A 72089-nucleotide genomic window follows, 5' to 3' on the forward strand; every position below is an offset into this window, starting at 1 on the left:
CTTCTGCCTCGGTTTACCAAAGTGCAGACAGAGAGAGAGAAGAGCACTTTGTGGATGGTGTGAACTGGTAAAATCCAGCCTGAGCTGGTCTACAGCAGAAACTCAGATAGCTTTCTTTCTTTTGAAAACTACCGACAAACTACCAACGTGGACTTCCTTAACTTTTGATGGCCCTCCTCTCCCGTGTTCTGATTTTTAAATTGTTTCTTCAGTCTTTGGTTGGCTCCTGTTTCCACCCATGGATTCGGCCTCAGGACTCAGATGCTGATGCTCCCAGTTTGAGCTCATCCCCTCCCTCTCTCCCACACCCTTGCAGGTGCCAGCACAGGCCTCTGAGTAACAGAATGTTAATCAGGCCCCAGGTCCAGAACTTGATTCTCATTCCACGGAACACATCTAACTCTATGCTCTGCAACTGTCTGCAACCTATCCAAAACTAGTTCTCTTTTCCCTACCTCTAGTAAGCCTGCTTCACCTCCAGTATCCCTAGTTGAAATCTGAGGTGTTGTTATCCTCACTGCCCAAGCTTCACTTCGTGATAATCCTCATCTCTTCTTACCCTACACCTCATCTTCCCCAAAGCTTCTACCCTGCAGATGTCTCTCTGGAAGGACCTCTGTTTCTTCATTCTTGTTAAGGGTTTAGTTCAGGGCTCTTATCTTATGTTTTGTTCTGTTTCACATTGAAACAACATATCTGTCTGTTACATCTCTATTCTCCACTTCAGGGTCTCTGCTGTTTCCAAATTATATTCCAGAACCAAAGCTGCTCATGGCACATTGGTGCTTAGACACCTCTGGGAACCTCCAACAACTTAAAGGATAAAATTTAATTTCCATAGTTTGGCTTAGTAAATTTTCATAATCTGCTTCTGTATTTGTCTGCTAGTACTGCTGTAACAAAAGCACAGACTGGGTGGCTTAAATAATAGACACTTATTTTCTCACAATGCTATACACTGGAAGTCTGAGATCAAGGTGTTGGCAGAGTTTATTTCCTCTAAAGTTCTTTTCCCTGGCTTGTGGACGGTAGCTTTTCTCTACTATCTTCACATGGTCTTTTCTCTATGTCAGTGTCTTAATCTCGTCTTCATTTAAGGACACCAGTCAAATTGGATTAAGGCCTATCCTAACGACTTCATTTTAATTTATTTACCTTTTAAAAACCCTGTCTCCAAATACTGTCTCATTCTGAGGTAGTGGGAGTTAGGACTTCAACATATGAAGTCTTGATGATGACATGAGTTACCCCATGATAACTTCCAGTCTACTTTTCTAGCATGATTTCCCATCCTGTACATCTACATGCAACATCCTTCGTTGGGTTCCCACGTGCTCATAATACGCTGCTTGTATTTAGGTAATCATATCTACTATCACCTGGCCCTGCAGTTTATCTATGTGCACACCTGTCTTTTGGTTAAGGCAGGGCTGGTGGGTCTGGAGCACAGGCATGGCTCCTGCTATCCATCAGTTCATTCTGAAGACATTTCCTGTGCACTGAATTTCAAGCTGGGCATATAGAGCAGAATGTGAAACAGAGCCTGCCCTTAGGAGGAGACAAATAAATTGCAAATAACTGTCCTAGGTGAGGGTTATGATGCCTGTAATGCAGGGACACTCCCAAGATGCTGAGGCCCTGTGCGGCACTACCAGACTGCACAGTCAGTGGATTCTGAACAGACAAATGGCCAGAGGAGAGCCAGGCATGAAAAGAGAGCACAAATTCTGAGCCGGAAGTTCTGTTGGGAAATAGATCTAGTGCAGTGTTTTAAAAATGTGATCAAAAGATCACTAGGATCACTTGCAGCATTTGTTAAAAATATAGATTCTAGGTCCCCACTCCCACCTCTTGATTCAGAATCTCCAGGATTTCAGGCTGAAATTCTGAATCTTCTCAGAGGACTCTGGGACATCCTGAGTTTGAGAAGCATCAATATGTCTCAAATGGATGGGTTTTCATGAAACATTTACCCCATAGCCCTAGTGTTTCATGATCACCAATGATGCTATCATCTGGATAGAGAGAAGAAACTTCAGTGGGTCCTTGAGTCAGACTTGCTCTTTGGTTTGTGGCTACAGTGGGCTAATTTGGAACTCTGGGTTCAGATCCTGCTCTGCCTCATCCTAGCTGTGTGGCTTTGGCCAAATTGCTTTTCTTTCTGTGCCTATAAAAATGAAAATAGAGTGTTCAGGTCATAGGGCTGTTGTGAGGACTAAGTGAATTACTGAAGGCAAGGCATGTGGAACACTGCGTGGCACGTGGTCACCGCTCAAGTGTTCGTTGTTATTAGCTCTTCTTTCTTAATTATGAGAAATATTTTCATCTGTTAAGATTGCATATTTGGAAGTCTTTGTCCCAACCAAATCATGAACTTCTTGAGGACTGAGGCTCCATGCCAAGCACCGAGGATGTCATAACATGTTTCTTAAGCAATTACTATGCACCAGGCACAACACTAGAAGAGTGCGATCAATGAAACAGGCAAAAAGCCATCCCTTTAGGAACTTGCATTTTCTGAAGAGCTGTTGAGGGCATGAATGAATATAGTCAGGTGCCATCATTTTCAGTCACATGGCCAAAACTTTGACAAAGCCTGGGCTTTCTAACTTTTCACGGAGAGCTCTTTTTAAATTTTACATATCAGCCCAACTCCTCTGTGCTCCAAGGGCCCTGGGCAGAGTTTAAGCCGACATGAACAAGTGACACAGTCACTGCTCAAAATGCTGTTTTCAGTTTTGTGATATTTGTTCCCAGAGATTTTTTGATTTTCCATTGTCAAAGGTTTAGAAGACAGCAGATTACTGCTTGGTGGGTTCCTTTCTTGTTTGTTCTTACTATTTTTTGTTTGCAAGTCTTCGGTTCAGAGACCTAAGGAAGAGAATACTGAATGAAAAAACAATATCAAGGAATAATATAAAAAAATGAATTTAATTACTATCTTCTTTTAGAGTACAAACGGCACTTTTACTGTGCATAGTAAATAACATCACTATTTTGGTTAGAATATGCAAAACAAAAATAAAATATTGTTTGAACAGATCTTTTGGGGAGTTATAATCTCATTGGAGAGATACGCAAATTTAGTCTAAATAACAATAGATAACGCTATAATTTAGTGTCAAGTCAGCAGTGAAAGCTTTCAACACAAGATGGGGTTGGAAAGAGAGGCTTCTCAGGCTGGTGTGGGAGGGGACAGTAGGTAAGGTCTGATCAGGGAAGGCCCCAGATGTTTGTTAGAAGTGCAGACTTTACTTTATAATTAATATGCCCCTTTTTTCAGTGACAATTATTTAAGACAAAATCTGAAAGATTCTAAGACTCTATCTACCCTTCTCCTAAAAGAATTCGGGTAGATTGAAAATATGTCCACAAATATGTAATTGAGAATTAGTTGTGTGCTTTACCCAAAATTTTAACTACGAATCATTGCAAGACATGTGGTTTTAAAAATCACAGCAATATTTGTGTAATATAATTTGGTCCATTGTGTCCTAAATCTTACATTTCAGGAATTTCACTACTAATTTCAGTCTTAGTCTTTGTAAACCGCCCACCAGCCGTTCAATATATTTCTGCATGAAACTTTTCATTTTTTCTGGCTTACTAATGTTCTCTTTTGTGCTCCTACCTTGACATGTTTTCTTCCCTTCAGAGCTCCCAGCTTTTGCTGAAGCAGGCCTTGAGGCGGGAAATTTCTTTCCCTGTCTACAGAATTCCTCCCTTTAATATTCATCTTAAAACTCTATTGCTCATGCAGAGTTTTCCCTTATTAGATAAGGGAGATGTACAAACTCATATTTTTCTTCCTCTGGTTGCCACAATCATATTGCCATAGCACAGATTTTAAGAATCTATAGGGCCTGAAATACTGATAACAGTGAGGGTACTATTTGGCTTTATTTCATTTGTGTGGTAAGTTCTTCTGGGGACATGCTGTACAAACCCCACCTCAGTCTCAGTGCCACTGTGTACACTCAGAAAAACTATTTTAAAAGGCAACTTTAAAAATAGCCCAGTCTAATTTAATACTTAGTATTCTCCACACGGCTGACTTCTGTATTAGTAAAATTGTCTGTCTGTTTCCTGTTTTGCTTTTATTTTCCAGTGTAAGCCAGTGAGGTAAACACAAGCTGAAGAGCCAGGTGGTCCCCAGATTCCACCTTCAAAAGGAGTCTTTGGTATGTGTGGTGTTGCTTAGCAACCCACCCAAACAAATATGTTTCCCTCTCATTTTTTCCTTATTTATTCAAGAGCATTTTAAAATAAGATTTTACCAGTGACATCTGAAATTATTAGAAGAAAAGTTGGTGTTTTTGGCTTTATAAGAACTGCTACTCATACTACAACTCTTATTTCTCACTCTACTGTTACAATAACACAGGCTAAGGTTTGTACCATTCTTCTTTGTGTCTGGAGTTTGGATATACCCTTGCCTCTGGGAAGGTTACCATGGTACCACTATTGACTGGACTTGAGATTTTGATGACCTAACCTATCTCAGTTTCCTTCTCTGAACAATGAGGTTAAATATTGAGCTTACAAATTCTGTCATAATTTTTGTGAGGGAATATTAATAAATTCATCAAGCACTTGTAGGTTGTCCAATACATGCTAGTCATTATGTTAGATTCCAGGGAGGAAAAAATAGGGCATGATTCCTATCTTCAGGGGAATCAAGTCTTGTAAGTCAAGGATGCCTAGAACATCCCTACATCACTCTGAAGCCCTCCTCTACGCCTCACAAAGAGTTTTGAATCTTTCTTTTCTTTTCTTTTTCTTTTTTTTTTTTGTATTTTTCTGAAGCTGGAAACGGGGAGAGACAGTCAGACAGACTCCCACATGCGCCCGACCGGGATCCACCCGGCACGCCCACCAGGGGGCGATGCTCTGCCCACCAGGGGGCGATGCTCTGCCCCTCCAGGGCGTCGCTCCGCCGCGACCAGAGCCACTCTAGCACCTGGGGCAGAGGCCAATGAGCCATCCCCAGCGCCCGGGCCATCTTTGCTCCAATGAAGCCTCCGCTGCGGGAGGGGAAGAGAGAGACAGAGAGGAAGGAGGGTGGGGTGGAGAAGCAAATGGGCGCTTCTCCTATGTGCCCTGGCCAGTAATCGAACCCGGGTCCCCCGCACGCCAGGCCGATGCTCTACCGCTGAGCCAACCGGCCAGGGCCAGTTTTGAATCTTTCTAGACTTTGGGGAACTTCCTTAGGCCTGATCCTGACTCCCCAGATTAAATTTACTTGCCCTTTATCACAACATTTACCACATCATACTGAAAATATGTTAATATATCTCTTAATATTGTTTTTCTGAGGAGAATGTACGCTCCTAGAGAGCAGAGACCCTGGTTTACATGGTTTGTTGTTGAGCAGTTCATCAGCCAGATTTCCCTGGGGAACCACCCTCTCCCATTCTGAATCCATTCTGGTATGCCTCAGAGATGGCCGACACCACCACTAGCTTCCAAGTGGTGAGCTTGGAATTCAGGGTTGGCCTCTGTGAACAGGATTTGAGAACAGGCATGAAATTTGGTTTTGTTCAATGAAAATCAGGACAGTACTTTTTTTTCTGAGTTGTTGGAAAAGGAAAGTTTTTCTTCCCATTAGATTTGGAGTTGTAAGGATGTAAGTCTAGACAAGCTGGCAGCCAAAACTTTGATGCTCAGGAGAAAACTGGGGCCAACAATACATATACAGAAACGTAGGTACAATGTGGAGACTAGAATTCCATCACAGTCATAATGTTTGGGTGGCCAAGCTATTTGTCATATCCTAGTTTTGTTAGATGTAGGTATGATATTTATTATTTATATCTTTATTCAAGTTCAGAAAATTTTTGAATAATGTAAGGCCAGGAACAGAGCTCTTTGGAATACTGTATGAGGCTTTTTCTCTTTACCAACTCAAATTGATTCACTAATACCATTTGGATATAGTTGTTTAAAATCTTTGAATACAGCTGTACTTTCACTAACCCAGATTTTGCAAAAGAATATAAAAAATTTTTAATGCCCTTTGATATCAACATGAATGAGACTTACTGCATCTCCAGATCTACCAGACTTTACAGAATACTTAAATATCCATTGAGCCATTTTAATTTTTATTTATTTATTTTTTAAGTAAGAGGAGGGGAGATAGTGGGACAGACTCTGACCAGGATCCACCCAGCAACCCCCATCTGGGCCATGTTCGAATCAACTGAGCTATTCTCAGCACCTGAAGCTAAAGTACTGGGATCATCTGAGCTATCCTCAATGCCCGAGGTTGACACTTCAACCAGTTGAGCCACTGGCTGAGAGAGGGGAAGAAAAAGAGAAGGAGGAGCGGGGGCGGGGAGGGGGAGAGAAGCAGATGGTTGCTTCCTTTTTTTTTTTTTTTTTGTATTTTTCTGAAGTGAGAAGCAGGGAGGCAGTCAGTCAGACTCCTGCATGCGCCCAACCAGGATCCATCTGACATGGCCACTAGGGGGCGATGCTGTGCCCATTTGGGGCATTGCTCTGTTGCACCCGGAGCCATTCTAGCACCTGAGACAAAGGCCATGGAGCCATCCTCAATGCTCAGGTCAACTTTGCTCCAATGGACCCTTGGCTGTGGGAGAAGAAAAGAGAGACAGAGAGAGAGGAGAGGGGGAAGGGTGGAGAAGCCTATAGACACTTCTCTGTGTGCTCTGGCTAGGAATCGAACCCAGACTTCCACACGCTGGGCTGACGCTCTACTCTGAGCCAACCAGCCAGGACCAGATGGTTGCTTCTTATGTGTGCCCTGAACAGGATCAAACTCAGGATGTCCACATGCCAGGCCAATGCTCTATCCACTGAGTTAACTGACCAGGGCCCCATTGAGCCACTTTTAGATTGATTAATGTGCAAAAGAAGTTGCCCATGCCTGTAAGAAGCTTGTAATTAGCTTGCAAAGATAAGCTATACACAGATAAAACAATTACCCAATAAACTCCCTATGGCATTTGGGAAGGCTTTGTTGTTGTTGTTTAAATAAGAGTCTACCATCTAATTCCTAGGGATTCTGATTCATTGTGTCTTAGGTGAGTACTAGGAGATGGAGGAAGACCAGGTTCTGATGACATCACTAATTGAACTTAGAGCTATCCCTGGAGTTCGTTAGCCAAAGAATTTCCTTTTTGATTATTTTAGGTTAGGGTTTCTGTCCCTTGCAATTGAAATAGATTTGAGTAGATGTGGACCATATGAACACATGATTGGGCTACCTAGTGTGAGCTAAGTAGGCTAAATAAGGCATATTGGGTGGCTAGCTTCGTCTCCCACTCTGAAAGGGTTGGGAGATTAGAGACTTTGGGAGATGCTGCACCCTACTTTTTCTTTTTAATATTATTAAATTACAACTTTGAAATCTTTGATGCAAATAATATTCCAAAAGACCTTTTAAAAATGTATTTTTAGGTAAAGGGATTGAGAAGTACAGATTGGCAGTTACAAAATAATCATGGGGATACAAAGTACAGCATAGAACATATAGTCAATAATACTGTAATAACTATGTATGATGCCAGGTAGGCACTGGAAATATCAGGGGAAACACTTTGTAAAGTATATGATTATCTAACCACTATGGTACACACCTGAAATCAACACAATATATTGAATGTAAACTGTAATTGAAAACAATTTTCTTTTTAATTTTTATTCTCGAGTATTTTTAATAGAAGTTTATAATTTTGATACAGTCCAATTTATGATTTTTTCTTTTGTGGTTTGTGCTTTTGATACAATATTTTAGAAATCTTTGCTTCATCCAATGCCATAAACATTTTCTGCTATATTTTCTTCTAGAAGTTTTGTAATTTTCAGTTTTACATTTGGGCATACATACAATCTATTTGAATATAATTTTGTATTTGGTGTGATATATTGATTGAAGTTTTATCTTTCTTTTCTCTTTCTTCTTCCTCCTCCTCCTTTTCCTCCTCTTCCTCCTCCTTCCCTCCTCCTCCTCCTCCTTCTTCTTCTTCTCCTCCTCCTCCTTTTTCTCCTCCTTCTTCTTCTTCTTCTTCTTTTTTCTCCTCCTCTCCTCCTCCTCTTCTCCCCCTCCTCTGCCTTCTTCTTCCTCCTCCTCCTCTTCCTCCTCCTCCTTCTCTCCTCCTTCCTCCTCCTCCTCCTCCTCCTCCTCCTCCTCCTCCTCCTCCTCCTCCTCCTCCTCCTCCTCCTCCTCCTCCTCCTCTTCTTCTTCTTCTTCTTCTTCTTCTTCTTCTTCTTCTTCTTCTTCTTCTTCTTCTTCTCCTTTTTCTCCTCCTTCTCCTCCTCTTCCTCCTTCTTTTTCTTCTTCTTTTTTCTCTCCTCCTCTCCTCCTCCTCTTCTCCTCCTCCACCTCCTTCTCCTCCTCCTCTCCCTCCTCTCATTTCCCCTCCTCTTCTTCTTCTTCTTTTTTTGCATGTGGATATCCATCTGTTCTAGCACCATTAGTAGAAAAGGATATCTTTCCTATATTAAATCATATTCACACCATTGTTGGAACTCAGTTGACCATTGAAGTGCCAGTTTATTTCTGGGTGCTCTGTTCCTTTGATTTTTTTATTTTTTTATTTTTTTGCATTTTTCTGAAGCTGGAAACAGGGAGAGACAGTCAGACAGACTCCCGCATGCGCCCGACCGGGATCCACCCGGCATGCCCACCATGGGGAAACGCTCTGCCCACCAGGGGGCGATGCTCTGCCCATCCTGGGCGTCGCCATGTTGTGACCAGAGCCACTCTAGTGCCTGAGGCAGAGGCCACAGAGCCATCCCCAGCGCCTGGGCCATCTTTGCTCCAATGGAGCCTTGGCTGCGGGAGGGGAAGAGAGAGACAGAGAGGAAGGCACGGTGGAGGGGTGGAGAAGCAAATGGGCGCTTCTCCTGTGTGCCCTGGCCAGAATCGAACCCAGGTCCTCCGCACGCTAGGCCGACGCTCTACCGCTGAGCCAACCGGCCAGGGCTCTGTTCCTTTGATTTATGTGTTTAATCTTTCCATAATACCATCCTGTTTTGGTTGCAGTAGTTTTTCTCACACTCTTGCCCATTGGCTACATAAAATATTTTAAATTTGTAAAACGGTTTGATTTTGTTTAATGACTTTACTTATGTAGGACTGACCTATAAAAGACTACTCATGAGTTTATGAAGCATTAACAAGCTATGTTGGACTTCTGTTCAAATGATATTTAATATTTGAATATCAACTGTCAATTTTTCTTTTTTTTATTTATTCATTTTTTTTTAGAGAGAGAGAGACAGAGAGAGAGAGAGAGAGAGAGAGAGAGGAGAGACAGAGAGAGAGAAAGGGGGGAGGAGCTGGAAGCATCAACTCCCATATGTGCCTTGACCAGGCAAGCCCAGGGTTTTGAACCGGCGACCTCAGCATTTCCAGGTCGACGCTTTATCCACTGCGCCACCACAGGTCAACTGTCAATTTTTAAAATGAAGCAAGCATTACATTTGATTCATTAATTATTTCTTGGTAGCCTTTGGCTCTTCTTCTGAAAGATAAGGGTATTAGCAAATGTATACTATCTACCAATACTTTTTAAAATTAATAATAACTTGTTCATTGTTAAAGTCTATAAATTCATTTTTCTTAAATAATAAATATGATATTTTGATAAACATTTAAATATATTCAATACTCTTTACCAGTATTTTTAGAACATGTGCTCCCCTTCCCTGAGTTCTGTGTTTTGATTCAATCCTTTTGGGATAGATTTTTTTATTAAAAGTTGTAATTTTTTTTAAAAGAAGGACTCATGATTCCAGAGTCTGAACAAAATTGAGAATGGCTTCTTTTGCCATAAACATAAAACAAATGGCCTGGAACCTGGATATTTGGCTAAATCTTCTTTGGCTTATTCTTTTATTTTTTTAATTTTTTCAGAATTCTGGGAAAATTCCTCTACCTTCCTCTGTCATTAACTGTTGCTATGGAGAAATAGGTCAGATTAAACCCACCCTTTTTTTTCTTAGCCTTAGTAGATGACTTTATTTTTCTGTCCTAAAACTACCTGCCTAGTGAGTTCTTTTTATTATCCTGCTCCAGGAAACAACTTTGTGTAGACCATCTGCATAATTATTTTTCTGGAAAATATTATACAGGTTTAATCAGCAAATTCAAATTTTTATTTATTTTTAGAAAAAAATTTAAAATAACGTTGAAATACTCTGTTTCGTATGTTTTGTTCTTTTAATTTAGAAATACCAATTGTGGCTCTGGCCAGTTGGCTCAGTGGTAGAGTGTCAGCCTGGTATGTGGATGTTCTGGGTTCGATTCCTGGTCAGAATACACAGGAGAAGTGCCCTTCTGCTTCTCCACCCCTCCCCTTCTCACTTCTCTCTATCTTTTTCCCACACCCTACTCCCACAGCCATGGCTCGATTGCAGCAAGTTGGCTCCCCAGCACTGAGGATTGACCCATGGCCTCCACCTCAGGCACTAAGAAGAGCTCAGTTGCTGAACAATGGAGAAATGCTCTAGATGGGCAGAGCATCTCCCCCTATTGGGCTTGCTGGGTGGATACCAGTCCAGGTGCAAGTAGGAGTGTGTCTCTGTCTCCCCTTCTTTCATTAAAAAAAAAAAAAAAGGAAATACCGACTGTACACATGGTAGAGATACTGTGTTTGATTCCTGTATTATCTCCTATGTAGTAATTTTTCTTTTTGCCATTTTCTAAAGTTTGTTTTTATTTGGAGTTTTATAAATCCTGCCCTCTGTGCTACTGTATCTTTTGTGGTTTCATAGTCTCAAATGTGGCTTTTTATTTTTCTAAATATGTATTTTAAATTCTTAATCCCTCCTGTGAATTCTTCTAACCCCCCTTTTATTTCTTCATGGTCATATATTTTATTTGATCTTTTTCAATCATTTCTTAAGTTAAAATTATTTTTAAAGGATATCTGTTCTGGATATCTGTTCTTGGCCCTGATGGAGCAACAGGGACAGATTTACCCACTTCCTTTTAGGAAATACAAAAACCAGTCCAAGTTTATGAAGAATGGTTTTCAAACATTAGCAATGACAAATAGTAATTCTTGAAAGAAGAGAAGCAAAGAAAGGGAACCCTCTGGTTTCCCCAGTAATTCCTTAGAGATGGCTCCCCTGCTGTAGTGTATTCCCCCTCAGTTGAGAAGACATAGTAAGGTGGATTTGGGGAGGTTAAGGTGGATAGAGTTCACAAATACTGGAGAGGGGAAAACTAATTGCACAGAAAAAGAACTCCCGAGATCTCCAGAAAGTTATCTTGAGTCTTCAGAGCATGCATGTGAGGAATCTTTCTGGGGCAGAGGAAAGGACTACTAGACGGGAGTAGTGGAAAAATTCCTGATGCTCTCACAGAGCTGAGAATTGTTCAAGTTCTCAACACTAAAATTAGAGAAACCTTGCTACATACAGGGCCTTAAGTAGAATACTCAGAAGGAATGTCTCAGTAGTTAGGCCACGTTAGCCTAGTATAAAGGGTGATCTGGTCTGCATAACTACTAGTCAAATCACTTGTTGAGTATTCTATCTATCTCCTAAGTGAATCTAAATGATGTTAAAATTTTTTACTGCTATTATGTCACACCCCTATTTAAACTCTTTTTTTGGAGGAGCTGTTTTGGATTCACAATAAAAAAAAATTGAGAAGGTAGAGAGAGATGCCATATAACCCTTGCTCCACACATGCATGGCCTCCCCCACTGTCAACATCTCAATCAGAACAATATACACTGTGTCCATAAAGTCATGATGCACTTTTGACCAGTCACAGGAAAGCAACAAAAGACGATAGAAATGTGAAATCTGCACCAAATAAAAGGAAAACTCTCCCAGTTTCATACTTATTCAGTATAGTTCAATGTGGGCTTACAGATTTTTTTAGGGCTCCTTAGGTAGCTATCCCATATAGCCTCTACAGACTTGTCACTGACTGATGGCCTACCAGAACGGGGTTTCTCCACCAAACTGCCGGTTTCCTTCAACTGCTTATCTCACCGAGTAAAGTTATTCCTTTGTGGTGGCGCTTCGTTATAAACGCGCCAATATTCACATTGCACTTTGGTCACGGATTTGAATTTAGCGAGCCACAGAACACACTGAACTTTCCTCTGTACCATCCACATCTTGGCTAGCATGGCCGTTGGCTGCTCTGCTGTATACATGGTGTTACGTCATCATCTGCGCATGCGCACATGCTGCCACATTATCCTACAGAAACTGGGAGGGTTTTCCTTTTATTTGGTGCAGATTTCACATTTCTATCGTCTTTTGTTGCTTTCCTGTGACCGGTCAAAAGTGCACCATGACTTTATGGACACATTGTATTTGTTTCAATTGATGAACCTACATTCACACAACATTATCACTTAAAATATATATATAGTTTACATTACAGCTTACTCTTGGTGTATAGTGTAAGGATTTGGACAAATGTGTAATGGCATATATACATTATTACAGTATATGCAGAATAGTTTCTCTTCCCCAAAAGTCCTCTGTGCTCTGCCCATTTATCCCTCTCTTGCCCCCAACCCCTAGTAACCACTGATCTTTTTTACTGCCTTTATAGTTTTGCTTTTCCCAAAATGTTATATTGTTGGAATCATAGTAGATAGCCTTTTCAGACTGGCTTCTTCTACTTAGAAATGTGCATTTAAAATTTCCCCATTTTTTTCCTTGTTTTATAAGTGAAGAGAGGGAAAATAAAGAGACAGACTCCTGCATGTATTTCAACTGGGATCCACTCAGCAACCCCCATCTGGGGACGATACTCTGCCCATCTGGGGCCATGCTTACAACTGAGCTATTTTTAGCACCTGAAATAAAGGCTCCACAGAGCCATCCTCAGTGCCTGGAACCGATGCACTTGAACCAATCAAGCCATGGCTGCGGGAGGGGAAGAGAGAGAGAGAGAGAAAAGAAGAAGGAACGGGAGGAGTGGAGAAGTAGATGGTCGCTTCTCCTGTGTTCCTGTGTGCCCTCACTGGGAATCAAACCCAGGACATACACACAGCAGGCCAACCTGTACCACTGAGAAAACCTGCCATGGTTTTTTAATGGCCTGATAACTCATTTTTTTTTTTAGTGCTGAATAATATTCTGCTGTCTGAATATGCCCCAGTTTAATTATTTGTTCACTTACTCAAAACATTTCAACCCTTTGGGTGAATACTAAGGAGTGCTTTTACTGGATCATATGATAAGAGTATGTTAAGTTCTATAAGAAACCACCAAACTGTCTTCTAAAGTGACTGTACCATTTTTGCATTCCCAGCAGCAATGAATAACAGGTCCTGTTTCTTCACATCCTTGTCACCATTTGAAGTTATCAGTGTTCTAGATTTTGGCCATTCTAACAGCTGTATAATGGTATCTCATTATTGTTTTAATTTGCATTTTCCTGATCACATATGATATAGAATATCTTCCACATGCTTATTTGCTATCTCTATACCTCTGGTAAGGTGTCTGTTAAATTCTTTGTCCCACTTTTTAAATTGAATTGTTTATTTCTTATTATTAAGTTTTAAGAGTTTTGTTATTTATTTTGGATACCAGTCTTTTATCACATGTGTCTTGAAAATATTTTCTCTCGGGCTGTAGCTTGTCTTCTCATTCTCTTGACATTGTCTTTTGCAAAGCAGAAGTCTTCAGTTTTAATTAAGCACTGCTTACAAATTCTTTCTTTCTTTCATGGATCATACTTTTAGTGTATACATAAAAGGTCATTATCATATGCAAAGTCATTCTAGGTTTTTTTAATTACTATGTTTTCATCAATTATTTATTGTGGTTGTAATACTGTTGTTACGTACTATTTTCTTGCCCTGTTATTTGGGGCATAATGGCTTATAATAGTTAGATCTTTATTGGACCTTTAACAATATAGAATAAACTCTTTATTTCATTGCATTCTATATGCTTTTTTTTTAAGTGAGAGGAGGAGAGATAGGCAAATTCCCACATGTACCCCAAACAGGATCCACCCAGCAAACACCTTCGGGGGCCAATGCTCAAATCAACTGAGTTATCCTCAGTGTCCGGGACTGACACTCGAACAAATTGAGCTACTGGCTGCGAGAAGGGAAGGAAGAGAAAAGGGGAAGAGAAGCAGATAGTTACTTCTTATGTGTGCCCTAACTGAGAATCGAACACAGAACATCCACACACTGGGCCAATGCTCTATTCACTGAGCTAACCGGCCAGAGCCCTATTTGCTTTTTAATTGTACTTTTTTTTACAGTAATATTTCAATTCTTTAAGAAATTTTAATTTGTATATAAGGGAAACACTCCAAACAAAGAAACAAAAGACGATATAGGACTTATTATTCTTTTTTTAACCATTATATGAATCTGTCTCTAAACAGAGGGACTTAACTATTTACATTTAGGTTTTTTCTCAAAGGTTTTATTGTATTATTTGCAAATACAAATTGTATGTAATTAGTTTGCATGATGTGACTTTTAAAAAATGTTGTACCATGTGATGCTTTACCACGTGGTGGCACTGTGGATAGAGCATCAGACTGGGACTCAGAGGACCCAGGTTTGAAATTCCGACGTCACAGGCTTGAGCGCAGGCTCACCGGCTTGAGTGCAGGGTTGCTGGCTTGAGCATGGGATCATAGACATGATCCCATGGTCTCTGACTTGAGCCCAAAGGTCACTGGCTTGAAGCCCAAGGTTGCTGGCTTGAGCAAGGGGTCACTCATTCTGCTGGAACCCCCAATCAAGGCACATATGAAAAAGCAATCAATGAACAACTAAGGTGCAATGAAGAATTAGTGCTTCTCATCTCTCTCCCTTCCTGCCTGTCTGAGCATATCTGTCCCTCTCTCTGTCTTTGTCTCTCTCACTAAAAAATAAAAAAAAGGAAAGCTGCACCATGTAATGATTTAATTATATACACATTGTGAAATCATTACCACAAGCAAGTTAACACATCCATTATGTCATACAGTCATCTTTCTTTGTGTGGTGAGAATACTTAAGATTACTCTTCTACCAAATTTCAAGTATACAATACAGTATTTTTAAAGACTTTATTTATTCATTTTAGAGAGGGGGGAGAGAGAGAGAGAGAGAGAGAGAGAGAGAGAGAGAGAAGAGGGGAGAAGAGACAGAAGCATCAACTCCCATATGTGCCTTGACCAGGCAAGCCCAGGGTTTTGAACTAGTGACCTCAGCATTCCAGGTCAATACTTTATCCACTGCACCACTGCAGGTCAGGCTACAGTATTATTAACTATAAACACCATGCAGTACATTAAATCCCCCCAGAACTTATTAATATTATAAGTAAAAGTTTATGCTCTTGACCGACATCTCCCTATTTCTCTCACATCCCCAGTTCTGGCAACTATTGTTCTGCTCTCTTTGAGTTTGAGTTTTTTAGATTCCACACATAAGTGAGATAATACAGTATCTGTCTTTCTGTGGCTGGCTTATTTCACTTAGCATACATAATGCCCTCTAGTTTCACCCATGTTGTTGCAAATAGTAGGATTGCCTTCTTTTTTTATAGCAGAATTATATTTCATTATATATATATTCCATATTTACTTTATGCATTCATCTGTTGATGGGTTTAAGTTGTTTTCATATTTTATGAATGTGCTGCAATAAACATGGGAGTGCAGATATCTCTTTAAGGTACTGATATAATTTCCTTTGGATATATCTCCAGAAGTGGGATTATTGGATCATATGAAAGTTCTATTTTTAATTTTTTGAGGAAGAGTCATACTATTTTTATAAAGACTATGCCAATTTATATTTCCACCAATACTATGTTATGCGCACTACTTGTGTGTGGTGTAATATAAGGGTCTAATTTCATTCTTCTGCATGTGAACATCCAGTTTCCTAACATTATTATTTAAAGAGACCATTCTTTCCCAATTGAATATTCTTGGTGCCCTTGTCAAAGATTAATTGACTATATATGCAGGCATTTATTTCTGGGCTTTGAATTATATTTCATTGGTCTATGTGTCTGGGTTTTGTTTTTTTTTTATAGTGACAGAGAGTCAGAGAGAGGGATAGATAGGAACAGACAGACAGGAACGGAGAGAGATGAGAAGCATCAGTCATTAGTTTTTCGTTGTGACACCTTAGTTGTTCATTGATTGCTTTCTCATATTTGCCTTGACCGTGGGCCTTCAGCAGACCGAGTAACCCCTTGCTTGAGCCAGCGACCTTGGGTCCAAGCTGGTGAGCTTTTTTGCTCAAGCCAGATGAGCCCGCGCTCAAGCTGGAGACCTCGGAGTCTCGAACCTGGGTCCTCCGCATCCCAATCCAATGCTCTATCCACTGCGCCACCGCCTGGTCAGGCTATGTGTCTGTTTTTATGCCAGTACCATACTATTTTGATTACTATAGCTTTGTAATACAGTTTGACATCAGGACGTGTGATGCCTACAAATGTGTTCTTTTTTCTCAAGATTGATTTGGCAGGCTTTATTGGATGCCCTCCTAAATATTTCATTGTACAACTCTTAAAAATAAGGACATTTGGCCCTGCATAGGAAGCTCAGTTGTTTAGAGCATTGGCTCAGTATGCCAAGGTTGCAGTCAGAGCAACCTTTGATCCCCAGCCAGGGCACATACAAGAATCAACCAATGAATGCATAAATAAGTGGAAAGACAAATCAATGTTTCTTTCACTTCCTTCCTCTCTCTCTCTAAAAATCAATCAGTAAAATTTTCTTTTAAAGAATAAGGACATTCAACCTTGGCCAGTGGTTCAGTGGATAGAGCATTGGCGCAGCATATGGATGTCCTGGGTTCAATTCCCAGGCACACAGGAGAAACGACTATCTGCTTTCCACTCCCTCCCTTTTCTCTCTCTCTTCCCCACCCACAGCCAGTGGCTCAGTTGCTTCAAGTGTGGCCCTGGGAGCTGAGGATAGCCCTGTTAATTAATGTGTCGTTGGAGCACATTAGCCTCAGGCACTAAAAATAGCTCAGTACTTGAGCATTGGCCTAAGATGGGGTTGCCGGGTGGATCCTGGTTGGAATACATGCAGGAGTCTGCCTCACCATCTCTCCTCCTCTCACTCAAGAAATAATAATAATAAATAAAAGAATAAGGACATTTACTGCTGCAAACATGACACAAACCATCACACCTAAAAAAAATCAATTAATTCCTCAATATCACCCAACACACCATCTACTTTCAAATTACCATAATTGTGCCCAAAATGTATTCTATAGTTTTGTTTCCTTTTCAATCCAGAAACCAGTCAAAATTTATGTTTTACTCTTGGTTATGCCTGTTTATACTTTTAATCTAGAATAGAATCTCCTCCTGCCCCTCCCCCCTTTTTTTCATTATATTGACTTTTTTTTGTGTGTAAGATTGACAGATTTAGAAAATAAAAATGATGGGTGCTCAGTTAATTTGAGCATCAAATAAACAATAAATCATCTTTTCTTATAATATGCTCCATGCTTATACTAAAAGATAATTTGTTGTTTATCTGAAATTCAAATTTTACTGAATGTCCCATGTTTTATCTGGCAACCCTACTTTATGGGAAGTTTTATCATAGAGTAGCTCAAATTCTAGATTTGTTTATTTTTTCAGAATTTGATTCTCTTCAACTTTTTTTTTTTTTTTTACAGAAATAGCTCATAGGTGATGTTGCATCCTTTTTAGTACATTGCTTTAGGAGGCACCTGTCTAGCAGTCCCATTAGTGAAGCCATGTTTGATTAGTGTACAAAGATTAGTGTACTAATCTCTAGTTAAAAAAGCATCTTCCTCCTTTGAAATTAGTCATTTGTGGGGTGGCCTTCTGAGACCAGATAAATATCCTATTCCCAATAAGCTTTTGCAAAATAATTTTAACATTCATTAGTGGACATTTCCTAAGTCAATATTTTAATTTTATTATTCCTTCTATAGTTATTATTAGTGGTCATGCAGCTGTAAAAGTCTTTCTTTTATGCTCTTTCTTCTCTTACAATATCACTAATTACTAGTTAAAGTTAAAAAATTCAATTTGTTTTGATCCATTACTACTATTTTCTTTTTATTCTACAATTACTACAGTTTTGTCCCATGGAAACCTCATCAAGTCTGTTTTTTGTCCCCTGGGTATGGCCCCAGTTTGTTTCTGAGTACTCTTTTGCATTCTATTTTTTTATTTTCATTTTTACTTTGTTGTGTTGAGATGGTTTCAAGTGTCCACTCAATATAACGCCCTCTAGACCCTGCATCATGCCCCCCATGCCCCATGCAGAGTCTCTTCTCATTTTAAAGACATTTCCCAGGCTCACTTCTGCTCATTTTGTTCAAACACAGGAATCAGCCTTTTCCTCCTAGCCAGTGACAGCTCTCAGTGTGTTTGTCCTGCTCAGACTCCATTGCACCTGGTCTGTTTTGTGATACTGGAGTTACATGTTGTAAAAGTGCGTCCCTCGCCCCCTGGCACCTGGCGAGCTTTGACAGTAGAGGGCAGTGGAGGAACACCGCAGGAGACAGGCTTGTGGTGCCGGCGTGTCCTCTCTTCTTGCTCCCGTGCAACAGCCGCCAAGGATGTGCATGCAGAACACACAGTGGTGCTCACTCTCCAGCTAGCTTTGCTGGCACCTGGCAGGCTGTTTCCTGCTCGGCAGTCATGGCCCATGGTTTCCTGCTTGTCAGCCTCAGTCTATTGACACTCCTGTGGGAAGTGACCCCTTTGCCATCTTCAACCCACCAGCTGTGGACCAGCTCCCACTCAGGATAACACAACAAACTTCTCTGCCACTATCTGGGCTGCAGCTATATCCTCTCTAATGAAGTTTGAGTCGGAGCTTTGGGGAGGGGGTCCCTCTTTCCAAATTGTTCCTTATTTGAGTACTCTTAGTCCGACAATATCTTTAAGGTTCCCTCTTATCTCCTCTGGTTAACTCCCTGTTTGTTTATAATTGTTTATGTTAAGATTTCCCTATTCAGATTACTTGTGTGTCTCCCTTCTTCTAACTGAAGTCTGACTGAGGGAATATAGGGAGTGGTCTTTGAATGGGATCACTATTCAAACATACAATTTCTGGGTGAACTTGGTCATGTCTTTGGATTTGAGCACAGCGCTGAGCCGCTTGCCAATGGGAAATGGGATGCTTGTATTTTTTGGCATGCAGGGACAACACAATAAAGCTGTTACGTGTGGTTGGTGGTGATGAGGTGCCAACTGAGGCAAGTACATGGGGAACCCAAGGGGCCTCTGTTCTTGACTAATAGTGACTACAAGGATGGTGGTGTCTTCGTCTGTTTGGGCTACTATAACACTAATACCAAAGGACTGGGTGCCTTATAAATAAGAAACACTTACTTCCCATAGTTCTGGAGGTTGGGAAGTCCAAGATCAAGGCATCAGTAAATTAGGGGTCTGGTGAGGACCTGCTTTAGCTTCGTAGATGGCCATCTTTTTACTGTGTCCTTCCATGGTGGACAGGGCTAGGGGTCTCTAGGGACTTCTTTTATAAGGACACTAGTCCTATTCATGAGCATTTTCCTCTCATGACCTACTCATTTCCCAAAGGCCCTACCTCCAAATACCCTCACACTGGCATTAGGTTGTAACAGGAATTTTAGTCTATAACAGAAGGTTGGGGTTAAGTCTTCTCATAGAAAAGCTTTCCCACATCCAGATTAATTACCTCGTGTATTTGTCTAATATTTTTATAGTTTTCTTTTAAATTTACATCTCTGGTTTATTTGGAGATTACTTTGATGTATGGTGTGAGCTATGGATTCAAGCTTATCTTTTTTCTGAGTAAATATCTAGTAACTCCACATCATTTATTTAAAAGTCCATCTTCTTCAGAGTGATCTTAGATGACATATAACAATTCCCATATGGACTTGGGTCTATTTCTGGGCCTATATTCTCTTCCACTCTTTCTATTCACTTTCTAGAACCACAGTATTTTTTAATAGAGAGGTTTTATAGTCTGATTTAATATTTGTTAGGGCTAGTCCTCCCTTATTGCTTGTATTTATCAAAATTTTCCTTCATATTATTGTATGTTTATTTTTCCTTACGAACTTCAGCATTAGCTTGCATAGCTCTAGGTAAAGCTTTTGTTTTACTTGGAATCGCATTACATTTATATGTTACTTGGGGAGAATTGTCATCTTTATGCATCTTTATGGTGTTGAATTGTCCTAGGTGAGAAAAACACAGGAGTGTTACACAGATTTTCTAATCTAGCCTTGGCACATTTTCTATTGAGAATTTTATTCTTTCTTGTTGTTGTTTCTATATTAAATGACATAGCTTTTAAATGGTTACTATTTGTATTTTTTGAATATAAGTTTCAGGTAACTTTTATATCATGCTACCTATAGAACTTGTTAGTTGTTATTTTTAGTACTGATTTTCTGTTTTCTAGGTGAGTGTTATATAATCTACACAAAGATATAATTCAATTCTTTCTCTTTTTTATTTATTGGTCTTAGAGAGAGAGGGGAAGACAGAGAAAATAAAGAGAGAAACAGCAAGCGGTCCGTTGCCCCCCCCCCCATTCATGTGCTCATTGGTTGGCTCCTGTGTGTGCCTTGACCAGAGATCAAACCTGCAACCTTGGCGTATTAAGAAGACACTGTAACCAACTAAGCTACCTGGCCAGGGTGAATTCTTTCTCAATTTTCATGCATCCAATTGGTTATGATTCTTAGCTTATCTTAGATAGAAAGCATACTTGCTTTGTCCTTGAGTTTAATGGGAATTTTTTAAATGTTTCTCTATTAAGTGTGATGCTGGTTTTTGAACTGATACACAAAATATTTCATCAGGGCAAGGTAGTATCCCTTAATTTTTTTTTTTTTTTACAGAGACAGAGAGAGAGTCAGAGAGAGGGACAGACAGGGACAGACAGACAGGAATGAAGAGATGAGAAGCATCAATCATTAGTTTTTTTGTTGCAATACCTTAGTTGTTTATTGATTGCTTTCTCATATGTGCCTTGACCACAGGCCTTCAGCAGACTGAGTAACCCCATGCTTGAGCCAGCGACCTTGGGTCCAAGCTGATGAGCTTTTGCTCAAACCAGATTAGCCTGCGCTCAAGCTGGCAACCTCGGGGTCTCGAACCTGGGTCCTCCCGCATCCCAGTCCGACGCTGTATCCACTGCGCCACCGCCTGGTCAGGCTGTATCCCTTAATTTATTTATTTTTATGAACTTAAGGATGACCATAGAAATTTGTCAAGGACTGTGTTATGTTTTATTATTTGCTCACAATTCTCTCTTCTTTCCCTTTCTCTATCATCATTCATTGTGAAGAGGAGTATACTTCACCTGTACACTAATATTGGGCTTGACCATGTGACTTGCTTTGAACAATGGATTTTGATCAAAAGTGGTAATGTGTTAGTTCTTAGTCCAAAGCACTATGTTTCTGCTCAAGCCTCTTGTGTTTCTGCCTCTTACATCGGGAAACATGCCCTGGATAGATGCTAGTCCCAGACGGAAAGATGTATGGAGCAGACCTGAATCCATCCTGTAGCCTAATGCACTCCCACCTCTGACAACCCACAGACAGGTGAGTGAGAAAAAGAAAAATATTTGATGTTGTAATCCACTGAGATATTCAGGATGTTTGTTACTTGTTATTTTTACAGAAATAGCTGACTAAGACAAAATCTTTTTTTTAAACCTATAGATCTAATTATAGGACATTTTTCGCCTTAATGTAACTATATGGTGGGTTATAACAGTGAATTTCCTAATATTAAAACATCATTGTCCAATAATACTTCTCTCTCCTTGTTATTATGCATTCTTTACACTTGATTTTAGATTATGTTTGTTGGCATTTTATTCAGGATTATTTTTTATTGCAAGTCATGAGTGAGAATGCTTTATAGTTTTTTTGTGTGTTTTTCAATGTTTACCAGGTATAAGTGTCAAAGTTACACTTGCTTCATGAAGACCATTTAACAGTTTTTCTTCTCTGCTATATAATTTAAATGGCATTGGTATTATATGGTTTTTGTAAGTTTGATAGAATTCCTCTCTAAAGTCATTTGAAACTAGTTATTATAGTTCTTTAATCATATTTTATCTTTCTTAGACAGAAATATATCTATGTTTTCATATGTAGCAAGGTCAAATTTGGTAAATTGTATTTTCTAGAAAACAATCCAATTCATTTAGATTTTTCATTAGTTTTGTATTGTCTTATGCACAGTACTCTCAATTTTTAAATTTCTGCAGTTTCATTGGTTATCTCCGTGTTTTTATTTCTTATTTGTGTTTCCTACCTTTTTTTTTTATTGGGTTAGCTAGTGGCTTATCTATTTTGTTATTTCTTTTTTTCCTTTTTTTTTTTTACAAAGAACTAGCATTTTGATTTATTAGTTCCTACTATTTTTTTTTCTGTTCTCTACCTCATTTTTTTTTGCTTTCAACTTTACTTCCCCTGTGAGGACCCCACATCGTGTTCCTCCTGGCCTCCTCAACTTTACTTCCTCTTCCTCATGCTTTTCCTTTACTTTGTTGGTCTTTTAAAATTTTTAAGATGGGAACTCAAATTATTGATATTCTTTTATTTTATTTTTGCTGCACAAATTAAGGCTATGAATTTTCTGTGGTCACTCTATTGATTTTATGTTTTCATTATGATTTTTTTTTATAAATTACACAATGAAATATTTCCCCCTTTGTCCCAAGAGTTGTTTAATGGAAAAATTTAAAAGTTCCAAGTGGACTTTCTGGTTTTAGAAAGAGCAGAGGGGCAAGACAAGGAAAGAAAGACGCTTGCCCTACTTCAGGTTTCCAAAACTTCACTGAGAATGAAATTGAAAAATTTGATTATTACCTGAAACTGCATTAAAATTTTTCCAACACAAGGGACCATTTAATTTCTATGAGTGATCACAATAGGCATGGAACTGACCCAACTTTTCAACCAAGGACATAAAAGCATTAAGTTTACTGAGCAAATTATTGGACAGTGATAAGAAACAATAAAATTATTTGTGACTGCATCTAGGCTTTTGTTAGCTTTTATATCAGCTTTGTAAAAATTACAAAAAGGTGCTCTTCCTGGGAGGAGGCAGCCTACAGAGCCCTGAATGGTGGGAGGATTTCTGGCTGAATATCTACCCCCATTTGACACCTGTTTTCTTGGTAGGAACTCGGCTCAGCCAGAAACTGTGCAGTGGATGCAGCAGTTCCTAGATCACTGAGTCCAGCACGACCATTAAAATAGTTACATCTGTTCATTGTTGGGCAACTGTGGGAAACCAAATAAGAAAAGCTATTGATAACACCAATCTCTCATTATATTCGAGATATAAGATTTATTCACACAAACAAAAATAATCACAACAAAATGTACACTAATTTGAAACCAAAGATCATAGTGACAAAATTTTATATACTCTCTTATAATCATGTAAAAGTATTGTTTACTTCTGTAAAAAGTATTTGTTTGCTTCAACATAAGTTTCTATTCATAAAAAGAGCAAACATTAAAATACATTATTAGTTTGCATTTCTTATAGGGGAAGAATACCTGAAGTTTCAGTTTACAAAGTTGTTATGAAGCCACACACTAAACTATTGATCAAAAACATTATTTCCAAATTCACATACATATACATTCACCAACTAAACTGAGAAATAAGCATTTCATATTCTCTCCCACCCTGCTAAAATGTATTTTTTCCTTTTAACTAAAAGCAAGAAATTGTATTTTCCTTTTTTTAATTGATTTCAGATGATGAGCTTTCTAATTCATGAGAAATGCGAATTTTTAGGTTTTTATCTTGTTCCTCACTCTTAGAGCCTAAGGCAAGCTGGTCTTCATGGCTATGAAATTCTTGGCTGTGAAATTCATGGCTGACTTTGGAGTTTTCCCGGCTATCAATCACATCGGAATGTTCATTGCTCTCATCGATTGCCTTCTGCTTGTATTCTTCGGAGTGCTTGAAGCTGTGGGTTTCCACACTGTGGTCATCTGGCAGACGTGTTTCCTGGCTGTCCTTCCCATGGCTGTCCCAGTCTGAAGCCACCTGCAGGTCCTGGGCAACAAGGATGGCTCTGTGTGCATCATCCATCTCATCGCTTTCCATGTGTGATGTAAGGTCCTCTTCTGTAGCATCGGGATACTGAATCACAGCACAAATGGAAGAAGAATTAAATAACCTCCAGGACTGGGAACATTGTAACTATTTCTGCTCTAGAATTTTTAGACCAGTTTATACTGAAAACTGTCTAAATTTGGCTGAAGTAAAAAATAATATTAGCATGTTACTTTGTATTTCACCAAGCCCTTTCATACATCTCCTTTAGTGTAATAGGTGCATCAATTATATATGTGATGAAACCTATGAGGTAGGTCTCATTATCTCTGTTTTACATAAAGGAAAAGTGAATTGAAAGTTAAAAAGCAAAGTGAATGGTAAATGGCCAGGCTATGTATCAAATCTAGATTTTTTGCAAATTCAGTGAAATTTGCAACTCTACCATTCCACTTAGGTATTTAACTTCAAAATGTGACCACTGTATTGTGAAAATAATTGCTGTTTTTCAATCTACTTTTAATCTTAAAAAAAGTGAATAAAATAAGTGCTTTAGAGCCAGGATTTAGAAACAATAGCATTGTGATTGAAAAACAAAATTCGAGGAAAATTATGTGGACTTAAACTTAAAAAAATCACCAAGGGGAAAAAGATTTTATATTCAGTGGTCATAAGGTAATAATGCTTGCTGAATGAATGAATGAATGAGTGAGTGAATATGCAGACTCTGGTTCCTAAAACTGGACTGTAATTACAACCATCTGATGTGTCTGTGAAAGGGTTTACCTGGACTACAGATCTGTGGAACTTCTTGGCTTTTGACCTCAGTCCATAAGCCACACTGTCACCTCGGCCATCATTTGTGTCTCTTGTGGGGACAGCTGGAGTGACAACGGGGGTTCCGGGAAAGTCAGTGGGAAAATCAGTGACAAGTTCATCAGATTCATCAGAATGGTGAGACTCGTCAGAATTGTCAGAGTCATCGGTATGATCAGTGTCATCTGAGTCATCTGAGTCGATGGAGTCCTGGCTATCCACATGGTCATCATCGTCATTATCCCCATCATCTGTGTGGTCATGGCTTTCATTGGACTGACTTGGAAGGGTCTAAAAATCAAGATGGCCAGAAAAAATTAGTATAAGCATTATTTTCCCTTGGCCTTTATAGTGCATTTTAGTTTCAGGATCTTTGCATCCACAATAATGCACTCAATGTCTTTAAGAGTTAAAGTGAGCATTTTTCCATTTTTTTTTAACACAAGGATACCATATTTCTCCATGTATAAGATGCACCTTAATTTTGGGGCCCGAAATTTGAAAAAAATATATTACATATATTAAACTCAAGTTTAAAGTATTAAAAGTTATTAAACTCAAGTTTTATTCACAATAAAATTCATACAACTCCTCATCATTGTCAAAACTCCCATCCATTAGCTTGTCCTCATCTGTGTCTGATGATGAATCGCTTTCTTCATATATTTCCTCTTCCTCAGTTCCACAACCACTGTATAAGAAGCACCCAGTTTTTAGACCCCAAATTTTTCAAAGAAGAGTGCATCATATACATGGGGAAATATGGGTAAATGGAATCATAACTGAGGTCTTTTTCCTGCTTTCCCATAAAAATTATTTTCCTAGCTATTTTCAAGTCAAATGTGTGAATTTAATATTTATGTTGATAACATTGTTTTTCCTTGTTCACATTAGACATTATTTAATATGCCAAATTCAGCCTTGGCCAGGTAACACAGCTAGAGAATTTTCCCAGTATGCCAAGGTTCTGGCTTTGACCCCTGGTCAGGGCACATACAAGAATTGATATTTCTCTTTCTCTCTCTCTAAAAATTAATAAATATTAAAAATAATATGCAAAATTCAATTAAGCAATAAATACAGATACATAATTGTGAGATTACTTTTTTTTTTTTTTTGTATTTTTCTGAAGCTGGAAACGGGGAGAGACAGTCAGACAGACTCCCGCATGCGCCCAACTGGGATCCACCCGGCACGCCCACCAGGGGCGACACTCTGCCCACCAGGGGGCGATGCTCTGCCCCTCCGGGGCATCGCTCTGTCGTGACCAGAGCCACTCTAGCGCCTGGGGCAGAGGCCAAGGAGCCATCCCCAGCGCCTGGGCCATCTTTGCTCCAATGGAGCCTTGGCTGCGGGAGGGGAAGAGAGACAGAGAGGAAGGAGAGGGGGAGGGGTGGAGAAGCAGATGGCGCCTCTCCTGTGTGCCCTGGCTGGGAATCAAACCCGGGACTTCTGCACGACAGGCCGACGCTCTACCACTGAACCAACCGGCCAGGGCCCCGAGATTACTTTTTGTATTACAATAGAAATTACAAGTCTCATGGACAAGAGTGTGGTGGTTATGGGGAGGGAGGAGAGGAGGAAGAGGGGAAGGGGGAGGGGGAGAGACACAAATAAAACTAGATAGAAGGTGACAGAGGACAATCTGACTTTGAGTGATGGGTATGCAACATAATTGAATGACAAGATAACCTGGACATGTTTCCTTTGAACATATGTACCCTGATTTATTGATGTCTCCCCATTACAATTAATAAAAATTTATATATAAAAAAAGAAATTACAAGTCTCAGGAGATCAGACCATCCATATAATGCATCCAAAACCTACAACCAACTCCCTATTAGCATAGATAATCAAAAGGTGACTCTGTTAAGCATATGTATAAAGTGTAGCTCAGACCTGTCAATTGAATAGAATTAATCAATTAATGTCTATCAAACTTCCAGTTAGTAAGTATACTGGATCATTTAACTTTTCTTGCCAACGAGTCTTAGCATATTCAAACAGAATCTTAAGGAATACAAATTTAACTTATTTCTTTACTTAGCAAATATATTAATAGCCCTAATAAAAAGTCCTAAATTAATGGTCTTAATTAACCGCCCTAATAATAGTTATCAAATAAACCTTTAAGTTAGGAACAAAAATGTTACTAGAGGAAAAATCTTGGGTTTGACAAGTATTGATTAGATGCTTATCAGATATTAGATACAACATCTATAAAATGTTATGGTTAAGTATTTCCAATAACAAACATTAGTATTTCCAATAACAAACATTAGTAAACATTTCCTGTCACACAAAACTTATCTGAAGAAATCTGGTATTTCCAACACTTAATAAATATACTGTATGTTTTCTATCTGAGCAAGTTTTAGACTGGCAATTTGTTAATGGAATTTTGTCAAAATTGAGCCCAGATAATGTCATTGGGAAAGTGGCTTCTGTCATCTCTCCAAGACATGCTGGGCCTTTGCCTCAAAGTGTGAACTCACCTCTTGTTTGAAGTCATCAGTTTCTTCAGAGGATACAGTATTCTAAAAAAGAAAAGGTATGTATCAGTGTATATTGTACATGCTTGACCTTTTTATTCCTTCTTTTCCAAGTTAGAGGAGGGGAGATAGTGAGACAGACTCCTGCATGCACCCCAACCAGGATTCACCTGGCAATCGTCATCCAGGGCCGATAGTCTGCCCATCTGGGGCCATGTTCGCACAGAGCTACTTTTAGTGCCTGAGGCAGAGGCTCCACAGAGCCATCCTCAGCGCCCTGGGGGATGAGCTCAAACCAATCAAGCCATGGCTACAGGAGGGGAAAGGGTGGGAAGCAGATGGTCACTTCTGTGTGACCTGACCAGGAATTGTACTGGGACATCTACACACAGGGCCAGTGCTCTACCACTGAGCCAACCAGCCAGGGCCTTGACTTTTTTATCCAAAAGTTAGCCTTTTTTATCCAAAGCAGGTCTTATTTTGCAGCCTTGTTGCTGAAGGACTTAAAGAGGAAAAAGTTAACACACCAGATCGATTGGTGTCCTCAGCAATTTAATTGCAAGAAATATAATTTCTAAAATTAATTAAGATTAAGAATACCTGTGGTGCTAGGAGATTCTGCTTCTGAGATGGGTCAGGCTGTAGCCATGTGGCTATAGCATCTGGTTGTTTGTTGTAAAGCTACAAAAGAAGTTGCATATTTCTCATTATTTAAAAAAAAATGTAAGGCTCTCTAACTGAGAAGCTGAAAAGATAATTTTATTTCACCAATACTGATGGTAAACATAATATGTGTGTATATATTCAGCCAAAGCCTTAAATAACTCTTTTTTAACTTATTTTTTCTTGTAAATTCACTTAATAAACTCTTACATAGCACTTATTGTGGGCCAGGCACCTTTTCAGCGACTTACGTGTATTCATTCATTTAATTCCATGAGATAGATATCATTATTGTTTCCATTTGCAGATCAGGATAAACTAAGCCACAGTGAAGTTAAGATCCAGGGTTCAAATCCAGACAAACTGGCTTCTCACACTGATTTTAATTAATGCTATGCTTTCCTGTTCTATATTTGCTAGTTGAAATCCCTCTCAGGTATGGCACAACTAAAGCAGAGGTGCCCTTAATTAGTATTGATTTTTATTGTTTCCTCTAACATGTGGCTATTTAAATTTAATTAAAATAAAATAAAATAAATGAGTTTCTCCATTGCACTAGCTACATTTTAAATGTTTAACAGCCTCACGAGTTTAGTGGCTATCTTAATGGATGGTGCAGAAATAAAATATTAACATCATCTCATCTCACCAAAATTCTATTGCTCTAAGATGCCAAAGACATGAATGGAATGTCCTTTCCTTTAGCCAAGTTATTTATTTGGACAATGATTTCTATGTCAGTACGGAGGAGTGGAAATTGCTCTGACTGCATGTCATCTGATGAGCTGTATCACCCATGACTAATCAGTTCACGTCCTTGTCACTGAAAATGAGAACGCTTAGGTTCCATAGAGTTCATTGTGCAGCCGCCAGGGTGGTCAGAGGTTTGCGGGGAGAAGAATAGGGAGGAAACCAGACATCAGAGTGCGCTCCCCCTGGCTGGCTGTAATCGGAGCAGCTTCAGGTGGGGTTTCTCTGAAAGTTTTGCTGAAAGAAGGGGGTTCTTTCCTTAAAAAGGTACAAAAAACTCTTGTTCTAGATGAGTTCAAAGTGTCCTCTTTTTTTTCTTTAAAAATATATTTATATAAATATTACATAGAAATATGTTATAATTTATTTTATATATACATATACAAATATATATTTCCTGATGATACATGCAATACAGGTTTAGGGAGAATGTATTTATAGGTTAAATTTATAATTTACAAAAGCAATATAAAGAAAATGAAGCTAAGAAAATAAACAGACTAAAATCCACCCAGTAACCACAACACTCCCAGATAACCAGTGTTCATCATCAGAGATGTCTCCTTAGAGACTTCCCATTTCCCATAGTTCCTGATAGCTCTGTCTAGGATTCTAGAAGACTGAGCTCTTCATTTGTCTCCTAAATATCATTTAATAACTTACAGTGCCATGGTTTCGTGCGCCATATATTTTTTTACTTAAAAAAAAATCAATTCTTGTTTCAAATTGTGTAACTTTTATCTTCTCTGAAAATGATATTTTTTTCTGGCTTGTTGTGATTCAATATTTTGTGTTCTTAAGTCAATTGGAAAAGAGACATACCGATGACACACACCCACCTGCACACCCAACCACATGCAACAATACCTTTCTTAGTATCTTCACTAAGCAACCAACTACAGTGACTCCAGGCAATTACAGTGACTCTATATGGGCTTTTATTCTATTTATATGAATTGAACTCTGTCTTATTTTGTCCGAGCTCCTTGGGACAATGCCCATTTGTTGTTTGGCAGGCACATTTCATCTATTGTAGAGGGGCAGGTACGTCTATGGTGCTGGTTAAATAATTATAAGAGTTTGATTCGGTCTTATGGTTGGTTAGAGAAATGTTACCTAAGTCTCCTGAGAAGCACAGTAGATACAAACAGCATAAATATACTTTCTTCTTTTAATGGGCTTCTTAGTAAATATCTTAGACGATACTGTGAATATTGCAGTCAGACACACTGTTCAATATGTGAGGCCCATTTTAAACTTAGACTTCTACTAAGTAAAGCAAAGGATGAAGTTTTCTACTTCTAGAACAGTATGTTGACTCATGGAAAGGACACATCACGCAACTTCACGGAACTCATTTTACCTAAGTGACCATGGCATAAAACATGATTTTAGCTATAAAAAATCTAGTTCAATATTTGGAGCATATATTTCTTAAAAATCATACTGTTCTTGGTACTGGCCTAGATTGAAAGCCGCCAGTCAATAATTATAACTTAACAGGCTTGAATATGAAAATAAGTAAATTTGACACATATATGTTTGTAGTGCTTCTTGAAGCAGGTGCGAAAATAATTTAACTATATGATAAACCTAGAAGATGCTTACCTGCTTTTCCTCAGAGCTGCCAGAATCAGCATGTTTAACCTTCAAAACAGAAAAGATGAAGACAGATTACAATGTGAACCTGTTCCCAGCATAGGGAAGCATACAATTAATTGATTTTGAGCGATTTTCTTTAAGATTCAGCTATACTCACTGGAAGGGTGTAGGCGATGCCTAAGAGGCAGAAGCAAATCACTGCAATTCTCATGGTAGTGATTTTTCCTGCAAAATATTCGGTAATGAATATTTGCTCTCTTCACAGGTTAAAACAGTGATACCTTATGATTCTACCACATTACAAAATAATCAGAAATAAAAAATATTTTCTGTACACTATTTTCTACTTCCTAGAGAAAACTTTCCTTTATAATATTGTGGGCTTTTTGAGTTAATATCTGTAATGCCACCTCTATTCTTCATCTTTCACTGTTAGGCAGGGGAGAAAGGAAATACACAAGTCTATATTTATTCAGCTTTTACATTTAGAGTCCCAGAGATTACACCATTATTACCTGGTATTGTCGGCTATCTAAACCTAAACACAGACCAACTGTAATTTAAGTAAAATAATAAGACAGTGTGGGAATATTTATTTTTCAGAGAAGAAAAACAGAAAAATTAAAAGTATAAAAGAAATTTGCTTTCTCCATTTTTCTCAGCATTCATTTCAAATATTATTTTTAACTTAATTAAAAAGGTGCTACTTGGATGAAATATAGCTATTTCTAAAGTTACTTATTTAAGTTATTCTAGAAATTTGGAATAAAAAGAATATTGAAAACAGCCAACAGCTTCTTTTATTTGCAATAGGTCTACATAGTGTCATACAGTTTTTTGGGGGTAAATATTTTAACAGCTAAATACAGAAGTAAAAAAAAAAATTCAGAAAAGGTCCTCCCCCCTTGAAGACAGTATAAATCAAATAATTAAAAATAGCATTGTCGTTAGCTTGCATTGGCACTAAAGATCTTTTTCCTTTTAAATGCCTCCATAATCATTCATTCATTTAAGATCATATAACTATAATCATCCCAAAGGGGCATAGAATTTTACTTTTTTTTTTAATTGTAAGAAGTAGCTGTTTTTCTTTTGAGGATTGAGTATAATGATTTTTAAATTTTATACTGACTGGCTTTTGAAATAGGCGGTCACCTTTCCTCCAGGAGGTCTGCAGTGTACCTGGCATGCTTATTCAGAAGCCTGGGCAACCGAAATGTGGTTAACAGCATTACAGTTAAACTCTTTTCCTTGCAACTTGACCTTCCACATAAACGATACCAAATGCATAGGACAGCAAGCAGCAAGATAGCAAACTGTGGGCTCACCTTGGTCTGTGGTTGGCTGAGAAGGCTGCCACTTGCCTGAGAGGAGAATCCAGTCCCAGAAGGTGCTGTTCCTCGTCTCCTCTTCTTGCTGCTGACAATCGGGACCTCTCGGAATTTAAATGCTGCTCCAGATATTCCCCCACACACAGGGAGGCGGAGTGATGTGTCATGAGGTTTTTTGCCGCTGCCCAACCCACTTGCTCCCACACTTCCCCCTCTGGTTTTGTGGTTAACACACACACACACACACACACACACACACACACTCCAGAGTTAAAACATTACTGATCTACGATATCATTAACTTGCATTTTCATTTATGGGAATGGCATTCAGCACCAGGAAAGGGCACGTGGGAGTCCTATTAAAAAGGGAGGGATGACTAGTTCTCACAAAAACTTTATAATTTCTGAATTAGAATAAAAAATATTAATATAATTAAGCCCTAAATAAAATGAAATAGAATGGGTTTTTGTTTCTTTTGGTTTAAAACATATTCAAGGGAATTTATGCAACTAAATTTGCCTCACAATTATACTTATTTAAGAGCAACAAGGCTATTAGTGTCCCGATGTTCAAAGAGCTCAGGTATCCTCTCTCCACCCTTTACTATTCAAGCGTGGTTTCATGATTTCAAGTATGCAGCAGCTTGTCATTTAGACAAATGTCATTAGTTCCATTAAAATCCACATTTTTGTCACACGGTTTGAATTGTTTGGAGGTGATTAGTCTGATGGCTTGTTTTATAAAATAGAAGAATGGCAATTTACTTTAGATGCTACAAAGTAAAGTGGTTTCTAACTGATAGCACAGTGACTGCTTGAAAGTGCAGCTTTGGGAACTAGAAAGTGGCTTTGTGCGAAATAAGTAAATCAGAAAAAACCAGGAACTGTATTATTCCATACGTAGGTGGGACATAATACTGAAACTAAGAGACATTGACAAGAGTGTGGTGGTTACGGGGGGGAGGGGGGAATGGGAGAGGGATAGGGGGTGGGGAGGGGCACAAAGAAAACAAGATACAAGGTGACAGAGGACAATCTGACTTTGGGTGGTGGGTATGCAACATAATTGAACGACAAGATAACCTGGACTTGTTATCTTTGAATATATGTATCCTGATTTATTGATGTCACCCCATTAAAAAAATAAAATTATAAAAAAAAAAAAAAAAGAAAGTGGCTTTGAATCCCACTCTACCACTAAATAACTGTGTGATGTTAGCCGACCTATACCTGTTACCTAGCTTATGGAGTTTTTGAGAAGTTTAAATGAATTAGTATGTGGAATATGAAATGCTTGTCACATATCATATGCATATTTTAATTTTTTTAATTTATTCATTTTAGAGAGGAGGGGGGGGAGGAGCTGGAAGCATCAGCTCCCATATGTGCCTTGATCAGGCAAGCCCAGGGTTTCGAACCGGCAACCTCAGCATTTCCAGGTCGACGCTTTATCCACTGCGCCACCACAGGTCAGGCCTCATATGCATATTTTAAATATCATGTGTGTTACCTGCTACTGAAATTTATGATAATTTGCAATAACTTTAGAAATGGGTTATTGGAATGAGTCTAGATGTAAGATCTTTAAATTATGTACATCAATAGTGTAATTTACACACCTCTAAAAGAATGGATTTAATTTCTGAATCATCTTTTTCTAGTTTTCTCTCGGGATATATAAAGACTTAATAAGAAAAAAAATTTTTTTAAAGAAATTTTCTGGGTATTTAAAAGGTGTTTGAATGAAAAAAAATTACAGATGACGTTTGAATACGGGAACAGAAATTAGAGGGAGAAGAGCTGTGAGTGCATTTAAAAGATTTACTATTGTCTTGAGATTACATATTTAATCTCTTTATTTAGCTTTCTCAGTTGTGAAATGGAGAGAGTACTGTTCATTTACCTTAAATCGCCATTATAAGATTTGTGTGTGAAGTGAGATTAAAGATAAATGTCCTCATTTTTTATTATTTCTGTGTAAAGTGTTAGCTTCTATTTCTTTTAATAGAAATATGGATTGAGTAATATCTCACAATGTTAATAGTATAACTAATCTGTAGGTTGTATGGACATCTGCTGTATGTGAGAAAATAAGTCTCTTTTAATTTGGATACATTCCAATTAATCTTGATTTGTGGGTTCTGAGTACACGTTTTAATAGTTCAGATGGCAGCTATCTCTATAAAATATAACATAGGTTATAAAGTTGCAAAACAGATTTCTTAGTTCTGCTTTTAAAAACTGTTTTTTTTTCTCTTTAAATACATTACCCACATAAGTTTGTCATATTGTCAGTTTAGTAGGGGGAAGTTCTCAAATGCTAAAAACAAGATTTCCACAGGATTCACAATGGTTTACTCTGTGCCCACGGAAATGATTTAATATGAATTTAGAGAGTTATAGGAATAGATTTCGCTGGAACCCAGCCATCCTGAGATGAACTTTATGACCCACCCAGGGCTCTTCTGGTCATGTCTCTTAAGTGCCACATGATGGCAGCATTTCTGAAAAATGTTTCAGACCACAATCTGGTTCTGTCAGTTTTCTTATACTGGCAGGATAGAACATTCGTATATTTAATGACAGAACTCTAAAACAGCTGAAGGGCTTTCCATTTCTTGGAATGCCAGGTGAGTAAATATTTCCCAACAATGACCCGCTACACAGTAACAAGGAACACAGGCCAACAGAACCAACCTATTCTTGTTCTGCTCTGTGACTGCTGTCATTCAGCAACCCCAGGTGAACACTATTGTCTCCTTCTCTACTTCTCACACTCACTCAAAAGGTTACAGATCCTGAGGTCTCACTCAGAGTAAAGGATTGTGAGTTCATGGTTAAAGAATGTGTCTGGGATGCTTCAGAGATGAGAAGATAAAGTGATTTATAAAGGAGGCAGGTCTGTAAAGGAGGAAATGGGCTCTGGCTGGTTGGCTTAGTGGTAGAACGTTGGCCCAGCATGCGGAAATCCTGGGTTCAATTCTGGGTCAGGGCACACAGAAATGACCGTCTGCTTCTCTACCTCTTCCCTCCCTCTCTTCCCCTCCTGCAGCCATGGATGGAATGGTTCTAGCAAAGCTGACCCTGGGCACTGAGGATGGCTCCATGGCCTTGCTGCAGGCACTAAAATAGCTTGGTTGCTGAGCAATGGAGCAGCAGCCTAGATGAGTAGAGCATCTCCTGGTAGGGGGCTTGCCTGGTGGATCCCAGTTGGGGCACATGCGAGAGTCTGTTTCTGCCTCCCCGGCTTTCACTTAATTGAAAAAAAGTATGAAATGGATTGTGTGTCATTCTGACTTTTTAAGAAGCTTGTGCTTCTTACTTTTTGTAATCAAACATGCTGCTGACACAATTTTTCTGATTAAGATTTTCCAACTTTCAGAATTAACATTTTAAATGATTTAAATCAGAGAGGCTTGAACTGTAATATTTCCGTAGTATTTCCATTCTTGATTAGGGTAAAGCCTGGTTGTTAGAGTTAAAGTGACAAAATGCTTAAATTCCCCATAAATCTTGTATGTGGAAAGAAAAATGTTTAGTTGTTAAATTGGAATAAAGATGAGCTAGTGACAATAAAATATAGACACTATAAGAAGAGTTATGGAAACATTTAAGAACATTTTTTTTTCTTGAATTGCATGAAAATTTCCTTGTAAAAGAAAAATTTAAGAGTTCAGATGTCACTGTCTTGGTGGACTTGATTACTGACTTCTCGTTTATTTGGATATTTACAATTATAATTACTTAATAAAGTGTAATAAACTATCTCAATTCTTTCAACTCTGTCAATAATTATTTTTTCCCTGAATTAAAGTTCAAATAAAAATCTGTTTATATATATATATATATTTGGTGAGGGGAAAGGGAAGAGAGAGAGAGACAAGACAGGAAGGGAGAGGGAAGAGAAGCATCAACTCATAGTTGCAGCACCTTAGTTGTTCATTGATTGCTTCTCATACGTGCCTTCACTGGAGTGTTTCAGCCAAACCATAACCCCTTGATCAAGCCAGTGACCTTGGGCTCAAGCCAGCAACATTGAGCTCAAGTTGACAACCTTTAGGCTCAAACCAGTGATCAAGGGCTCATGTCAAGTCAGAGATCCTATGCTCAAACTGGTGAGCCTGCACTCAAGTGACCTTGAGGTTTCAAATCTGGGACCTCAGGGTCACAGGTCAACACTCTAACCACTGCATCACCACTGGTCAGGCAAAAACATCTGATATTCTGATACCATCACTAGTCTATCAGACACAAGTTGGGAATTATACCTAATCAGAAGCCTAGCACAGTAATCATTATTTGTAGTCTAGGGAAAAGGGACATTACTTATTAGAGAGAAGGAAATAATGGTGAAAGATAAGGGGGGTGCTATTTTTAAGTTCAGATATAAAATAAGAACACTTCAAAAATATGAAAAAGAAACACCATAAAACTCTATTCCATTCCTCAATAGCTTATTCAACAAAATTCAGCTTCTGAAAAAGTGATCTTACTATCAATGAACATTAGTTTCACTTAAAACAAAAACATATTTTTCATTTTAGACCCATAGAATTGTTATAGAGTAAATAAGTATTCAATAAATTGTTAATGATTAACCATTCAATTCTCCATCCATAACAATGAATTCTGAGCATATAGTTCTTGCTTATCAATACAATGCATGGACACCATGCTTGAATCTTTATACCCATATTGATAGCTAATATTTGTCAGTACTAAAGAATCTAGCATTATTTCTTTATTAATTATCACTAACTTTGAGGACATTAGCACTTTAAAAAATTTTTTTTTAAATTTATTTATTCATTTTAGAGAGGAGAGAGAGTGAGAGAGAGAGAGAGAAAGTGGGGAGGAACAGGAAGCATCAACTCCCATATGTGCCTTAACCAGGCAACCCCAGGGTTTTGAACCGGCGACCTCAGCATTCCAGGTCGACGATTTATCCACTGCGCCACCACAGGTCAGGTGACATTAGCACTTTTTAAATGGTATAAAGTGGACTTAAATATATACATTTTTTTTCTTTAAAAAAATTTTTTTTATTTATTCATTTTTAGAGAGGAGAGAGAGAGGGAGAGACAGAGAGAGACAGAAGGAGGGAGGAGCTAGAAGCATCAACTCCCATATATGCCTTAACCAGGCAAGCCCAGGGTTTTGAACTGGAGACCTCATCATTTCCAGGTTGACGCTTTATCCACTGCGCCACCACAGGTCAGGATGCTTCCTACTTCTAAAACCCTGAATTAGTCCATGGGAAATAGCTATTATATTAAAATGAAAGTTGATTATTTTACACAATAAGTATGTGACTCATTTAAGTCCAAAAGGAGATGATATATAATTTCATTTAATTCCAAAAGAAGAATCAGTAGATATTTAAGTGATTAGGCCGTCCTGTTTCTCTTGGTCCTGTTTTTGTTTTACCCACTTTTACCAGATTGGGTACAGGTTTCAGTGGATCGTGTCCAATGTAAGAAACCAGAGAATATGTTTTTAAACAAACCCCATTAAATATGATTAAATTGGCTTACCTCTGAGAGAGAGAGGTATATATAGTTATTTCCCAATAAATAATAAACTTATCATGAAACTTTTTTTTATAGCACCTTTTGCTTTTTGGCCTGTTCACCAAGGAGCCTGTAGAGATGAAGTGAAATCTAGTTATACTGTGGTGGGCAAAAGTCAGTTTACAGTTATGAGCATGAAAAGCACAGTTTATTCTTGCATGAATATTTATTAATTATTGTATTATTTTCCATAAGAACAACTGTGAACCTACTTTAGCCCACCCTTGTATCTGAGAGCTTAAAGTCATGTTTAAAGGTTTGGGATGGCTTCTGTTCCCTTGTAGCAATGTGTTTACAGATTAATTATAGTCTTAGTTGCCTTTTACCAGATCAAATATTGTGTGGGTGGTATATTCTAGGAAATCTGAAGAAGTTTAAAATACTCCACCATGGCTCCTAATATGGAGATGACCATAATTAGAGGAAGCCATTGGTTAGGTTAGAAACTGTTTATGGTTGGGAACTGGTGTTTTGACCCTTTCCTGTATATTTCATTGATATCCCCAACCCATGGTGGTCTTTGGTCTGTGGATTATAACTTGGCCAGGGGGCTAGCCAGAGTTCTCAGTGAAAGCAATAAAAGAGGTCAGACGTGGCACACAGCAGAGCTGGTACACCCACTTGTCTGGGTTGGGGAGGAAGTGAAGGCTGCATCAGGAAAGTGGTCTTTTCTTGCTTTTAGACACAGCCAGGGCATCTCAGACAGGGGTTTTACTTTATTTTTGTTTATGTGGAGTTGGTTCAGATACAAGTAAAGTTGTGGTGTCTTAACCTCTAGTAAGACTTCAAACATACATCTTGCTTCATCAAGCTCGGTGTCTTAAGAATCCAGTTGTATTTTAGAGATGATGGTATTCTAAATTTAGAAGGATAAAGGTGATAATACTTCATTTAAATCTCATAATTCTTTACTGGAGGTTAATGAAAAACATGTTATTTTTCCTTTTAAGAAGAATAAAGTCTTATACACAAGAGGCTTATTTTTCTAAAACATAGTTTTTTTTCATAATATTTTTGTAAAATTGGGCAAGTGCTTAATCTCTTGTGGTCCTATCTTCTATCCTGGCTTTTAGCCAAGTGAGCAGGACGACTAGGGCCAGGAAATAAAATCAGTTAAATTTTTATCCGACTGTGCCAGGTATGTTATATATGAACACATAAATATCTAAGAGTAGATCTTTTTCTCACACAAAGAATTTGAGTTTGTTTGTTGTTTGTTTTTACAAAAATTCATGAATCATAAAAGCATTTAGACATAGTTGAAATATTTGGAGAAAGAATGCTAAGAAATCAAATTTGTAAGTGTTGGGGTAAATATAGCACAAAAATTTTGAATGTCTCATTTTATACATTGGCTTATAAATATTAATTTAGTTGCTTTGAAATAACATAATTAGTATCAAATGCTTAAAAATACTAATTTCAGTCAATATAATTAAAAAGTATGGATTGTATGTATCTGTTTGGCTACCAAAGACATTTCCCAATCTAGTATGATTATTTTAGTCTTAGAATCTCCCAAGAATCTGGAAAATGAATGATAAGAAAGCAGGGCATAGAGAAAGAAGGGGTAATCCTTGACTTGTGGCTCCATTTTAGTGCTAAGACAACTCAGGGTCTAGACAGGCAGCAAACCACTTAGGATGGAAATCTAGCTATATCGAGTCATTTTTAATTTTTTTTTAGATTTTATTTATTCATTTTTAGAGAAAGAGGAGAGAGAGAAAGAGAGGAGTGGGGAGGAGCAGGAAGCATCAACTCCCATATATGCCTTGACCGGGCAAGCCCAGGGTTTTGAACCGGTGACCTCAGCATTCCAGGCTAAGGCTTTTATCCACTGTGTCACCACAGGTCAGGCTTGAGTCATTTTTTAGATGTAATGAACACCACTGTGGTGTCAGGTGAATGGACTTGTCTTTGAACCATGAAATACAATTATTTGTTTTGTTTTCACTTAACCTATAATGCCCTCTTTACAGTCAGCAGAGGACAGACACTGAATCAATAATATTGAGAGTAAGTGTTTAGTAATTCTCAGATCTCTTTCTGGTCATAAACAATAGCTTATTAGCTATAATCTTGTAAGTGTAATTAGAATTTCTGCCAAGTGTAAACAGCCCTTCTTATATGTGTTCATCTGACACTTATCTGTCACTTTTTCTGCCTTTTCCATTTAGTTCCTTGTGGGAGAATTCTGTAATTGTCCCTGTTTTCCTCACCTTCCACCAGCTCTTAGTATCATTTGTAAATTTTAGATTTTAGTATTAATAATGATATTAATACATTATATTTATCTGTTTTCTGTTGAACATTAAAATGCTTTCAGGTTGATGATCTGATTTGATGTTTGTAACAGTGTTTGCCTCTGAGAAAAGGATCTGATTGACCAGAAAATGAGAATGAAAAGATACTTAAATTTTCACATAAATAAACTTCATATATTTTAAATTTTGCATTATGAGTGCATTAGTTATCAGTTACTGTGTAGCAAAATTATCAAAAATGTAGCAGCTTAAAAGAAAACAAACAGCACATTCATTATCTCAGAGTTTCTGTGGGTAAGGAATCCAAGCATGGCTTAGTGAGGTTCTCTGCACAAGGTCCTCACAAAGCTCTGAGATGTTGTCCAAGGCTAAAGGATCATCTGAGGGTTTGATTGTGGAAGGATCTGCTTCCAAGCTTATGTAGTTGTTGGCAGGATGCAGTTCCCTGAGGTTAACTGGATTGAGAGCCTCAGTTCCTGTTTTTTTGGCTGGAGACCTCCCTGGTTCCTCTTCAAAATGACAGCTTGCTTCATCAAAGCATGAAAACGGACAGGGCTGTGGAAGTGTGCTAGTACAATGGAGGTCAAAATTTTATGTAACATAGTCATGGAATGATATCCCATCACTGTTGCCCTATTCTGATTTTTAGAACAAGTCATCAGGCCATCCCACACTCAAGGGGAGGGAATTACACAGGATATGACCACCAGGTATTAGAGATCACAGGAGGGATATTCCAGACTTTGCCTTCCACAGCATGTGTGTATTGTCCATTTAGAAATAAAGTACAGTGTGTTCATAAAGTCATGGTGCACTTTTGACCAGTCACAGGAAAGCAACAAAAGATGATAGAAATGTGAAATCTGCACCAAATAAAAGGAAAACCCTCCCAGTTTCTGTAGGATGATGTGGCAGCAGGTGCGCATGTGCAGATGATGATGTAACACCATGTATACAGCGGAGCAGCCCACGGCCATGCCAGTTGAGATGTGAATGGTACAGAGGAAAGTTCAGTGTGTTCTGTGGCTCTCTAAGTTCGAATCCGTGACCAAAGTGCAACATGAATATTGGCGCCTTTATAACGAAGCGCCATGACATTAATCACCTAAAACAGAGAATCACAGACGTTATTCACTCTGTTACACCAGATGTCCTTACCCGTGTGTGGCAAGAACTTCACTATCGTTTGGATGTGTGTAGGGCAACAAATGTAGCCCACATGAACTGCACTGAATAAGTATGAAACTGGGAGAGTTTTCCTTTTATTTGGTACAGATTTCATATTTCTACCGTCTTTTTTTTTTTTTTATTTTTTTAATGGGGTGACATCAATAAATCAGGATACATATATTCAAAGATAACAAGTCCAGGTTATCTTGTCGTTCAATTATGTTGCATACCCATCACCCAAAGTCAGATTGTCCTCTCTCACCTTCTATCTTGTTTTCTTTGTGCCCCTCCCCCTCCCCCTTTCCCTCTCCCTTTTCCTTCTCCCCTCCCGTAACCACCACACTCTTATCAATGTCTCTTAGTTTCACTTTTATGTCCCACCTACGTATGGAATAATGCAGTTCCTGGTTTTTTCTGATTTACTTATTTCGCTTCGTATCATGTTATCTAGATCCCACCATTTTGCTGTAAATGATCCGATGTCATCATTTCTTATGGCTGAGTAGTATTCCATAGTGCATATGTGCCACATCTTATTTATCCAGTCATCTATTGACGGGCTTTTTGGTTGTTTCCATGTCCTGGCCACTGTGAACAATGCTGCAATAAACATGGGGCTGCATGTGTCTTTACGTATCAATGTTTCTGAGTTTTTGGGGTATATACCCAGTAGAGGGATTGCTGGGTCATAAGGTAGTTCTATTTGCAGTTTTTTGAGGAACCACCATACTTTTTTCCATAATGGTTGTACTACTTTACAGTCCCACCAGCAGTGTATGAGGGTTCCTTTTTCTCCACAGCCTCTCCAACATTTGCTATTACCTGTCTTGCTAATAATAGCTAATCGAACAGGTGTGAGGTATTTCTACCGTCTTTTGTTGCTTTCCTGTGACCCATCAAAAGTGTACCATGACTTTATGGACACACTGTATATTTAGACATCTAAACTTTTAAATGAATATAAAAATCTTAGTTTAGTATGTGAAATATGAATTTATTTTATTAATGAAAAATAACATGTGTATATACACATACATAAATGCATACAAAATGATGGGAATGCTACAGACCGCGTGGTTAGTGTCTTCATCCATCAGGCCACTGTAACAGAACACCGTAGACTTTATGGCTTATAAATAATTTATTTCTTATAATTCTGGAGGCTGGTAAGTCCAAGATTCTAGTTCTAGCAGATCTGATGTCTGGTGAGAGCTTTCTTCCTTGTTCATAGATGGTCATCTTGCTGTTTCATTACATGGAAAAAGGGGTGGGGGGAGCTCTCTGAGTTCTTTTTTACAGGTGCACTAATCCGATTCATGAGGCCTCCACTCTTCTGACCTAAACACCTTCCAAAGCCCTCGCCTCCTAATCCCATCACATTGAAGAATTAGGTTTCATTCGGACTAGAACAGTTAGTAATAATTACTTCTATGGATGGGAGTGAGAGAGGAATGGGTATAAAGGAATTTAAATAATTTAATCTACCTTTATAAAGTTGTAGAGGGTAAATGGCTTTCCAATGTTACCTGGTAACTTAATTGCAGGATCAGGACTCAAAACACTCTTCTCCTGAACATCAAAAATTATTTTTCTATTTGCTTATTGGATTATTCATTTTTAACTAAAAATTTAAAATACTATTTATAAAAATGATAGGAAGGTTTTTTATGGATATTTTTTAACTTTTAAAATTTTATTGCTTTGCCTGATCAGGCGGTGGCACAGTGGATAGAGCATCAGACAGGGGTGTGGAGGAGCCACGTTCAAAACCCTGAGGTTGCCGGCTTGACAGTGGGCTCACCAACTTGAGCCTAAGATTGCTGGCTTGAGCAAGGGGTCACTCAGTCTGCTATAGCCCCCCAGTCAAGGCACATGTGAGAAAGCAATCAATGAACAACTAAGGTGCTGCAACGAGGAATTGATGTTTCTTATGTCTCTCCCTTCCTGTCTTTCTGTCCCTATCTGTCCCTCTCTCTGTCTCTGTCACAAAAAAATATGTATTTTAGAGACAGGAATGGAGAGAGAGATAGAGAAACACTGATTTGTTTTCCACTTATGTATGCATTTATTGGTGATTCTTGTATGTGTCCTAACTGGAGGTCAAGCATGCATCCTAGGCATATGGGGATAATGCTCTAATCAACTGAGCTGCCAAGCCAGGGTAAAATACATAGATATTAGTTACCCTGCTGATACCTGGCTAACCTCACTGTTTGCCTATCTCTAACCAATATGTCTGATAATTAAGTCATTTTTAAAACTATGATAAAATAGAAATTTACATTAAATCCTATGTTAGGATTGGCTGATATAGCATATGAAAGCATAGGATATCCAGTTAAATCCAAATTTCAGACACTCAATAAATAATGTTTTAGTATATCTCACATATGCAAATGTTATACATACAACAATTGGGACATGCTTATATTACAAAATTGTTCATTGTTTATCTGAAACTCACATTTACCTAGATTGTCTGTATTCTGTCTGGAACACTATCTGAAAAGCAATAAAGAAAAAGCAGTGGTTTCATAGAAGGATTACATAGTTAAATGGAATTTTAAAAGGATTAATGGCCTGACCTGTGGTGGCACAGTGGATAAAGCGTCGACCTGGAAATGCTGAGGTCGCCTGTTTGAAGCCCTAGGCTTGCCTGGTCATGGCACATATGGGAGTTGATGCTTCCAGCTCCCCCCCCCCCCTTCTCTCTCTCTGTCTCTCTCTCCTCTGTCTCTCTCCTCTCTAAAAATGAATAATAATAAAAAAAAGATTAAGCCTGCTTCATTTGCATCTATGATACATCAAGATCTTCAAACACCCATGAATGCTCATGAGGTGTGAGGTCCTTCACCAGCTTCTGCAGATACAAAATCAAATAAACTTTCATCTGCACCTTCAAAAACTGAAAGCCTTTTTTTCCTAGTATACTTGTTATAGGATATTTTTCAAGTGACTAAAAGAATGATGCATAAAATCTGATAAAAACAGTTAAAATTTTTGTGAACATCTGTTGGACAAACAAGTTTTTAAAAAAACATTTTTTTTATTAATTTTAACGGGGTGACATTGATAAATCAGGGTACACATGTTCAGAGAAAACATCTCCAGGTTATTTTGACATTTGATTATGTTGCATTCCCATCACCCAAAGTCAAATTGTCTTCCCTCACCTTCTATCTGGTTTTCTTTGTGCCCCTCCCCTCCCCCCCTACCCCCCCTCCCGTAACCACCACGCTCTTGGACAAACAAGTTATTAAAATACGTTTAGATGTGCTCCCTTGTATTTTGCATTGGTGCAGGGCAGCACCAGGTGTGTAGTCTGTGAAAGGCTGCGGTGCTTGCCTTCGGGGCGTCAGATGTAAATTGTGGGTTGTCTTTCTTCATGGGGAGGGGCCCTGGTTTGCTATTGTTTACCAGAGAAGGGGTATTTCCCCTGTTTTGCTGGGGAGTGCTGAGGCTGATGAGGGGCCTCTGAGTCCAGAGAATGAGTCTGGGTTGTGAAACCTGAGACTGAGTTGGGGCTTGAGTGCCCAGAGAGAAAGGGGAGCAGTCTTCCCTGCTTGTTTTCTGGTCCGCCTTTGGGAGACTTGAATAAAGGAATGGCCCACCATTTTCTTGCTCCACAGTTCCTTTACCATCTGCCCGAATCCAATGAGAACTTGCATGGCCACAGTGGTAGCCGTTAGCCTTACAACATCTCTTAACTCTCAAATTTTAGTGTGTTTTTCTTTTTGGTGGCTGTTGGGCAGATAAAATATATTATGCTCACTTTGTTAAAGATGGTGCTGCCCACGTTGGAAGCCGTGGCCCAGGTGATGTTAATGTGTGTTGGGGCAGGCTGTGGGCAGGCAGGATGCTTGTAGCCTGGGGCTTGGTTTTAGGACTAAGCCTTTCCCACCCTTTTTGATGTGGGGTGGTGCAACCCCAACATGCTTCAGATAAGTGACTTTGTATTAGATCAGGGGTCCCCAAACTTTTTACACAGGGGGCCAGTTCACTGTCCCTCAGACTGTTGGAGGGCTGGACTATAAAAAAAAAACAACTATGAACAAATCCCTATGCACACTGCACATATCTTATTTTAAAGTAAAAAACAAAACGGGAACAAATGCAATATTTAAAATAAAGAACAAGTAAATTTAAATCAACAAACTGACCAGTATTTCAATGGGAACTATGCTCCTCTCACTGACCACCAATAAAAGGGGTGCCCCTTCCGGAAGTGCTGTGAGGGCCGGATAAATGGCCTCAGGGGGCCGCATGTGGCCCGCGGGCCATAGTTTGGGGACCCCTGTATTAGAGACTTCCCTTATTTGTATATTGAATTAAAGGTTTTGATTTCTACACTATAAAATGGGGGCAGACTGGGAGCTTGCACTCTGGGTTCCTGAGATTAATATTAGAGGAGAGAGCAGAGAGTGGCCACGTGGAGGAGGCCAGGAGAAGCAGCCAAGATGGCGGAGTGTTGAGTGAGAAGTCAGTTTGTACAGAGTTTGTGCAGGGAGAAGGAAGGAGATGGGGAACAGAGGTGAATAAGTCTGGTGAGCTAAAAACCTTTGATTCTAGGAAACTTGGATAAGTCAGTAGCTTTGTGAGCACTGAATGTGAGTGGGTTTTGGAGCCCAGTGTGTGTTTTTACTTGCCCGCTGGGTGCAAACTAGGATTAAAGATGATGGCCCACCAGTTTTTGGCTCCGTTGTTTCTTTGCCGACTGTTCGGATCCAATGCGAACCTGCATGGGCTGGGCTGCTGTGATAGTGGCCTTGGCCACTGGCTACACAGTGGCTTTAAAAATTATAATCTATAGTGGATGCTGAAGACAAAAATATTTTTGAAAACTGAGAAATTAAAAATATTTTTAAAGAGTTTGAATATTGCATTGAGGAGCCACTGCACCACCTCACCCGTAGGTGTTGTAAAGTACCAAAAGCTACAGAATTAATATTAATATTTTGGGAGGCTTGAAGAACATTTTATTAATTTGGGTTAAGGTGTGCAGAGAAATTGTGAGAAATAGTCTCTGTACTGTGTGATTAGCATGACCAGGATGGCCCTTGGCATTGTATTGTAAATGCAAAGGGGTGAATGGCTAGCCAGGTGCAGGAAGAGAAAAGCCAAAATAAACCTTTTCTTATAGCAATGAACCATTTGCGGGCATTTGTCCCCATGGAAACTACCTCTCCTATGTAAATGCATGTGGTTAACACGTGTGACTCTGGACAGAGAGATGGCGGATAAACACTAAAAATATAGTAATGCCTTTTAATATGCAAAGAGACATCTTTCTACCATTGTGTTGACTTGTAAATTTTGTTTTCTCCAAAATAATGTATGGCTTGCAAATTGCACATGGTCCTATCATGTTAAAGGACATATGACTATAACCAATAGTGGTAAGGGGCTCCTAATTACAATTTTTGCTTCCCTAATTCCCACTTACAAAACTATAAAAACTAGGTAGAACAAAGAGCCGGCGCACTCTCCCTCAGATTTCTGTCGGAGTTGCCGCCGCTTGGCCAAGCTAGACAATAAAGCTTTGGTGTGTAACCGACGGACTTTGTTGTGTCTTCAATGTTTCGGGTCCCTTCGGATTAGAATTAACAGCATTATTTTATGAGTCTCCAATATCTTTTCTAGACTTCTGAAATAGTCATTGTAATACCTCTGTGGAAGTATAAAGAAGTAATATAATTTTGCAGAATGTGATTAATCAGTATAAGTTTGCCAAATCTGACTTTATGATTGTATTCTAAGAAAGTAGAAAAGCAAAAACCAATAAGGAAATAGTCTGGAACTAATTTCTATGAATGTGCCAGAGATGAAGCTTTGTGTTGAGGTCTTTTATACACTTACTTAGTAGATTTAAGTTTTGCAGTTTTAAATACATTATTCCTTGAAGCTTATCCTGATGATATAACATAATTAGATGACTGACCAGTTACTGCATGAGTTTTCAAGTTCCATATTTTAAGATTGATTTGTTTGCAATATGGCATTGGAGAAAAGCACTACAAATACCTTAAACCACCAGAAAAACGAACAAGTAGGTCCTAGACCAAATTAAGCCTGATACACCCCTGGAGCAAAAATGACAGAATTGAAGCTGTCTTACTTCAGACCCATTAAAAGGCAGTTTGGAAAAGACGATAATGCTGGGAAAAATATTATAGAAGGCAGTTAAAAAAAAAAAAAAAAGAAGACCAAATATGAGATAGATCTACTCTAAAAGAGAAGCCATAAGCATGAGTCTACAGCAGCTGAGCTGGGCTTTCTGAGGACAGGACATTGCAGCATCACGCATGCATTAGGTAAACAGTGACTATGTGTAGCCACAGGAAAGTGGAAGAGAGAATGGGAGGATGTTGTCCAGGGCTGACTGCTGTCACTTCCAGTCTCTCATTCTCTTTGCTCAGCTCTGGCTTAGAGGCATGGCCCTTTAGGCTGCATACCCGAGACCCCATGTCATAGTTTCAGTTAAGGAATGGCACTTAGAGGAGATAGGCAGGCAGGAAGAAAAGAGAAGCCCGGCTGGGTATTCTTCCTTCTCTCTCTCTCTCTCTCTCTGCATCCGGCTGCATCTCTGACAGTGCCTGTGCCTACCTCATGACCCCAGCTTTCGCCTGGTGACCTCGTGCTCTCTGCTTTAGTCTCAGAGGGCAGTGACTAACTGCTGTTGTTCCTTCAGGGAGCCTGTTTGAATTCTTAGAGCTCCCATCTTCCATGATAGTCAGTTCCCTTCATTAAATTCTTTCTGTTATATGTACTTGAAAGGACTTCTAGTTTTCTGGATAGATTTTGCTGACTACAGGGAACAAGGCAATTTTTAGAAGAACATCAGAAAATCAAGGATCCATCTTCCTCTCTTCTTGATATAGTCTTCAGGGAATTTCAAATAAACAAATGAAGAGCTTTTCCTTTAGCATTAACAGTCTCTCTGTTTCAAGCATCAGAGACTGCTCAGGGTCTACCAGACCAGATGATTCCTAAGAAAGTTTAGCATGAACCTGTACTTTGCCTCAAATCAAGTTTTTCTATATATTCTCAGTGAACATAGAACACATTCTTTTTTTCTAATGAAGGTGAGATGCTATCACTTCTAGAACAATAATTCTTACATGAATATGTAAGGGAAAAGAGAATAAAGAAAAGCAGAATGAAATGGAGGACAAAGGAGTTTATAGATGACTGGAAATAATGATGACATAAAATCAGATAATATACCTATCCTCATTAAGAGGAAAATAGCTTTGATTAAAGAGAATTAAAAAAGATCTTAATTTTCTCAGAAGTATTACTTATAACCCTGCGGCTTGTTAACACATTTCAGATATTTACATAAAATTATAAATCATAGTAAATATAAAAAACGATATTTTTATATACATTTTAAATAATAATCACAACCTCTCAGCGAACCCTTCTTTTGTGAGCAAAGGAAAGGAAGATATTTCATAGTGAAAGCAGTGAGCCTGACAAATGGGCAGCAATAGCATAAACCTGATGGAGGGGGGGAGGCTGTCGCCTAGCTTTGGTTTATGGAGGCGTAAAATGCCTCCTTCATAGATACTGAAAACAGACTGATGGTTGACAGAAGCGGGGAGGATTAGGAATTGGGTGAAAAAGGTGAAGGGATTAAGCAGTAAAAATGGGCAGTTACAGAATAGACACAGAGATGTAAAGTACAACATGAGGAATATAGTCAATAATATCATAATACTATGTATGGGGCCAGTGGGTACTTGAATCATCAGGGGGACCACTTTGTAAAGTACATGAGTGTCTAACCACTATGCTGCACACCTGAAACGAATACCGAATTAACTGAGTGTAACTATTATTGGAAAAATTTTTAATGACAATTGAAAAAAAAATTGCCTTACTTCAGACATTTACTTACAACCTTGTGAATTAAGGGCCTTGTTAGCTGACCTGTTAAGGAAAAGTCAAACCTTGAATTAAGATTCATGTAAGTTACAGATACACTCATTGCTTTCTGGCATCAAACAGAAAGAAGACAAGGCCTTTGTTAAATGTTTCAATGTTATATTGCTATACAGTTTACCATTACCCTTAAGAGCAAGAGCTTTGTGGCCAGGCAGCCTTAATTCAGATGCTGCTTTGGGCACTTCCTAAATGAGACACCTGGAGCAAGTACAGACACAGCACCTCCTTCAGAATCTCATTGTGAAGGTTAAATACGCTCACGGATATAAGCTTAGGCCAGATCCAGAACTTAATGAGCACTCAGTAAAGGTTAAATCTTATAATCACTCAGAAATGGTATCTATGATTTTAGAGCTTATGTTAAATTCAAAGTATGGGAAATGCACCTTAGATGAATGCATAAAGTTGTATACCATATTAAATAGAAATCACGCTGGTTTATAACTTGTTCTAACTCTAAGCAAAGGTAAAAAAAAAAAAAATAACCTTACAGCTGGGAGCAAGTAAGCAGAATAGTTGGGATTGGGAAATCTGTAGCAAAAGAAAGTCACTGCATTTAGATGGACAACATATTTGGAAATAATTAGGTCTGAAACTGTGGTTAACATTCAGCTTGTGTTCACTCTATTTCCTGAGAGTTTTTAGCTTACTGAAGTCAAATGACATTTTTTTTACAGATAGGAAATTATGAGCTGTTTAGGGAAATAAGCAGATGTCTTAATTGGGCAACATCACCTTTTCCATAGGAAGTATAAATATGAAACTTTGAAAAATAGTTTAGACATAAAATGATAAAAATTTCCTCTATCTCCCTCCATCTCTGCTTTCCTTCCTTTCTTCCTTTATTCCTTCCTTTCTATCTCAAAATTGTTGGGACCCCAATTTTGTAGTAGACTCTGAACAAGTCCTTCCATAATGACTATGATGGTTGATAATATCCACACAGGATATATTACATATGAGAACATTGGGAACAAAAGACTTAAATAAAAATAGCTAAATAGTCTTATTTATAAATGCTTTTAGGTTTAGAAAAGTGAAAATAACCATGCACATACTTTCAGAGAATTTAAGGTCATACTTATCCACTCGAAAACAAATTTAATACTTGTTTATTCAAATAAATTGGTTTCCCATCCCTCCTGACTCATCTGGCTGGAACAAGTTTATATGCCAATGTGGAGATGGCCACATGATTCTCCTAGGAAAAGATAGGAAATACCTCAGTGTGATTTGAGTTCCTAAACATTGAGCAGTACTTCTTTGTTGTGAATCCATGTTCTATCTTTGGCACTTTATGGCAAACACAATTCTTGTTTTGATACCAATCACTCTTCCTTAGTATTTGGAAACACCTAAGTATGACCTTTGACTAGTTTCATGTCCTCACTTTCTCAACTGTGCAGTGGGAGCACAGGTCATGTATTAAACATGACTATAGGTCAGTTTTGTTAGAATTGGAAATATCACAGGGTTGTGAATAAGAGCAACGAGAGTGTGCGATCATTATGTGCCTAGACCTGAAGGGGGGTGGGGGAGAGGGAACTCCAAAGCCCAGCTCACTGTCTTCCTCCTGGTTTTATCTATGTAACCTGTGGAATTGTTACCACATCACTGCTCCTGGATGCCTTCCTTCCATGAGACTCTGTACATTTTTTTTTTTTTTTTGGTATTTTTCTGAAGCTGGAAACGGGGAGAGACAGTCAGATAGACTCCCGCATGCGCCCGACGGGGATCCACCCAGCACGCCCACCAGGGGGCGACGCTCTGCCCCTCCGGGGCCACGCTTTGCTGAGACCAGAGCCACTCTAGCTCCTGGGGCAGAGGCCAAGGAGCCATCCCCAGCGCCCGGACCATCTTTGCTCCAATGGAGCCTTGGCTGTGGGAGGGGAAGAGAGAGACAGAGAGGAAGGAGGGGGGGTGGAGAAGCAAATGGGCGCTTCTCCTGTGTGCCCTGGCCGGGAATCGAACCTGGGTCCCCCGCACGCCAGGCCGACGCTCTACCGCTGAGCCAACCGGCCAGGGCCGAGACTCTGTACATTTTGAAAACACTTAGAAGGATGAAAGGCTCCAAGCAACTAAGGCAAATGTGGTTAATCACAACTTCTTTTTAATCACCAGTTTATGAGCAGAAGAGAAGAGAAATGAACAGAGTAAAAGCAGTGAATTTTGACAATGGGCATCAATACCACAAAGCTGATGGAGGGAAGGAAGTGAAACTCAAATGGGACAAACCTTCCCCTTTTCTGAGTGTTCACATCATATTCTCTGCCCCTTTTCTGAGCGTTCACATCATATTCTCTGCCCCTTTTCTGAGCGTTCACATCTTATTCTCTGCCCCTTTTCTGAGCGTTCACATCGTATTCTCTGCCCCTTTTCTGAGCGTTCACATCGTATTCTCTGCCCCTTTTCTGAGCGTTCACATCGTATTCTCTGCCCCTTTTCTGAGCGTTCACATCGTATTCTCTGCCCCTTTTCTGAGCGTTCACATCGTATTCTCTGCCCCTTTTCTGAGCGTTCACATCGTATTCTCTGCCCCTTTTCTGAGTGTTCACATCGTATTCTCTGCCACTGGAGAGGAAGGAGGAGCATTTCTCTTACAAAACTTTACTGGGTCATCTCAAAATAAGTACTATTTCTCTCCATTCAGTTACCATAGGATTTTAAATATGCTCCTTTTCATGGTAGTTAGCATATATTCTTCCTCTGGGAGAAAAAAAGAATACAAAAATTATTCTAAATATGTATTTTATAATTAAAAATAAGTTATTTTGATAGTGTGATCAAGAATGGCATCATTGAGAAGGTGATAAATAATCTAAGACCTAAAGAATGAGCAGGAACTTGCTATAATAGCAGGGGTAAAGAATGTTCCAGAAAGACAGAAGAGCAAATGCAAAGTCACCAAGAAAAGAAAAGACCTGGGGTGTGTACTGAGGAACTGAATGTAGGCCAGTTTGATTGGAATTCAGTGAATGGTCCATAGCAAAATAGAGCCTTAGAGAAGGCAATTTCAAATGCAGAATAAATGTCTGTTCCAATAAGGAATAGACAAACATTGCCCCTTCCATAATGGAAGTGTTACAGTGTAATAAAACCTGCCCTTGGGTAGCTAGCTGATCACCTAGGAAATGGTGCCATAAGGAGGTTCAGTGCTGGTCTCTGTGGCTGTCAGCCTGGGCACTCAGCAGTGGCCATAGCTAGGTGTGCCTGGTGAGTGGTTCATTGCTGCTGAACCCATGCACAACCTTTATCCCGCCACCAGAGTCACTTTGTTCATGAGTCCATTGGGTGAGAAAGGAGGGCTTAGGAAAGAGGCTGACCAGTATCCACAGTACAGACCATTCTATCCACTTGATTATTAATATCCTCCTCTGCTAGCCATCACTATTTGGTGAATATTCACCTGGGACACAAATATCTTCAATATTTTTGGCCATTTAGATAGGTCTATCCACATACCTCTTCCCCAAATTTCTTTGTCCCTAATTATTCGATCATGTTTCTTCTTCTTCTTTTTTTTAAAATTTATTTATTAAATTTAATGCAGTGACATTGATAAATCAGGGTACATATGTTGAGAGAAAACATCTCTAGATTATTTTGACATTTGATTGTGCTGTATACCCCTCCCCCAAAGTTAAATTGTCTTCTGTCACCTTCTATCTGGTTTTCTTTGTGCCCCTCCCCTCCCCAACCCCTCTCTCCTTCTTCACCCCATCCCCCCTCCTCCCACCCCCCACCCCTGTTGCCATCACATTCTTGTTCATGTCTCTGAGTCTCATTTTTATGTCCCTTCTATGTATGGATTCATATAGTTCTTAGTTTTTTTTTCTAATTTACTTATTTCACTCCATATAATGTTATTCGATCATGTTTTTTCTAAGTCCCCAACCGTCCAGCCAAACTGTTGGCCATTACACCAGCCACTCCCACTAAAAAAGAGAAAAAAGAAGAGACCTTAACAACTCCATCAAATTTCATTAGTTAAATGATTTTTTTTTTTTTTTTTTGCATTTTTCTGAAGCTGGAAACGGGGAGAGACAGTCAGACAGACTCCCGCATGCGCCCAACTGGGATCCACCCGGCACGACCACCAGGGGCTATGCTCTACCCACCAGGGGGCGATGCTCTGCCCCTCCGGGGCGTCGCTCTGCCCGCGGAGGGGCGTCGCTCTGCCGCGACCAGAGCCACTCTAGCGCCTGGGGCAGAGGCCAAGGAGCCATCCCCAGTGCCCGGGCCATCTTTGCTCCAATGGAGCCTTGGCTGTGGGAGGGGAAGAGAGAGACAGAGAGGAAGGAGGAGGGGGGTGGAGAAGCAAATGGGCGCTCCTCCTATGTGCCCTGGCCGGGAATTGAACCCGGGTCCCCCCGCACGCCAGGCCGACGCTCTACCACTGAGCCAACCGGCCAGGGCCAAATGATTTTTAAATACTCATTTTTTTTTCTGGAATATATTGCTTGACTAGACACAGACTTATCCATATTATTTAGCATACATTCTTTGTCTAAAGCAAACAATGCAGAAACAACTTCTTAATTACTGGAGAGCTTAAATCATAAAAGATAATTATCAATTAAAGATATTTCTACTTCAGCTGTGGTTTTATTCATAATATATATATGAAAGTTTATGTATTCATTTCCATGTAAAAAGATACTTAAAATTCAATACAAGATATTCACTTTTATTTTTGGAAAATGCATCTTTTTGTTATCCCACCACCTTGAGGGAAATATGATCTTACAAAGTGTCTTCATTAGTATGCCTTTTTTTTATGCCTTTGTACATGACACTCAGGAAAAAACAAAACGTAAAGAGAAAAGCAGTAAATAATGTGTTAACTAAGTCATACGATATTTTATTTTTTTATTCTGTTAAGGTTTAACATTATGAAGTGGCAGAAATATTTTCTTTTGTGACTTAATATTATATTGTAATTAATTTAATTATGTTTTACAACAAAATAAATTGATACACAAGCATGCACTGGTAAATATCAAGAATTCATTTACTCCGTTAACAAAATAGCAATGAGCAATACAAGCCCCTGCCTTTAAGGAGTTTGAATTCTAATAGTGAGGTTGATTATAAAAATAGTTAACAAATATATATATATTATCATGTAATAAGTGTTTTAAAATAGTGCATTGTTTTCATAGTGTTATCAAAATATTTGTAACCAAATTGGGTGTTATGAAAACTTTTTAGAAAATAATGGGAAGCATGCTCCTTTGTAAAATATAAGAAACATAGTTTGCTTCCTATTTGGAAAGTAACTTGGAGCTAAAAAGAAGGTATCAAGCAGTTATTTTTGGTTCTAGTTCATGCAGCTTTTTTTCAAAAATGCAAAGTTAGGTTTAGAAAGAAAGCTCTTGTCTCTTTAACTTCCTGTTTAAGTAGTAAAACAGAAGTCAAGAAAAGTCTATGACCAAGCGATAATGACAGTTTATTCATTGGAGAACTTTGTTTATTCCCTGCCCGTAAGCACAGCCTTCAAGATGAAACCCTCACCACAGCACATGTGTACATTTTGCTGAAATAGCAAAAATTGCATAATTCAAATCCTTATAATAAAAACTAGGAATTACACTGAAAAACCTAACTGAAACTGCCAAATATTACAATGATAAAAAGGTTAATACTGTATTTGAGTCCCACTAAAGTCAATTATTTGGAATAGTAATAATTACTAGAGGTAGAATTTAAAAATATTTTAAAAATTCATTCTTCAAGAACTGGCCACTAGATGGAAAATTCTACCCCTGTTATATGTAAGCTGGCTAGAACAATAAAGTGTTAAAATAAGTAGTTCTGTTTCATAGTAATTTTTTTTACATGTTAAATAAGACAGTTAAGTGTGTTTAGGGGTACTGAAATATTTAGAAGATTCAATAATCAAAATAGCATGGTATTGAAAGAAAAACGGACATGCAAACCAATGGAATAGAATTGAGAGCCCAGAAATAAAACCACATATATATGGACAAATCACCTCGATAAAGGAGCCAAAAACACACAATGGAGAAAAGAAAGCCTCATCAATAAATGGTGCTGGGAAAATTTGAAAAGCTACGTGCAAAAAGAATGAAAATTGACTATAGTTTGTCTTTCTGCATGAAAATTAATTCAAAATGCATCCAAGACCTAAATATAAAATCTGAAAAAATAAATTCCATAGAAGAAATCATACTAAACTCATGGACCTTGGCTGTAAAGAACAATTTATGAATTTGACCCTAAAGGCAAGGGAAGTAAAGGCAAAAATAAATGAATGGGACTGTATCAAACTAAAAAGTTTCTTCACAGCAAAAGAAACTGACAACAAAACAAATAGGCAGCCAACTAAATGGGAGATGATATTTACAAACAACAGCTCTGATGAAGGGTTGATTTCCAAAACATATAAAGAACTAGCAAAGCTCAGCAACAAACAAATAAGCAATCCAATTTAAAAATGTGGAGAGGACCTGAACAGACACTTCGTCCAAGAAGACATACAAATGGCCCACAGATATATGAAAAGATGTTCATCTTCACTAGCTATTCAAGAAATGCAAATCAAAACTACAGTGAGATACCACCTCTCACCTGTTAGATCAGGGGTCCCCAAACTACGACCCGTGGGCCACATGCGGCCCCCTGAGGCCATTTATCCAGCCCCCACTGCACTTCCAGAAGCAGCACCTCTTTCATTGGTGGTCAGTGAGAGGAGCATAGTTCCCATTGAAATACTGGTTTGTTGATTTAAATTTACTTGTTCTTTATTTTAAATATTGTATTTGTTCCTGTTTTGTTTTTTTACTTTAAAATAAGATATGTGCAGTATGCATAGGGATTTGTTCATAGTTTTTATTTTATTTTATTTTATTTTTTTATTATTATTAAATAATTTTATTTTTTTAATGGGGTGACATCAATAAATCAGGATACATATATTCAAAGATAACAAGACCAGGGTATCTTGTCGTTCAATTATGATGCATACTCGTCACCCAAAGTCAGATTGTCCTCTGTCACCTTCTATCTTGTTTTCTTTGTGCCCCTCCCCACCCCCTTTCCCTCTCCCATTCCCCCCTCCCCCCGTAACCACCACACTCTTATCAATGTCTCTTAGTTTCACTTTTATGTCCCACCTACGTATGGAATAATGCAGTTCCTGGTTTTTTCTGATTTACTTATTTTGCTTCGTATCATGTTATCTAGATCCCACCATTTTGCTGTAAATGTTCCGATGTCATCATTTCTTATGGCTGAGTAGTATTCCATAGTGTATATGTGCCACATCTTCTTTATCCAGTCATCTATTGACGGGCTTTTTGGTTGTTTCCATGTCCTGGCCACTGTGAACAATGCTGCAATAAACATGGGGCTGCATGTGTCTTTACATATCAATGTTTCTGAGGTTTTGGGATATATACCCAGTAGAGGGATTGCTGGGTCATAAGGTAGTTCTATTTTCAGTTTTTTGAGGAACCACCATACTTTCTTCCATAATGGTTGTACTACTTTACATTCCCACCAACAGTGTATGAGGGTTCCTTTTTCTCCACAGCCTCTCCAACATTTGCTATTACCTGTCTTGCTAATAATAGCTAATCGAACAGGTGTGAGGTGGTATCTCATTGCCGTTTTGATTTGCATTTCTCTAATAGCTAAAGAAGATGAGCATCTTTTCATATATCTGTTGGCCATTTGTATTTCTTCCTGGGAGAAGTGTCTGTTCATATCCTCTTCCATTTTTTTATGGGATTGTTTGTTTGTTTGTTGTTGAGTTTTATGAGTTCTTTGTATATTTTGGATATTAGGCCCTTATCTGAGCTGTTGTTTGAAAATATCATTTCCCATTTAGTTGGCTTTCTGTTTATTTTGTTATCAGTTTCTCTTGCTGAGCAAAAACTTCTTAGTCTGATGTAGTCCCATTCATTAATTTTTGCCTTCACTTCTCTTGCCATTGGAGTCAAATTCATAAAATGCTCTTTAAAACCCAGGTCCATGAGTTGAGTACCTATGTCTTCTTCTATGTACTTAATTGTTTCAGGTCTTATGTTTAGATCTTTGATCCATTTTGAGTTAATTTTAGTACAGGGGGACAAACTGTAGTCCAGTTTCATTCTTTTGCATGTGGCTTTCCAGTTTTCCCAGCACCATTTATTGAAGAGGCTTTCTTTTCTCCATTGTGTGTTGTTGGCCCTTTTATCAAAAATTATTTGACTATATATATGTGGTTTTATTTCTGGAATTTCTATTCTGTTCCATTGGTCTGAGTGTCTATTTTTCTGCCAATACCATGCTGTTTTGATTGTTGTGGCCCTATAATAGAGTTTGAAGTCAGGTATTGTAATGCCCCCAGCTTCATTCTTTTTCTTTAGGATTGCTTTGGCTATTCGGGGTTTTTTATAGTTCCATATAAATCTGATGATTTTTTGCTCTATTTCTTTAAAAAACGTCATTGGAAGTTTGATGGGAATTGCATTGAATTTGTATATTGCTTTGGGTAATATAGCCATCTTGATTATATTTATTCTTCCTAGCCAAGAACAAGGTATATTCTTCCATCTCATTATATCTTTTTCAATTTCCCTTAACAATGGTTTATAGTTTTCATTATATAAGTCCTCTACATTCTTTGTTATGTTTATTCCTAAGTATTTTATTTTTTTTGTTGCAATCGTGAAGGGGATTATTCTTTTTTTTTTTTTTATATATATAAATAAATTTTTATTTTAATGGGGTGACATCAATAAATCAGGGTACATACATTCAAAGAAAACATTTCCAGGTTATCTTGTCATTTAGTTATGTTGCATACCCATCACCCAAAGAGAGATCGTCCTCTGCCACCCTCCATCCAGTTCTCTCTGTACCCCTCCCCCTCCCCTCCCCCTCTCCCTCCTTCCCTCCCCCCACCCCCCATAGCCACCACACTCCTGTTCATGCCTCTCAGTCTCGCTTTTATGTCCCACTAATGTATGGAATCCTGCAGTTCCTGTTTTTTTCTGATTCGCTTATTTCACTCCGCACAATGCTACCAAGACTCCACCATTCCGCTATAAGTGATCCAATGTCACCATTTCTCCTAGCTGAATAATATACCATGGTGTATATGTGCCCCATCTTCTTCATCTAGTCCTCTATTTTTTTTACAGTGATTAAAAGCCTTTAAGCAAACTCTTGGCCAATACAGCAAGAATCCATAAATGAGTAGTGTCCTTAACATGTTCCCCAAGTCCAAGTTGGCCCCCTCACCATGCCAAATCCCTGAAAAATGCAACCCAACCACAGTTCAGTCTGTTAGGAGCTGTCACAGGGAGCAGGAGTCCAGGAACGTTCCCCACAGGAAAAGTCCGTATGGCACTGGAATTGTTGTCACCATTCTATACTTTGCAGCTCATGTCCAAGTCCCAATGACCGCTGCTTCTAGCTGGTAATGATTCAGGTAGACTGGAAAAAGCCATTTGCAGCATGCGTGGATATGGAGCTTCTGTTCTCCTCTGCCTGGAGAGTTGAGACCAGGTTGCTTTTCCCTGGAGCTCTGTGACTGTGGCCTGGTAAAGAGAACCTTGGGATACACTAAGCTGGGTGGCAAAAGTAAATTCATAATACAAGTTGGCAAAAGGAGGAAAGAGAGCTCTAAATTAAGAGTAGGTCCCAGCCTGAAATATGAGTGGGGCATTGAGGTAGGAGGGATAAAGGAAACACTATATATTAAGCAAAGCAGCAGAAAATAGGACTATCAACACCCACAACAGAGATCTTTGAGGGAAGAATAAAGAACCTGACTATTCAGGCAAAACATAGTTAAGTGGCCCTTGTGCAAATGAGATCAGTTTACCTGCTTCTTGGAAGAAATACCCTAGGCTCGTCCACAGTGTCGTAGATGGGGTCGACGGCCCTGGGCACCTTCAGCCTTCAGTGGCAAACCCCAGCATTCTGGGCAAGGTTAGGTCATAGGTGGCTGGAGCAGGGCTGGAAGAGACTGAACCCTCCCTTAGAGGAGCGAGGGGGAAGCCCACCTTCCAGTGTCCCTGTTTCCTCACAGTAGAGGTGTGTAAGCCTGGCAGGCTTTAGCTCAATGACCTTCCTTTCCACTATTGAAGCAGGACCCAGATGGCATCCTATGAGACCCCTTTGTGGTGCTGGAGCCTTTAAGGGTGTATCCTAAAAGCTGGTAGTTCCCCCTGATCTCTATTGGGCTTTTTCTGCCTCTAGGTATCTTAAAAGCCATTCTCAGAAGATCTCGCCGAGGGGTTTGAGGATCCCCATCCGCCTATATAAATCTTTTCCATATATCTGGAGCTATTTGGAAAAAAGACAGAACAGTGTTATTAGCTAGATCTAATAAAGAAGGTAGATTTGGTGTCTCCTGTTCATCAGCTTTCAAAAGTAATGTAAATTTTTTTTTTAAGTAAAAAGCATGATATGGTAGACCCATCGGAGTCATTGGCCTGGTGTGCAGGATTCCCGGGTTCGATTCCCAGCCAGAGCACACAGGAGAAGCGCCCATCTACCTCTCCACCCCTCCCCCTCTCCCCCCTCCCGGTCCCTCTCCTCCCGCCCACAGCCAAGGCTCCACCGGAGCAAATCCACCCTGGGCACTAAGGATGGCCCCATGGCCTCCGCCCCAGTTGCTAGAATGACTCCGGTTGTAACAGAGCAACATCCCAGATGGGCAGAGCATTCCCCCCGGTAGGCATGCCAGGTGGATCCCAGTCAGGCGCAAGCAGGAGTCTGTCTGCTTGCCTCCCCATCCCCATCCTCAGAAATATACAAAAAAAAAATAAATAAAAGAAAAAATACAAAAAAAATACAAAAAAAATACAAAAAAAAAAAAAAGGGGGGGGGGCATTCCCTTGTGCTAAAGCACCAGGAAGCATGGAGTGAGCTTGAGTATGTCCTATGAAACATGGAGCTCTATGTTTACATATAAGTCTTTGAAGAAGGAGGAACTGCTGAAATAGTTTGTCAGCATTTGTCCCTAAGACAGCAGTCTTTATAGTGGGAACACCATACGTAAATATTTGCTGTCTGTCTATAGATTAAGGGGGGAATATGGCCAATGCTGAAAAGCCATGATCTTTGTGCCCCTCCCCTCCCCCAACCCCCTCCCTCTCCTCCCCCCACCCTGTAACCCCAACACTGTTGTTCATGTCTCTGAGTCTCATCTTTATGTCCCACCTATGTGTGGAAACATATAGTTCTTAGTTTTTTCTGATTTACTTCTTTCACTCAGTATAATGTTATCAAGGCCCATCCATGTTGTTGTAAAAGATCCTATGTCATCATTTCTTATGGCTGAGTAGTATTCCATAGTATATATATACCAAAGCTTTTTCATCCACTCATCCTCTGATGGACACTTGGGCTGTTTCCAAATCTTTGCTATTGTGAACAATGCTGCCATAAACATGGAGGTGCATTTCTTCTTTTCAAACAGTGCTATGGTGTTCTTGGGGTATATTCCTAACAGTGGTATAGCTGGGTCAAAAGGCAGTTCGATTTTTAATTTCTTGAGGTATCTCCATACTGTTTTCCACAGTGGCTGCACCAGTCTGCATTCCCACCAGCAGTGCAGGAGGGTTCCCTTTTCTCCACATCCTCGCCAGCACTTATTCTGTGTTGTTTTATTGATGAGCGCCATTCTGACTGGTGTGAGGTGATATCTCATTGTGGTTTTAATTTGCATTTCTCTAATGATTAATGATGTTGAACATTTTTTCATATGCCTATTGGCCATCTGTGTGTCCTCTTTGGAGAAATGTCTATTCATTTCTTTTGCCCATTTTTGGATTGGATTGTTTGTCTTCCTGGTATTAAGTTTTATAAGTTCTTTATAAATTTTGGTTATTAACCCCTTATCAGACGCTATGTCAAAAATATTCTCCCATTGTGTAGTTTGTCTTTTTATTCTGTTCTTATTGTCTTTAGCTGTGCAGAAGCTTTTTAGTTTGATAAAGTCCCATTTGTTTATCCTGTCTTTTATTTCACTTGCCTGTGGAGACAAATCAGCAAATATATTGCTGAGAGAGATGTCAGAGAGCTTACTGCCTATGTTTTCTTCTAAAATGCTTATGGTTTCATGGCTTACATTCAAGTCTTTTATCCATTTTGAGTTTATTTTTGTGAGTGGTGTAAGTTGGTGGTCTAGTTTCATTTTTTTGCAGGTAGCTGTCCAGTTTTCCCAACACCATTTGTTGAAGAGGCTGTCTTTACTCCATTGTATTGTCTTACCTCCTTTGTCAAATATCAGTTGTCCATAGAGCTGTGGGTTTATTTCTGAGTTCTCTGTTCTGTTCCATTGATCTATGTGCCTGTTCTTATTAGTACCAGGCTGTTTTGAGTACAATGGCCTTATAATATAACTTGATATCTGGAAGTGTGATACCTCCCGCTTTTTTCTTCCTTTTCAGGATTGCTGAGGCTATTCGTGTTCTTTTTTGGTTCCATATAAATTTTTGGAATATGTGTTCTATGTCTTTGAAGTAAGTCATTGGTATTTTCATTGGTATTGCATTGAATTTATAAATTGCTTTGGGTAATATAGACATTTTAATGATATTTATTCTTCCTAACCATGAGCACGGTATATGCCTCCACTTATTCGTATCTTCCCTGATTTCTTTTATCAATGCTTTATAATTTTCTGAGTACAAGTCTTTAATCTCCTTGGTTAGATTTATTCCTAGGTACTTTATTTTTTTGGTTGCAATGGTAAAGGGGATTGATTCCCTGATTTCTCTTTCTGACAGTTCATTATTAGTGTATAAAAATGCCTCTGATTTCTGAGTATTGATTTTATATCCTGCCACCTTGCCAAATTCTTTTATCAGGTCTAGTAGTTTTTTGACTGAAACTTTAGGGTTTTCTATATACAATATCATGTCATCTGCAAATAATGATAGTTTTACTTCTTCTTTTCCAATTTGGATGCCTTTTATTTCTTTTTCTTGTCTGATTGCTGTGGCGAGGACTTCCAGAACTATGTTGAATAAGAGTGGTGAAAGGGGGCAACCCTGCCTTGTTCCTGATCTTAAGGGGATAGCTTTTAATTTTTGCCCATTGAGTATTATGTTGGCTATGGGTTTGTCATAGATGGCCTTTATCATGTTGAGGTATGTTCCCTGTATTCCCACTTTGCTGAGAGTTTTGATCATGAATGGGTGCTGGACTTTATCAAATGCTTTTTCTGCATCTATTGAAATTATCATGTGGTTTTTCTCCTTTCTTTTGTTTATGTGATGAATCACATTGATTGATTTGCGAATATTGTACCAGCCTTGCCTCCCAAGAATAAATCCTACTTGATCATGGTGTATGATTTTTTCCATATATTGCTGGATCCGGTTCACTAATATTTTATTGAGGATTTTTGCATCTAAGTTCATCAGGGATATTGGCCTATAATTTTCTTTCTTTGTGTTGCCTTTGCCTGGTTTTGGAATCAGAATTATGCTCGCCTCATAAAAGGAGTTTGGAAGTCTTCCTTCCTCTTGAATTTTTTGAAATAGCTTGAGAAGGATAGGAGTTAGTTCTTCTTTGAATATTTGGTAGAATTCACTTGTGAAGCCATCAGGCCCAGGACTTTTCTTTTTTGGGAGTTTTTTGATAGCTGTTTCAATCTCATTTGTTGTAATTGGTCTGTTTAGGTTTTCTGATTCTTCCAGATTGATTTTTGGAAGATTATATGATTCAAGGAATTTGTCCATTTCATCTAGGTTGTCTAGTTTTTTGGCGTACAGTTCTTCATAGTATTTTCTTACAATATTTTGTATTTCTGTTGTGTCAGTTGTTATTTCTCCACTCTCATTTCTAATTTTATTTATTTGAGTCCTCTCTCTTTTTTTCTTGGTGAGTCTTGTTAAAGGTTCATCGATCTTGTTTACCTTTTCAAAGAACCAGCTCCTGGTTTCATTGATCCTCTGTATTGTTTCTTTAGCCTCTATGTCACTTATTTCTGCTCTGATCTTTATTATTTCCTTCCTTCTACTAGCTCTGGGCTTTACTTGCTGTTCTTTTTCTAGTTCTTTTACATGCAGGGTTACGTTGTTAATTTGAGCTTTTTCTAGCTTCTTGAGGTATGCCTGTAATGCTATATACTTCCCTCTCAGGACTGCTTTTGCTGTGTCCCATAAATTTTGAGTTGATGTATGCTCATTATCGTTTGTTTCTAGGAATTTTTAAATTTCTTCTTTGATCTCAATGTTAACCCATTCATTGTTTAATAACATGCTATTTAGTTTCCAAGTGTTTGAATGTTTTTCAATTTTTCTATTGTGGTTGATTTCTAGTTTAATGCCATTGTGATCAGAGAAAGTGTTCGATATGATTTCAATCTTCTTAAATTTGTTGAGCCCGCTTTTGTGCCCTAACATGTGGTCTATTCTAGAGAATGTCCCATGAGCGCTTGAAAAGAATGTATATTCTGCTCTTTTAGGGTGAAAGGTTCTGAAGATATCTATTAAATCGAGTTCATCTAATATGTCCTTTAAGTCTGCTGTTTCTTTGTTAATTTTCTTTCTTGAGGACCTATCTAATGATGTTAATGGGGTATTGAAATCTCCTACTATTATAGTATTGCTGTTGATCTCGCCCTTTAAGTCTATCAAAGTCTGCTTTATATATTTAGGTGCTCCTATATTAGGTGCGTAGATATTTATAATGGTTATATCTTCCTTTTGTATTGCTCCCTTTATCATTATGTAGTGACCTTCTTTATCTCTAACTATGGTCTTTGTTCTAAAGTCCATTTTGTCTGATATAAGTATTGCTACCTCAGCTTTTTTTTCATTTCCATTTGCGTGAAATATTTTTTTCCATCCTTTTATCTTCAGTCTGTGTGCATCTTTTGATTTAAGGTGTGTCTCTTGTAGACAGCATATGTATGGGTCCTGTTTTCTTATCCACGCAGCTACCCTATGTCTCTTGATCGGATCATTTAATCCATTAACATTTAAGGTTATTACTGATATGTAACTGTTTATTGCCATTTTTTTTCTTTAAAACTGTTTTTCTCTTTTGCTATATTCTTTTTTTCCTTTGATCTGTTTACAACAGGTCCCTTAGCATTTCTTGCAGCCTTGGTTTGGTTGTAGTGAAATCCTTTAGTTTTTTTTTGTCTGTAAAGCTTTTTATTTCTCCTTCAATTTTAAATGATAGCCTTGCTGGATAAAGTAGTCTTGGTTGTAGGTTCTTGTTCTGCATTACTTTGAATATTTCTTGCCATTCCCTTCTGGCCTCAAGTGTTTCTGTTGAGAAGTCAGAAGTCATCCTTATGGGGGCTCCTTTGTAGGTGATTGTCTTTTTTTCTCTAGCAGCTTTTAATATTTTCTCTTTATCATTAAGCTTTGGTAATTTAATTATGATGTGTCTTCGTGTTGGTTTCTTTGGATTTCTCCTTAATGGAGTTCTCTGTGCTTCCTGAACATGTGAAATATTTTCCTGCCTTAATTGGGGGAAGTTTTCCGCTATAATATGTTTGAACAAAGTCTCTATCCCTTGTTCTTTCTCTTCTTCTTCAGGAACCCCTATGATGCGGATGTTATTTCTCTTCATGTTGTCACAGAGCTCTCTTAGAGTTTCCTCAGACTTTTTGAGTCTCTTTTCTTTTTTCTGCTCTGCTTCCGTGCCTTTATTTATTGTGTCCTCTAACTCACTGATTCGATTCTCTGCTTCATCCATCCTGCTTTTAATTCCTTCCATTGTATTCTTTATTTCAGATATTGTATTTGTCATTTCTGTCTGATTCTTTTTTATTATTTCAATGTCCTTTTTTATATTTGTTATCTCTTTATTTAGGTTTTCGTAATGGCCATCTATGGTGGTTCTAATATCTTTGAGCATCCTAACAATCGTTATTTTAAACTCTGCATCTGGTAATTTGGTTATATCTGATTCACTTAGGTCCTTTTCTGGGGATTTCTCTTGGTTTATTTGTGTTGTATTTCTCTGCCTCCGCATTTTCTCTTCACGAGAGTGGCTTTGATCACGTGCTCGGGTGCACAAGGGTTGGTGGCCTTGGCCTTTGCCCCGCCCCCGTGTGTGATGTTATGCTCGGTCCTGAGGGCACTGGCGAGCACCTTTGCTCAGCTGCGGGTCTCCGCCTGTTTCCGAGCTTTCGCCCTGCCTTTGCAGGATGATCCCACTCAAGGAACAGCTGCTAGCCTTGGCTCTACCACCAGGAAAGGCTGCGTGCCCAAGCTCAGCTTCGTAGCGGAACTCTGCCTCTTCTGGGCTTTTGGCTCCACCCCCGTGGGAGGAGCCTGCTACCAAGTCAGACTGCAAGCCTGCCTTGCACGGGTGGGGCAGGGATGTGTTCCTCTGCCCTTGCTCCGGGGCTGGTTTCTACCCTTTCTGGGTTTCCCGCCCTTCTCCCAGAGGCTGGATTACAGGCTGCCGGCAGCTGAGCTTAGCCGCTTTTGCACGCCCCCTTCTCCCTAGCCGGGCAAGATTGAGCTCACACCTGAGCCCACTGGTGGCCAGCCGGCTTCCGCCCCTGCCAGCAGAACCGCGCTTTTGTCTCCCGCTGCCGCCCGTTCTCCGGTGCGCCCTCAGCCGTGTGGGTGGGGGCGTTGCAGCTCGGACCCTAAGACTCACTACCGTAGACCCGAAAGCTCCCTCCTTCTATGCGACTCTGCTCTGAATGCCGCGGGGGGGCTTGTTTGGCTGCTCTCCTGCTTCCCTTTGCTGGTATTGCTTTTTCCGGGGGAAATATTCACTTCAGCTTTGGGGAGTGACTCGTCCCAGGGGTTAGAGTGGCTATCTCCCAAAAATGTTTCTCCCTATGCCTCCTAGATTGCACTCTCTTCCTGTTACTGTGGTTCTCTCCCCTCTCCCTCCGTCTCCAGGAGCCCCGGGTGAGTGTTTGTGAGAGAGATGTTCTGTGTGGTCCCTTTAAGAAGGATCCTGGGTCTGAGAAATCAGACTCTCTCACAAACAGTATCCTGACTTGTTTCAAGCTAAATACTGTCCTTATGCTTCTTCTGGGCTCTGGGGCTGCAGGCTGGGGCTTTGTTCCTGGGGCTCAGGGCCCTTTCCCCTCTGCTAAACTCACTTCCCGCCACGCGAGTCTCTCCCTGCTGCCGTTCGCTCCGAGAAGCTGGGCAGCCCTCTCCGCGTTTCCGCTTTTCCTACCAGTCTCTGGGTGGCTTCTTCAGCGTTCCTGGGTTGAAGAGTCCTTTTAGTTTAGTCCAAAGTTGGTTTTTCCAGTTGATAGTTCATAAAATTAGTTTGTAATCCACATTGGTTCTGGGAGGTAGATGCTGGTACGTTCGCCTACTCCAGCGCCATCTTGTCTCTCCGGGATTATTCTTTTGAGTTCCTTCTCAGTTGTTTCATTTTTGGCATATAGAAAGGCTATTGACTTCTGAATGTTAATTTTGTATCCTGCGACCTTACTGTATTGGCTTATTGTTTCTAGTAGTCTTTTTGTGGATTCTTTGGGGTTTTCGATGTATAGGATCATATCATCTGCAAAAAGTGATACCTTTACTTCTTCTTTTCCGATATGGATGCCTTTTATTTCTTTGTCTTGTCTGATTGCTGTGGCGAGAACCTCTAGTACCACATTAAATAAGAGTAGAGAGAGTGGACAACCCTGTCTTGTTCCTGATTTAAGGGGGAAAGCCTTCAGTTTAGTGCCATTTAATATGATGTTAGCTGATGGTTTATCATATATGGCCTTTATCATGTTGAGATATTTTCCTTCTATACCCATTTTGTTGAGAGTCTTAAACATAAAATTGTGTTGTATTTTATCGAAAGCCTTTTCTGCATCTATTGATAAGATCATGTGGTTTTTGTTCTTTGTTTTGTTGATATGGTGTATTACGTTAACCGTTTTACGTATGTTGAACCATCCTTGAGATTCTGGGATGAATCCCACTTGATCATGATGTATTATTTTTTTAATATGTTGTTGTATTCGATTTGCTAGTATTTTGTTTAATATTTTAGCATCTGTATTCATTAGAGATATTGGTCTGTAGTTTTCTTTTTTTGTGCCATCCTTGCCTGGTTTTTGTATGAGGGTTATGTTGGCCTCATAAAATGTGTTTGGAAGTATTGCTTCTTCTTCAATTTTTTGGAAGACTTTGAGTAGAATAGGAACCAAGTCTTCTTTGAATGTTTGATAAAATTCGCTGGTATAGCCGTCAGGGCCTGGACTTTTATTTTTGGGGAGGTTTTTAATGGTTTTTTCTATTTCTTCTCTACTGATAGGTCTGTTTAGGCTTTCTGCTTCTTCTTGACTCAGTCTAGGAAGGTTGTATTGTTCTAGGAATTTATCCATTTCTTCTAGGTTGTTGAATTTAGTGGCATAAAGTTTTTCATAGTATTCTACAATAATTCTTTGTATATCTACGGTGTCCGTGGTGATTTCTCCTCTTTCATTTTGGATTTTGTTTATATGAGTTCTTTCTTTTTTTCCTTGGTAAGTCTTGCCAAGGGTTTGTCAATTTTATTGATCTTTTCAAAGAACCAGCTCCTTGTTCTATTAATTTTTTCTATAGTTTTTTTGTTCTCTACTTCATTTATTTCTGCTCTGATTTTTATTATCTCCTTTCTTTGGCTGCTTTTGGGTTGTCTTTGTTCTTCTTTTTCTAGTTCCTTAAGGTGGGAAGTTAAGTGGTTCACTTGGGCTCTCTCTTGTTTGTTCATATATGCCTGAAGTGATATGAACTTCCCTCTTATCACTGCTTTTGCTGCATCCCATAGATTGTGATATGTCGTATTGTCATTTTCATTAGTCTGTATAAATCTTTTGATCTCTGCACTTATTTCTTCTTTGACCCATTCATTTTTTAAAAGTATGTTGTTTAGTTTCCACATTTTTGTGGGATTTTTTTCCTCTTTTTTGCAGTTGAATTCTAGTTTCAAGGCTTTATGATCAGAAAATATGCTTGGTACAACTTCAATTTTTCTGAATTTGCTGATGTTGTTTTTCTGGCCCAACATATGGACAATTCTTGAGAATGATCCATGTACACTGGAGAAAAATGTATACTCAGTCACTTTGGGATGAAATGTCCTGTAGATGTCTATCATATCCAGGTGCTCTAGTGTTTTGTTTAAGGCCACTATGTCTTTGTTGATTCTCTGTTTGGATGACCGATCTAGAGCCGTCAGCGGTCTATTGAGGTCTCCAAGTATGATTGTATTTTTTTCAGTTTTTGTTTTAAGATCAATAAGTAGCTGTCTTATATATTTTGGTGCTCCTTGATTTGGTGCATATATATTAAGAATTGTTATGTCTTCTTGATTCAGTGTCCCCTTAGCCATTATGAAATGGCCATTTTTATCTCTGAGTACTTTTCCTGTCTTGTAGTCAGCATTATCCGATATGAGTATTGCTACACCTGCTTTTTTTTGGATGTTATTTGCTTGGAGTATTGTTTTCCAGCCTTTCACTTTGAATTTGTTTTTATCCTTGTTACTTAGATGAGTTTCCTGTAGGCAGCATATAGTTGGATTTTCTTTTTTAATCCATTCTGCTACTCTGTGCCTTTTTATTGGTGAGTTTAATCCGTTTACATTTAGTGTAATTATTGATACTTGTGAGTTCCCTATTGCCATTTTATATCTTGCTTTCTGTTAGTTTTGTGTCTTGCTTGATCCTTCTCTTTCGTTTTTCTATCTTTTGTTTTTATTTGGTTGTATTCCATACATCTTTCCTCTGTTGCTATCTTTTTTATCTCATGTGCTTCTGTGGTGGTTTTTTCAATGGTGGTTACCTTTGAGTAATGAAAAGGGTCCCTACCCTGTTCATTGTAGCAAACTATTTTGTGAGTACTTTTGCACTCCATCGTCCTTTGCTACTGTTAATCTCCATCTTCTCCCCCTCTTTCTTTTTGTTGTTGTCACAGTTTAAATTTGGTTTTATTGTGTTCTTCTTGGAGCTTTTACTTGTGGCTCTGTTTTTTTTTTGTTCTTTGTATCTGATTGGAGAACCCCCTTTAATAATTCCTGGAGTGGGGGTTTTCTGATGATAAATTCCCTCATCTTTTCTGTATCTGTGAATGTTTTTATTTCTCCTTCATATTTGAAGGATAGCTTTGATGGGTATAGTATTCGTGGCTGAAAGTTTCTCTCTTTCAGGACTTTAAATATTGGGGTCCACTCTCTTCTAGCTTGTAGAGTTTCTGCTGAGAAATCTGATGATAATCTAATGGGCCTTCCTTTATATGTTGTATTCTTCTTTTCCCTGGCTGCCTTGAGAATTTTTTCTTTGCTGTTGGTTTGTGTCAATTTCATTATGATATGCCTTGGAGTAGGTTTGTTGGGGTTAAGAAAACTCGGTGTTCTGTTTGCTTCTTGAATTTGAGGCTTTAGTTCTTTCTACAGGCTTGGGAAGTTCTCATCTATTATTTGTTTGAGTATGTTCTCCATTCCATTTTCTCTCTCTTCTCCCTCTGATATACCTAATATTCTTATGTTATTCTTTTTGATGGAGTCAGATAATTCTTGTAGGGCTATCTCATTTTTTTTTAATTTTTGAGTCTCTTTCTTCTTCTCTCTGTTGTGCCTCAAGTTGCTTGTCTTCTATTTCACTAATCCTCTCTTCTATCTGACCTGTTCTATTAGCTAAGCTTGTTACTTCATTTTTCAGCTCGTGAATTGAGTTTTTCATCTCTGTTTGATTTGTTTTTATAGTTTCAATTTCTTTGGACATATATTCTTTGTGTTCATTGAGTTGTTTTCTGAGCTCCCTAAATTGCCTTTCTGTGTTTTCTTGTATATCTCGGAGGATTTTTAGGATTTCTATCTTGAATTCTCTGTCATTTAGCTCCAAGGTTTCCAATATATTAAATTTTTTCTCCATAGATTTTTCCTCATCTAGCTGTGTTACCTCTCTTTCTTTTGTATCCATGATATTCGATTTTCTCTTCCTTAATGGCATCTGAGGGTGGTTTTGTTGATAGTATTAATGAGATTTAATAAAGAATAAAAAGTTAAAAAAATAAAAAATCAAAAAGAGTTGTTTTTTTTTTAAAAAAAATAAATAATGACATAAAGAAAAATAAAATAATAATTTTTTAAAAAAGGAAATTATTCCCCCCCTCCTTTTTTCCTCTCCTCTCCCCTTTTTCTTGAGAAAATCTTGTGGTGAACTGTGAATTATAACAAACAATGCCTGTGATGGAGGTCCTGAATTGGGGAAAAGTAATAAAGGGGCAAAAAAAAAAAAAAGAAAAAAAAAGGAAAGAAAAAAAAAAGGGGGGGGCGGTATGGACCCACAAAAAGCAAATAAGGAAAAAATTTGGGTCAAGAATAAAATGATTTGCTTTTAGGTGTTGGTGTTGTCTAAGAGTTTTGATGAGAGGAATAAGAGAACAGAAAAATGGGGGGACAAATTAAAAAAATACTATTGTATTTAGTGGAACAAGAACTAGATAATATGGAGAGCCAGGGATGGGAGCACTGCTAGTGAGTTAAGAAGGTGAAGTAAAAACCCCCCAAAAATGCCACAAACATAAGTTTGAGTCCCAGATAAGATAATTTGTTTGATATTGAGGTTTGAATGAGAGGAGATGTAAAGGAGAAAGGAAGAAACTAATATAGAGGGAGAAAAGAAAGAGAGAGAGAGAAAAAAAGAGGGAACCAGTAAAAGAAGAAAAAAGAAAGGAGAGAGAGAGAGTTAAGGGTTTTGGAGTGCAACCCTCATAGAGAGAAAGGAAGAGGAGAAAAAAGTTAATGGGAGATGTAACACTTATGGGTAGTGTAGTTCAAGGAGAGGAGAGAGTAAGACCGGCAGAGAGTTAATCGGCCAAATTGGAGGAGGAAAAAAAGTATCAAGAATGAAGATAAGAGAAACAAACGAACAAATATAATAAAATGGGATAGGTTATAAAGTCTGCAGATTATTCTTGATTTTGAGAGGTTATCTTCTTGTTTTTTCTTTTCTCTCCCTCTTCCTGGTCGGTGACTCTGTACCCCAGGTTCTGCCCCTTTGGCACGCTCAGGTAGAGGTTTGCAGTTGATAAGTCTCTATGGCAATGTCATGTATTGTGCTTTAGTCTCGTTGGGAGTCAAGGCTCATTAGCTTTCATAGGCTCCGACAGTGAGAGAGTCCGTGTTCCTGGAGCCTTTCTCCTAGTCTTTCCTTCCTCAATTAGTAGCCTGATAATCCAGCTATGGGGTTGTTGCTGCCTCTGCCTGGATAGTAAGAGGTTCAAAGAGCTGGCAACTCCCCACTCTATTTCCACTCAGCACTGGGCTCTGGGTAAGGCTCAGTCAGTCAGAGCTGCTAGCATAATCAGGCGGGCTTTCCGCCCACTCAAAGACCTCTGGCTCTGCCACTCTGTCCGGTAACACAGGCGGGCACCCACTTCCGGGGTGCTTGGAGGAAACTCTCATTCACTATCTGCGCGCGCAGACCAGGATATCCGGCCAGTAGTCTCACGCTCTGAGTGAAACCCCCAACCGCATGGAAATTTGCCGCGCTGGAATTCGCTCTCGCTCCATCTCCGTGCGCGGCTTTTGCAAGGCGCTGGGGCGGCCCGAGATTCTGCTTTTGCCCACACAAAGGCCCCTGACTCTGCCCCTCTGTGCGATAACACGGGCGCGCCCTGCCGAGGCACTCGGAGGAATCGCTCACTACCTATCTGCGCGCGCACACCAGGATATGAGGCCGGCCGCGTTTCCCTGAGTGAAACCCTCACCAGCACGGAAAATTTCCACCGTTGGAATTAGTTCTTGCTCCCTCCCGTGCGCGGCTTTCCCAGGGCACTGGGGCTGCCCAGAGATTGTGCTTTCGGCCCACAGAAAGGCCTCTGACCCTGCCTCTCTGTGGGGCAACACGGACACCCACTTCTGGGGCTTAGGAAGAGATCTCTCGCCCACTAACTGCGCACCAACCAGGAGAACGGGTAAAATGGCTGCCCCGCTTGTCTTTCTTTGTTTGGGTTTGGCGCGAGTGTTAGCTTGTATTGCCCGGCTTGCCACAGGAACAGTTTTTCCTCCGCTAGGATCTCCGTGCCACAGCCTGGTTCGGCCTTTTGTGCATGGCCTGGATGTATTCACCCCCTTTGCCCGCCTCAGTTTTTATATTCACAGTTACCAGAGAAAGCTGCCCTGTTTAGGTTAGTGAGGAAGGCGGAGCATTTCTTACTCCCTATTTCCTTCAGGATTTGGTTATATATTTAGCCAATTTTTCACTCGACCATACCTTCGGGTGTATTGTGAAGCATCTGGAGGCTCCAAGTATAGGTTTTTCTGTTTCTGGTTGAAGATCTTGTTGAGTTTTGGGGGAGATTTATCGGTATCGCTTCCTAGTCCGCCATTACTCTGACGTCATCTCCCCATAGTTTTTTTTATAGTCAGGCCCTCCAACAGTGTGAGGGACAAGTGAACTGGTCCCTGTGTAAAAAGTTTGGGGACCCCTGTGTTAGATTAACTGTTATCAACAAGACTGGTGATAATGTTGGAGAGGCTGTGGAGAAAAAAGGAACCCTCACTCACTGCTGATGGAAATGCAAATTAG

General features: G+C 39.0%; 1 protein-coding gene across 1 annotated transcript; it reads right to left on the reverse strand.

The window, feature by feature from the left end:
- Nucleotides 1-23255: 23255 nt before the first annotated feature.
- Nucleotides 23256-31813, reverse strand: SPP1 (secreted phosphoprotein 1). The gene is made up of 7 exons (XM_066232545.1): nt 31658-31813; nt 30487-30554; nt 30336-30374; nt 27915-27995; nt 27318-27359; nt 24790-25110; nt 23256-24090 (listed from the first exon to the last, which is right to left on the reverse strand). The coding sequence occupies exons 2-7, from the start codon at nt 30538-30540 to the stop codon at nt 23686-23688; spliced, it is 942 nt and encodes a 313-aa protein (XP_066088642.1). The 5' UTR covers nt 30541-30554; nt 31658-31813; the 3' UTR covers nt 23256-23685.
- Between the last annotated feature and the right edge of the window lie 40276 nt (nt 31814-72089).

This window comes from Saccopteryx bilineata, chromosome 5, assembly GCF_036850765.1.
Source record: "Saccopteryx bilineata isolate mSacBil1 chromosome 5, mSacBil1_pri_phased_curated, whole genome shotgun sequence".
Lineage (NCBI taxonomy): Eukaryota > Metazoa > Chordata > Mammalia > Chiroptera > Emballonuridae > Saccopteryx > Saccopteryx bilineata.

Coding starts and splice junctions, on each gene's coding strand:
- SPP1 (XM_066232545.1), bottom strand. CDS start 30,540: ATGAGAATTGCAGTGATTTGCTTCTGCCTCTTAGGCATCGCCTACACC. Junction 27,360..27,914: donor AGAATCTCCTAGCACCACAG/GTATTCTTAATC, acceptor TTTCTTTTTTAG/AATACTGTATCCTCTGAAGA. Junction 24,091..24,789: donor TCCACAGATCTGTAGTCCAG/GTAAACCCTTTC, acceptor GCTGTGATTCAG/TATCCCGATGCTACAGAAGA.